The 72089-nt window shown below is 37.4% G+C and overlaps 1 protein-coding gene across 1 annotated transcript; it reads right to left on the reverse strand.

Moving 5' to 3' along the window:
- Nucleotides 1–21627: 21627 nt before the first annotated feature.
- LOC149256626 (10 kDa chaperonin 1, chloroplastic-like) lies at nucleotides 21628–55575 on the reverse strand. Its single transcript, XM_089460802.1, has 7 exons — nucleotides 55253–55575; nucleotides 55074–55159; nucleotides 54904–54954; nucleotides 22630–22695; nucleotides 22478–22525; nucleotides 22162–22191; nucleotides 21628–22013 (listed from the first exon to the last, which is right to left on the reverse strand). The coding sequence occupies exons 1-7, from the start codon at nucleotides 55362–55364 to the stop codon at nucleotides 21945–21947; spliced, it is 462 nt and encodes a 153-aa protein (XP_089316928.1). The 5' UTR covers nucleotides 55365–55575; the 3' UTR covers nucleotides 21628–21944.
- Between the last annotated feature and the right edge of the window lie 16514 nt (nucleotides 55576–72089).

The following is a 72089-nucleotide window of genomic DNA, read 5'->3' on the forward strand; positions in this document are numbered from 1 at the left end:
ATATGATTTTTGGAGTGAATGAGTCATCTTCACATTTTCACTCTAAATTTTCTTATGGGATGTTTTAGACCATGAAATTCTGAGGAGATGGAGGTGATATCTTTATGTACATGTGCTAAAAATTCTAGGCAATAATTAGATATCGTTTTTGAGATAGGCCCTAGTGTTCCTTAAGAAACCAATTTCCTGGTTGTAGAGAAATTGTGCTTAAGACATTAATAAATATTATTTACTGTCACTTTATCATTTTTTGTGTCCTCAAATGAAGGACTTGGTGTTATAGGCCAATTTGGGCACATCAACCCCAGCTTCCAGATCCATATTATTAGGGTCCATAAATCCCTAATTCAGTTGTTTTCATTCCCTAATGAAGTCAACGTACATCATGCTTGCTTCCCAAGAGTTTCCATGTCATCATTCATCCAAAAAATGCCCCTAGAGAGATCAGCGCAGGTGGCCCTTTATCAGGCTGCAATGCATTGCAGGAACTACACTGTCTGGGTGCTATGCATCGCACCTAGCCTTTGTTTCACCTGCGTTGAGCGAGATTCATCGAATTTTTGAAAATGAATCCATAGGATTCCTCATCCAATGGATGCTTCTGGAAGTTTCCAAATGGATTGAGCTTGCTTTTGGATGAGGAAGAGGATGAATGAACCTTAATCCATTATCCCTTCCTCCATGGAAACACTTCCCAATTTTGAAAAAGCATTCATGAGGGCCATTAATGGCTTAACCTCCTCCATTCAGCTATAAATTGACCAAGCATTCAAAGGTTGGTCTAGGTTGGAATTTCTTGAGCTAAGGAAATATTGTTTGAATGAGATTTGTAAGAGTATTGTTATGATTTCGAATTGTTGCTTCATGAGGAGAGAAGGGTTTGAAGCTGGAAGGATGACACTGAATCAAGCATGCATCTACATGGGTTGTAATATTTCCTTCTATCAATAAAGAATTGTAAGCTTTTTCCATTCATGTGTTTATATGTTGTATATTGTATTCTTGATTCTATGATATGTTTAGCTAACAGATCGTCGTTATTGTATGCTTTGATTGGTTTCTGTCTCGGCTTGTGTGCAGGTATTTTCCAAGCGAGTTAAGTACGGAAAGGAGTGGCGAAATCGGTCAAAGGAGAGAGGGATCAAGCGAAAAGTTACAAGTTGGTACCTTTGTTCTTCTTTCTCTTATCTGTTAACTATAGGAAAAGCAACGAATTACTTTGTCTGTTGTTTCTAGACTAGCTACTAGGTCTAGAGGGTTAAGCGTTTGAAGAAACACTAAATTTGCCTGAAACAAAATGGCAACTCCGCTGGGGAGCGATCCTATCCCTTATAGTAGCTTATCAATCTCTTAAAGCACTTTGACATACTGTACTTCTTGTCATTTATTGAATTCAAGTCTAAATTCACTGAAAATTGAATTAAATCTAAGCATAAAATTGCCTTCAGTAATCGTCGCACTTCTGTGACTAACACAATGCAATGTAGTGCACTTCCCGCATAGATCCAATGCGATGCATCGCACTGTCTCCAACAGTTGCTTGCGATGATCCCTTTAGGGTCAGTTTTCCCATCTAGGAACTGAAAATTTTTGTCAATTTTCATCAGTTTGAATTGCTTTTTGAATGTAAATGATGTCTTATCTCTGAAAACAGTCTTTTCATCTCCTTAATCCAACACTACTTTGATTGGATTGATTAACGTTTATTTAATGTTTTCTTTGTCATTATCAATCTATAGTCAAAGTAAGTTTTTGATCGATTATTTTTGTCAATAGAAAAGTGTCGTAAAGTCGTCATTTTCTTCAAATAATGAAGTACCTTATAGTCTTCCTTCATAGATAATCGATTGATTCACTTGTGCATTTGATTTGTTTTTTCATTTAAAGTGTCAAAAATCTTCATTTCTTTAAAATCGAAAGTGTCGTACAATCTTCCTTTCCCTTTTAAAAGAAATTCTCATAAATCGTTATTTTTTATGAAAAAAGATCTGAATCGTTTGTGCATTAGTTTTTCTTATTGCATCATTCACATTAAGAGAAACTGAAAAGAAGTACATGCAATTTGCATGAATCATCTGAGTCTATACCCGACCCAAATCAACAAGTCGAGGTAACAGTTGACTCGATTCCACCTTCAAATAATCGTACCTTTCCTGAAGAGAGTGAAAATGATACCACTTAGGTTCTTTTCGTTTCTTCAGATTCTAATGAACTTGGGGGCAATCCTCCTGCTCCATCAAGACAGGAGGAAAATCCTCCAGCTCTCGTAACTCAAGGGCTAAATTCTCCTATTTCTATGGGACCCGCCCCCCCCCCCCCCCCCCCAAGTAGTCTAGTCACTTCCTTTGATTGGAATTGACTAGCAAGATTCTGCCTTCCTTCTTATGCTCCCTTTCAGATCATAGTACAAGTTTGTAATATGATTGTATCTAGCACTATTATAGATGAAGGTGCATCTGTGAGTATCCTTTCCTCAGCTACTTGGCAAGCGCTCGGTTCGCCGCCACTTGTGCCAGTTACACAGAATATGTTAGCTTTTAACAAAGGAACGAGTTGACCATTAGGGATCCTCCCTCAATTACCCATTACTTTGGGAGGAAAAATCGTTTATCTGAATGTGATGGTAGTCCCAAGACCTTTAGATTACAATTTACTTCTTGGGAGCGACTATGTTTATGACATGGAAGCTATCGTTTCAACACTATTTCGAGTGATTTGTTTCCCGCATGAAGGCAGGATTGTCACCGTTGACCAGCTTTCATTTTCCGGTCCAAATATGGCTTCCAGTCAACCATCTTCCCTAAGTGGTCCTTTTATACCAATGGTATCATCTCCACCACAGGTTAATTATGTGGCAACCTGTTCCATACCTACCTCAACTGACGATCAATTCAGTGATGTTGTACATCATGTACTGGGGGCATTGGAACCAGATCTTGAGTTGTGATTGAGTCCGAGGATACTTCGTCGTCTTGTGTCAACCTCATTAAAAAATGAAACAAAGGTCTTGTTGATGCCTCGAAAATCGCTACAACAACAATGGGGGATAACCACCTGGTCCGGACCTTAAAGCAGCTCCTTTTCCATTTGGTGTGGTGGCTCCAACTGGTTTAACTAGGTCTAGTTACCTTCTCCCTATCGCTATTGGTTTATTATGTATCTTTAACTACCAATAGACAAGGATATCAGATCACTTCTTTTCGCTGATCAGGCAAGAGAATGACCCTTAAGCTGACTTGGGTTCAGCCAAACCACAACTAAAATTTTGCCTCTTTGAGAAGAGGACTTAAAAGAATGTAGAACTTAATCTAAATGCCAGCTTATTCTATAATGCAAGCAAAATAAACTAATTTTAATCATATCTCAATTATGAAAATATAGATCTAACCCAACCAAGGGCAAGATATTTAAAGTATTGAGATTTAAATATGTCTTGTTCATAATAAATATCAAGTTAATGAAGTAATTCAATTAACTGACATTATGGATACCAAAACACATCCTATTGAGACCTTTTAACTGAAATAATAAACCAACAACATTCCTGGAAATAATTCACAAAAAATGATATTGATTATCAAATCAGTAAATCCAATAATTAGACAATAATATGCAGAAATAGTTCACAACATATCACTATTTAATAAATCAGTTTTATAAGACACATTTCTGAGCAAGTAGTTACTCCGAATTCAGAATTTAATCCATAGTAACAGAGATACATAATAACAACATTGAGACAAATTACCCATATTGACAATAGTGCACAAACATGAATAAAATGACACATTCCTATTATCATAAAAGTGAAACTGATATTTGAAACAGTAGTATTAAAAATACCAATTTATTACATCCATTTCTCTGTCCTTGGTCTCCAACAGTTCTTTACATTGATTGAACTTCTACTTTCAAAGCTAAAGTCGAAATAGTGCAAACTTTGCCCTTCATGCATAATTCAAGATACAAAGGCAAAATCCTCAATAATCCCCAAATCTAAGATTTTCTCTCCTCTCTCCTACTACTCTAAATTCCTATTACAGAAGTGCTTTTAGAAGTCCAAAACTACAGAGGAGAGCAGCCCTTTATTACATTCTGCAATCTATTATTTATAATATTTCCAAAAGAATTTTGAGATGAGAGTTTGTTGAAGAGAAATCTGCCCAATTCAATTTTATTTGCTCAAAATTCCAATCTTTAATTGCTGGAGCATTCTCATTGATTGAGATCTTTTTCTCCATATCTCTTCTACTGTTTTCCTACAAGAAGAAATCAAAATAAATTAAAATGCAACAATAAAATCAAAATGTCATTTCTGGTATTTAAAACAAATCCAATCAAATACAATTAAATAAATAATTAAAAATAAAATATAAGCTCTCTATTGATGCCTGGGATGTTTTAATTGGCCAAGGATATCATTGACGAATGGATCTGCAATTAGAAGAGGCTTGGACAAATGAAAATGCAGAAAATAAAACTCATAAAATTGATTTTGTTTTAAAATTCGTAGCTTGATCTTCTGCCTGATTTTTAATCCAATAAATGACCAAATTTGTTAGTGAAACCTCCTTAGAAATTTTCTCCTTGATTTTATCTTTCCAATGAGCCGTCTTAGGTCTCATTTGGCCAAATAAAACTCAATCTATGAGCTTCCAAAATAGATGAGTTAATTCTGGCACAATTCTGGAATTTCTGTTGTTGTGCTAAAAAAAAAATCAAAATTTTAATTAAAAATCTAATCCTAAATTAGACTCTAATTATCTAATAATTAATTCTAATTTAATTGTTAATTATGAACTAAACTAATCATTTAATAAACTGTTATTAATTAATATAGTTAACAAATTAATCTGATTAATTAATATAATTAATTATTTATAAACTAATTAATACTAAATAAAAAATAAATTTTAATTAAATTAAATTTTATATATTAATTAATTAATTAATTTAAAATTTATTATTTTTATATTAATAAATATTAAAATTAATTAACCTACCTACTTTCATTCACTCACGTATGAGTGAAACTTCATAATAAAACATATAACCTTATGCAATGCCTTTTGACCTTTCACGATTGGCGATCGGGGATATGAGGGGTATCGGCAATCGGCAAATCGGGAGGTTGGGGTTTCGGAGATTTGTTAAAATTACGATATATGAAAATTCCAATGCAATCAGATCTGACTTCCTGATGCGATTAAATTTTTGCAAAAAATTCAAATTCAAATTCAAAGATTTTAAATTTGTAGCTTAAAATTTGTCAAATACCTTTAACCCTCTGTCACTCATATGACTAAATCACTATTTTTATAAATGGGTGATTCATTTGCATCCTAAGATACCATTTTTGCTTCATTTATTTGAGTACCCCTTCCAGCTTGTAAAGGTCCTCATCTTTGTGGCATTTATTACCTTTACACCCAATAGGCACTTTTAATACTCTACTTTAACCTCTAAATTTATAACCACCAAAATCCAAAATTCCTAAGGAAATTAAACTATTTTTGAATTGAAATACATCTTACCTTTGTCAATGTCTTTACAATACCATCAAACATTTTAAATTCAATGCTCCCAACCCTAGTAATCTTACAAGCAACATTGTTTCCCATAAGAACAATACCACCATCAACAACTTGGTAAGAAGAAAACCAACACCTACATGAACACGTGATGTGAAGCACTAGAATCTAATAATCATTCTTAACGTAATTTTAAAATATTACAAACCAATAAAACTTCGTCAACCATACTTGAACTTGTCTCAACTGGATTTGTTTCCTTCTCGCCTCTTTCACAAATCTTTCTTGACATGTCTTGATTTATTGCAATACCAATATTTTGACTTACCACTTCTACATTTTGACTTCGAACTTGATGCACCTCTCAAATTCTCCCATTTTTCCCTTGGGAATATGTCTCCATGGATTATGTGTCAATCCTTCCTTCTACTAAGCATGGCAATGAGTGTGTTTTCGTGTTCGTCGATAGATTCTTTAAGATGGCCATCATGGCGGCCTGCGAGAAGAGAATCACAGTAGAGGCCACTGCTAAGCTCTTCTTTGAGTGAGTGTGGGTACACTGTGCGATCCCACAGTCCATTATCTTAGATCGAGAAAGCAGATTCCTGAGTGAATTTTGGTCAAATCTCTGGTCGATCCTATATACAAAACTTACTAAGTCCACGATTTTCCATCCACAAACTGATAGCCAAACAGAGGTTGTCAACAAGATGATCATACACATTCTGCATATGTACAACTCAAAGCATCCACACACATGGGATGAAAGTCTCACCTATGTCCAACACATCTACAACAGAGCTCTCCACATCTCAACAGGCCACAACCCCTTTTAGGTAGGGTTTGGATTTCAACCATTATGCCCCATTAATGTGGCCATACCATTTGTAACCACTCAGGTAGATTCGGCTCACATGCAATCCGAAGTTGAAAGGGCTAACAACTTCATTGAGAGAATTCAACACATCCGCCAACAGGTCCATGATATATTGGACAGAGCTAATGCTAAGTGCAAGCAACGCCATGATCAACATCAAGTGCCACAGAAGTTTCAGGTGGGAAACAAAGTTTGGCTACATTTGCAAAAGGAGCGCCTTTTTGGACCCCACTGCAAGCTTCGCCCACTCCAATATGGGTCATACACCATCACCAAGGCCATCGGTGACAATTCCTTCAAGCTCAACATCCCACCGTTCCTTGGTTTTCATCCAGTTTTCTATGTAGATCGCCTTCGACCATACTTTTCACCATTGTTGGACACATTTGACATTGCATAACAACTCACACCAACAGATCTCAACCCAGACTGCATGGAACGGGCCACAACTAATTATATCATGGACACACAAATCAAGAACACTTGGAAATAGAGGATACAACTATATCGAGTTGTCAAAGCAAGCAACTCCTCCACAAACGCAAATGGCTCACCAGGGACCAAGTTCAGCAAAAGTTTCCTCATCTCATGGAGGAACTCAAAGCAATGGGGACCATTGCTTCCTAAGGGAGGAGGACTGATCCAGGTGGATATTGGTGGGCACTCCCCTGTTCCACTTAGACCCTCACCATTGTTTCTTTCAGTTTTTTAGTTTCCTTAGTTGTAGCACAGTTTACTATTTTTGGCAGTTTTTTGGGTCCTGAACTTTCGCGGCCGTTTTGAGACCCTAAACAACGTTTTTTTTTGCCATTATGGAAACTACATCGGTAGTTGTGTTCCTTGGAGATATCTTTCCAACGAGGTATCATACACGTTAAACGGAGATAATATGACCAAGTTACGACCCCAGGAAGTTGGCTGCCCAACTAACCTCAACGGGGCCCATAAACTCTTGGTGTTACATCTCCTCGGGTTATGGTTTTGGTTGTTTAGGGTTTTCTCTTATTTTTCAATAATAAAAAGGCCCTGGAGCCTCATTGTTAACTTAGTTCAAAGGCATGTAGCCGCCACATCCCTTCTTAGAGATAAGCTACCATTGCCCGAGCTATGTTATTTCCATTCTGTTTGTAAGCATAGTTCAGTATTTTTATATTAATGAAATGAAGTGTTTTTTTGTTGCATCTCTGTGTTTATGATTACATATGTAAGTTGTAGAGTTCCTGTTTTAGTTCGGATCAGTGTTGCCTAGAGAGGGACTATCCATAGTTGAGTTCTATTTAGAAGAAACCGCCTCTACAAGTGCCTAAGACATCAAGAAGATAACAAAGGATACCATGACAAAGGAAGGAAAAAGGAAGAAGGCTAGGTTGTTCAAGGGTGAGAAACAATTTGAGTAGGGGTAAGATGATGGGCCCCATAATTGTTTATTTTATTAGGCCCATTTGATTATTTATAGACACTTAAAACATGTATTTGACCCCCTTACTTTCACATCATAGAGTTAATTTGTAGTATTAATGGGTCCTTATGAATTTGGTTTATCCTTGCTTATTATGTGCCTAATATTATTTATTTTTGTAGAAAATTGTGAGAATATTGGGCAGATTATGAAGATTTGGAGGATGAGATAATTTAGGGACTTGCTCCCTGCTACAGGAGGATCAATATTGGATAATAAATCAACAGGATATTATGAAATTATTGCACAAATTTTGGAGCTCCAATGATTGATAAAATCTAGGAATGTGTTCACTGTCATTTAATGCAAATTCCTAGTGTTGGGAACCAGATCCACTATTTGAGGGATTTTGGAGGGGAAATATTCCTACTTTCAAGGAGAATGCTTCCTCATCATTTTGTATAAGTACCAATTTTAATTTTCCTCTAGAGGCGGGTATTTCTTAGTCTTTTTGTGGAGAAAACTTGTTCATTAGCAGCTCCAATTTCATTTCTAGCGGTGATGTACTTCGATTGATTCAAATAATGAAGTTTGGTGCCATTTTTAGCTTCTAAAGCTTGGTATCCTTCATAGGAATCTGAGTATCCTTGGGCTTGGCCATCCGAGGAGCCTCAAAGCCCTTTTGTATAGTTTTATTTTCATCTTTTCATTTCTTATACACATGCATCTGTTATTCTTGTTTTTCCTATTTCTCCATTTAGTATTGATGCTTATTTTGTTGTAGGATTGGGTTAAATGATTGAAGTAAGTTATTTTTCAGGTTATTTACAGAGTCACAAGCATGATTCATCCTTATAATTACTTTTAAAAGTCATATTAATCAGTGAGCTACATGGATTGGGTTACTAGTTCACAAATCTAGAATTTCTTGAAGTCCCTTGTAGCAAAAAGTAGTAATTTTATGTTATTTTCTAGAACATTTTAATGAGATTAAATTGAGTTGATTTACTTGTATTAGGTCATAAAAAATTAAAGTTAATAACAAAATTTACCCCAATGCATTTGAACTTGATTAGGTTAGGCATTTGATAGGTTAACTAGCTCACTAGTTCTTGAATTTCTAGTTTTAAGAGTAGTAATTTTCTGCTAAAGTGTTAAAAATGGGTATTTTCGAGTGATTCCACTTGTAATGGAGTCCTAATACATACTAATTAATAATTAATTTTTTCCCACCCCATTTTCATTCGATTTACTTGGTCATTCGTTGAATTATCGCCTCCTGTAGCAATTTTGTTTTGCCTATAGCAACTTCCTGTGGCACGCCTGTAGCACGTGTAAAATTGACCATATTTGCTCCAAAACCTTGGTTTTTGTCTCTTAGGCTTGAATCATAACCCCTAGGATCTAAATCCATGATTAATGAAGAATAAACACCAATTAGGACATGCCTTTTTACAAATTAGATTAGGCCTATTCATTTGAATTCATGCTCTTATGATTTCAATTACAAATTGGTGTTCTTTCCTAGGATTAATTTCTTTTCAAAGTAACATTTCCATTTTTTCAATTAGTTTAGGATTTGATTTCATGACATTCACTCAATTACATTAGACCAATGAAAGAAGGACACATTGATAATTTAAGTTGGTAGCCTTGGGAGTTGCAGCATTCTCGTTGCAATACTTGGGCTCATCGGAGCCCTTGGTGGGTTGAGTTACTAGTCACTGGATCCGGGTTGGAAAAATGATCTAGAGCCCTGGGAGGTCGTGGGTTGAGTTATTATTTCCTAGATCCGCGGTTGGAACAAACGATTTAGAGCCCTGGACAGCTTGGGTAGAGACCGATCTAGTTAGTGTTATTGATGTTCGACCGTGAGGTGGAATCATTGGTTGAGGGTTGAGGTGGTTTGGCCTTTGGAATCCCTGTTTGTTTTTGTTTGGTTTATTCCATGAGATCCCAAATTCATTATTGGAATATGGCGCATCGGTGATTGGATGAAAGAGATATTTGGTTCAACCCAATCTATTGTCAGGTGGTACATGGAAGTCCCTGACTCTGGTTGGTATTTTGATATGTTAATAAGAGTTATTATTCTATTGTGATTCATGTATATTTTTAGTGATTATGTTGGCGATATTATGGATGAGTTTCCATGGTTTCTATGTTGGTTATTTTTTGGTTATATGTTGGTTAGGTGATGTATATTAGATATGGCTATTGACATGTTTCGGTGAATGTATGATTGGTTGATGAATACATGGACTAACAAATGTTATTGTAGCTATTATGAGAGGGAATTATACCTTCTTGGTTATTCTTAGATAAGTTTCAGACTCCTATGACCATATATACATTCATGACCTATAGATTACGTGTTCACCATATGTTTAACAAAATGACTGTCATGGTTAGTTCTGGTTAGGTCAAGTCCTTGATAAATTTTCATATGAATAGCTTTTTCTTGGTGTTATTTATTATTCTGGAAAGTCTCATTGAGTTATGGGTAGTGGTCTGGAGGCTATCCTAAAATGGTGGCTCAGAATCTGGGACTGCACCCTCTGAACTAAAATTTTTGGGCTATAACTGCAACCTTACAAGCTTATGCATGTGGTTGGAGGCCTATAGTTTCATGGATGCCTTGTCATGCATGCAGTTGGAGTCCTATAACTACATGGAGGCCTTGTCATGCATGCGGTTGTGGGCCCAGGTCACCAAAACAACAATCTAGCTTAGTTTTTGGGCATTAGGATTGGTTATCTTGCATTTGAATGTCCTGTAAGCCCTATAGGATGTTTTTTGTGCTCGATAAGCTCCAGTTGACAGCCCCAATTCCTTAATTGGATCTAGGAGGTCAAGTCATGTCATAGTAGCTTAACCTAGCAGGCCAATTAAGGTGGGTAAATGTGGGAGGGATGTTACAGGGATGGGAATTGATGAAAACTTCCTCGGCTCTTAAGAAACATTCATTTTACAATGGGATGGAGTCAATTTCGTTGTCCCTCCATATATCTCGATTGTCTCTTCTCTGGTTTCATTTGGATTCTGGTTAGGGTATGGATTCTATGTTCCATATGGGCCCATGGAAAAGGTTCTATGTTGGTTATTTAAAGGGTCGTTAACTCCCTCAAATCCAATTGTTTGTTGTTGTTCTATGTGGGTACCAGTGTGTGGCAGAAGCTCAATTGTTTGTTGGCTCATCGTGTGGAGTGGTTCATCCTTGCTATGGAAGACCCACCACAAAATTTATAGAATGTTATTGTCAACTTGTTTTTAGATAGGTTGTTGGATTTGGTTGAAGGCTTGTTGGTGAAAATGCAGTAGAAAAGGGAAATGATGGAACGACAAAGGCAATCATTTCAAATTTATATGGAAGCCAAGAAATAACGTCAATAGAGAAATCTAGAGCAGCTCATGGATGACGTGCATGCATAACTTACAGGTCTGAGCATTAGGGTTAATTCTCGAGAGGAATTGAAGAATGGTAGTGATCAACATGGTGTGGCGGTAGTTAGGACTAGTGTTAACCTTGCAAGGAAGAACAATCATCGTCTGTAGAGTTTTGGAACCTCAAGACAATATTAGAGCGAAATAGTTGGCCTCAATGTCTAAAACTAATAGTCTCTCTGTCTGTAGCTCTATAAATTTTGTGAAGTATGTTGTTGTGTAAGTACATTTTGATATCAGGGTTTTTTTATGAATATTCATTATATATGTATTTACAATATGCAGGAAAAGATGTCACAAGACAAGAATATCCATTTTGTGGAGTAGTGAAAGTGTTTTACGTCAAATTTCTAAGGAATGTGGTAAGGGTTCTGGAAAAATACCAACTTTTATTAATATTTAAACCCTTATCTGATCCTTTTAAAACAAATACACACACACACACACACACACATAAAAGAAAAAAATCCTTATATTCTATTTAATATACATATTCCAAACTTTCGGATTTTCAATACATGACTTTTATGACTCTTTCTATAACATTTGTACATAAATTCCCCACCCTCAGACTTACATTACATATAAATCTCTCATGTTTTATCTCATTACAAAAAAAGGCTTTTTCTATTTGTTTCCAATACCAAAAAATGTATTATGTTCCTTTTATTTTATCCCATTATGAGATTGAGTTCTTGGCTATTTAATCCCACTTCAAAGTGCACCCAAAAAAAAAACTTCAAATGTTACTAGAACTAACCATCGCAAAATAGAAAAAACCCAATTGTTCAAATAGTTGAACCATTACAAATATTGGGCCATACATTTTTGACTTCATTGCCCACTAAATATCTGTAGCAGAATGCATCTACGGGCAGAACCAAAGCTTCCTTATAGAGCTCATCCATCAATTAACTTAGTTATATGTAAACATGTGAGAACAAGATGTCCTACAACGCCTCAATTGAGCTTCATATTACTTGTAGGATAGGTCCCAAGGAAGTGGCTTCAACGTGCACGCTATGGCAGGCCCAATCAATGGTCACGTGTGAGTATCCCGGAACATGTATTTTACCACCCATTTTTTTGAGCAAGACAAAGTAGAGCCCACAGAGCAAGCAGCTTCACCCTCATATTTGATCTGATGTCTCCTACATACGTAATGTGAACTTGGTGGTTCTTTGAAAGGAATAAGGTTACTACTTCTCTTGTCATTAGGGATTGAACCTTGCTTGCTCCATCAAAGAAGCCTCATGGAAACCTGTGATCCATTGAAGGCATCTGTAGATTATGGATTTTTATCAACTTCAAAGGTATTTATAAATATTTTGACCATCTCCTCACTAAACCTACAGTCGCCTCTACTGGGATCTATTTGTCGTGGAAGATGATCTAATTCCTGGCCCACCAAACACCTATAACCAACAAGCAAGGAAAGGTTGCATAACCTTTCAGTGTCCTATATTTTTCCCAATTCTTCATTGATTCCCCCGAGATAGACAAAATCCAAACTGTGGAAGTCTTCAGCTCAACTACCAGCATGTTTTAAACATTCCCTACATAAGTATAATGAATGAAAATACGATTACTTGATTCTTCATTCTCCATACATAATGCACATCGTCCGAACCTACCCAACCTTATCTAGGTGGATATTGATGGCCACTCGACTATTTGACTTGGACCCCCAACATTTTTTCTATCAGTTTCCTGTTTTTCAGCATAGTTTCCTATTTCGATAGTTTTCTTTTTTTCACAGTTTTCGGGTCCTAAACTTCCAGATTTATTTTTAGGCCCTAAATGAAATTTTTTGGGTAATGGGAAAACGTGGATACATGTTTGTAATAAAAAATTGTTTTCCTTTGATAGACCTTTCTAACGAGTTATCTTGTGCACCAAACGAAGATCGTATGCCAAAGTTACGACCCCGTGAAGTTGTTGTTCCAACTAACCCCATTGGGGTCCATACCTTTTGGCGCTTCATCTCCTAGGGTTAGGTTTTTGGATGTTTAGGTTTTATCATTGTTTCTTCATGATGAAAAGGCTTCCTAAACTCATTGGAACATAGTTTACAAGGCATGTAGTCATCACATCTCTTCTCAGAGATAAGTTAACATCGTCCGAGCTAGTTTGTTTTCATTGTGCATGTAAACATTTTTAAGAATTTTATATTTATTAATTGAAGTTTCCTTTCACTATATCTTCGTGTTTTTGTTTAAATATGTATTTCATTTCGTTCCTTCATAAATTTGGATCAGTGGTATCATAGCAGCTTGTTATTTCTTTGTTTTTATGTGCATGTCCACAATGAGGTTAGGGTGTAAGGAGTTGGAACTTGGATTGGTTGATCCCTTGAATTAATGGAATCATTGGCCTCGACGACCTCCCATGGAAAAGGAGAATAAATACGACGGAGTAGGAGATACTTTCAAATTGTCACTCAAAGAATCCCTCGAGCAACAAAGGAACAAGATGATGAAAAAAAAAATCTTGATCCTTCGACGAATACTAGTGGGTAAAGCATCTTCATCTAGTAGTCACTTCAGAGGCACTGCCCCCTTTAAGGTACAAATTAACTTTGACATTCCTATATTTGAAGGCCAAATAAATGCATATGCTCTAGAGAAATGGTTAAATTTGATCGAAGGATATTTTTCGGTCCATATTTTTTCTGATAGAGAAAAAATTACTTCCGCACTCCTCAAGGTTGGCCCCCATGTCAAGGAATGGTGGGAAACTTACTGTGAGGAAAGGGACAAGGAATAATCCTCACTATTTTCAGCCATACCCTCTTGGGATTCTTTCGAAGATGCCTTCAAGGAACAATATTACCCTGTTGGGAGCTATGAAGAGAAGAACATAAAAATGGACCACACTGTGGCAGGAAAGGGACCAAGAAGTGTTAGAGTTCACAAATATATTTCATACCCTACGCATGAATATGGGTATCAAGGTATCTGAACGACATCTGGTGCTCAAGTACCACGGTTTTCGTACAAATACATCTAGGAAGAAATGGAGTTCATGTATATCTCCTTGTGTGGCGCAACATAATGATATGTTGTCAAGATCAAGAAAAATTTTAAACAAAAGAATCGAGACTTTGGATCAATGAATCTGAAGCATGGAAAAGGCACCTACAAACGCAAAAAAAAGGACAAATCCAAGGTGGGGCGACCCAGGACAACCCATCTTAGACACAAGAAAATAGTAGCAGTGAAAGGACGAATAAAGACACAGGGAATTGGTCTGATTTCCACAAGAGATCCACTTACAACACAAATAAATGTCACACAAAGCAGTCACTGATGGATGAGATAAAAGCTTCAGAGTCATATGCATATTTTGACTTTGAGCTAGAACCCGACAAGGATAAATAGATCATTAATTCAGAACCCAATGCCATCGTTACCACAACCAAGGTTAATAAGAGTGAGCCCAAATATCTAGGGGAGGGTGAGTGTCTCTTCCACTCACAGTTGTGGGTGAAGGGTTCTCCATTGCAGTTCATTGTTAATAGTGGGAGTCAAAAGAAACTCATCTCAACAAAAGTCGTTAAGCGATTAGGCCTACTAAGAACACCACACCCACAACCATGCACCATTGGGTGGCTCCACCAAGGGCAAGATCTCTGCGTCAACCAGAAGTTTCACCTTCCCTACAACATCAAGCCTTTCATGAATGAGGTACTATGCTATGTTTCTCCCCTTGATTTTGTGATGTTTTATTAGGCCAACCATACTTGGGGAAGTCCCATGTTGTGTATGAATTCAAATATTGTATTGTTATTATTACTTTGGGAAAAATTTTATATAGGATACCAGAGGTAGCCCCACCTACCACCATTTCTTTGATCTCTACTAAGTAATGTAGTAAGATCATCTCCCAGATCAGGAACTTTTTTTTCTTTCAAATTCGTTGTCAAAGCAAGGGGAAGATCGTGACCACCTCCATCACCCTTAGAAAGAGTTCCTCCATGCAACAAAAGCAAGTTGGACATCTTCTCCTCACCCACAGGGGTATCTTTGCATTGTCAGGTCAAGCATTTGATCGATATGACTGCCATATCACCTCTACCTAATGGGCCAAACTATCATCAATCTCTTTTGGAAAATGAGGAAATCGAGTAGTATATCCAATTGCTACAAAAAGGGCACATCTAACCAATTTCCTCACCTTATGGGAGCCCAATTATACTCGTACAGAAGAAATATGGGACCTAGAGACTCTACATTGATTATCAGGCACTGGATAAAATCATCGTCAAGAATAGATACCCGATCCCACAAATTGATGACCTTATTGAATAGGTAAAGGGGGATAAGTACTTCAGCAAGATTGATTTGATGTCTAGTTATCACCAAGTTCAAATAGAACCCACAGATGTATGGAGGACCACCTTCAAGTCTAGGGAGGGTCTCTTTGAGTGGTTGGTCATGCCCTTCAGGTTGAAAAATCACCATACAACTTTTATGACGTTGATGGATGGAATCTTTTGGCTTTTCACCAACTTTTTCGTGGTTGTATATTTGGATGATATCTTCATCTTCAGCAAGAGTTGGGCAGAGCACTTACAACATATTGAAAAGGTCCTTCAAACCCTACAATAGCACAAGATATGTACTAGCCTCGAGAAATGATCCTTTGGCATGGACCATGTCCAATATATGGGCTACATAATTGATGATAAAGGTGTGCATGTAGATCCAACTAGGATCCAAGTAATTCAAGATTGGCCATCCCTAACAAATCTAACAGAGCTTTGCAACTTCTTAGGACTTTCCAATTTATATTGAAGATTCTTGTTGGGGTTCTCTCATATCAATTGGCCCTTGAGTCAAGTTACCAATGGCGGAGTGAAAGCAAAGTTTAATTGGTTCAAGTTAAATGGAAGGTATTCATTGAACTGAAACACCATATTTTCTTTGCACCAGTCCTCACGCTTCTAGACCTACAACGACCATTTGATATTCAGACAAATGCCTATGATCATGCTATTGGTGTAGTCCTCACTCAACAAGGGCATCCAATGGCATATCACAATGAGATGCTCTCTAATACAGTTTGAAGGTACCCCACCTATGATAATGTTCCCATCATGCAGGCATGTCGACAATGGAAACATTATATTTTAGGGAAGGATATAATCATCCACGTGGATCACCAGCGCCTTCAATTTATGCAGACATGGGGGAATTTGCAGAATGACCACCATCAGAAATGGTCTACATACTTGCAATAATTCCATTTGAGCATTAAATATAAGAAGGGTAGTACCAATCACATCGTAGACTACCTCAGTCAACCCTCGATTGTGGCACTAAGCATAGTTCTCAACCTTGTGGGCGCGAGATCTCTAGATGGCCACAACTTAATGAAAATGACTCGGAATTTCTTGTCACCTACAAGATGTTGACATCCAGTTCTATACTTCCACCTTCAGAACAGATTGTTGTTTTATCTAAGACATCTTTGTGTTCCTTCTAGCGAGCATGCAATGCTGATTTGGGAGGCGCATTATATTCGAATCGCAAGACACTTTGGTGTGGAAAAGACAATGGTAGTACTATAGAGGTATTTGTATTAGCCAAAGATCCAACAGGATGTTGGAAAATATATCAGATCTTGCAATGTCAGTGTCATTGCCAAGCCAACCATTAAGAAGAAAGGCATGTACACTCCTATGCCTACTCCTAGTCAGCCTTAGGAATCCATTTCTATGGACTATATGTCTAGACTTCCTTCTATCAAGCATGGTAATGACTGTGTATTCACGGTCGGTGATATATTTTCTAAGATGGGCATATTGGTTGCTTGCAAGAAGAGTATTACAATAGAAGCCACTGCCAAACTCTTCTTTGAACGAGTGTGGGTACATTTTTGGATCCTACAGACCATTATATCATATCAGAATAGTAGCTTCCTAAGAGAATTTTGGTTGAGCCTCTGGTCATTGTTGGACACCAAGCTCACCAAGTCAACTGCATTCCACCCTGAGACTGCTAGCTAGACAAAGGTCGTCAACAGGATGATAGTGCACATACTACACATGTACAACTCTAAGCATCCACGAACATGGGATGAGAGTATTCCCTATTTCCAATACAGCTATAACAGATCTTTCCATAGCTTGACTAGCCACAACCCCTTTTAGGTGGTCTTGGGATTTCAACCATTGTATCCCATTAATGTTGAAATGCCTCTTGCAACTACACAGACAGAATCTGCACATGTTAAATTTGAAGTTGATAAGGCCATCAATTTCATCCACTAGAAAGTTCATGATATCTTGGATAAAGCCAATAATAAGTACAAGCAACGTCATGATCAACATTAGGTGCCACAAAAGTTTCAAGTGGGTGATAATGTTTGATTGCATTTGCTAAAGAAACACCTTACCGGAGCCCATCGGAAGATTCGACTACTCTGATACAGGTATTTCACCATCACCAAGGCTATGAGTGACAATTCTTTCGAGCTAAGTATCCCCCCATTCCTTGGCCTGCACTCATAATTAAATGTGGACCGCCTTCAGCCATACTTTCCACCATTATTAGACACATCAAACATTGTTGAGCAGCTGACACCAACAAAGCTCAACCCATATTGCATTGAAGAGGCCACAACTAATCAGATCATGGACACATAAATCAAGAACACTCACCTACAGAGGATCCAACTAGATCGGGTTGTCAAAGCCGGCCAATTCCTGCACCAAGGCAAGTGGCTCACCAGGGACCAAGTTCAGTAGAATTTTCCTCACCTCATAGAGGCACTCAACGCAATGGGGACCACTGCTTCCTAAGGGAGGAGGAATTATCCAGGTTTATATTGGTGGCCACCCACATATTCCACTTGGACCCCTATCACTATTTTCTATCATTTTTCTAGTTTTCAACACAATTTCCTATTTTGACAGTTTTCTATTTTTGGCAATTTTCGGGTCCTGGACTTCCAAAGCCATTTTGAATCCCTAAACAACATTTTTTGGGGAAATAGACTTTGATCGATGTTTGTAGTCGAAAGTTGTTTTCCTCAGATAAACCTTTCTAATAGGATATCGTGTGTGCCAAACGAAGAATGTATGCCAAAGTTATGACCCTCGAAAGTCAGCATTCCAACTAACCCCATCGAAGCCCATACCTTTTGGTGCTTCATTTCCTAGGGTTAGGTTTTTCGATATTTAGGATTTCTCATTGTTTCTTCAGGATAAAAAGACCTCTGAGCCTCATTGTAACACATTTCATAAGGCATATAGTCGTCCCATCTCTTCTCAAAGATAAGCTACCATCACTCAAGCTAATTTTTTTGTATTCTGCATGTAAACATTTTTCAGCATTTGTTATTCATTAATTAAAGTTATATTTCGTTGTAACTTTTTGTTATTGTTTAAATATGTATTTCATTTCATTCCTTCATAAATTTGGATCATAGCGTTTCTTAAGGAAGTTGTCCTATGTCAAGATTTTATTGTGGAGGGCAAGCCATAAGGTTATTTTGCATTCGAGAGGTCCAGGGTTCTTCTAGAGGAGGTCCCTCCACCATTTCCTGTCAAAGGGTGCTCCTGCCTTAGCTTTGGCCAAGCACCCTAATTTGGTTATGAAATATCCCATGGCTTATATATATATATATAAAAGAAATTGGCCTCTCTCTAAATTTGAAGGCAAGAGTGAAGGCCTATACAACTATATTCATAGGCACGAAGCCATTACAATTACAACAATATTTATCATCAGCATGTCACTTGTGAGGATTTTAACCTAGGTGGGAAGATAACAACCATTCTTCCCAATCATATATATATATATATATATATATATATATTTATATATTAAAATACACAGTGGATGATAGATTGTGTCCTTAGTGAAAGGCACAATTTAGCATTATTACATATTAATGATTTCATAATACTTGTCCTAAATATTGCATGAATATTATTATTTAAGACACAATGATCATTACATTATAATTTTAGTTGTAATAAACATTAGGCATATTACAAACCTTCCATTAATAAGACTCCATTAGTAATGAGACTTTGATTTCTAGTTTCGATCTCTTTTGTTGAAGTTGTTATATCTTTAGTTTCAACTTTTGGAGGCTCCTTCTGTGATACAACTTCATTGATAACAATATTAGGTGTTTCCATATCAATCAAGTCAATACTAATACCATTATTCAAGGTTTGGGTTTTTTTATCGAGTCTTTTTTTTTTCAATTTCTTCATCTTTATAACTGAAGTTTTATTATGATTTCTCAAATGATAAATTTCTTCATCTTTGGAGGATGATTAATTATTTATATTTTCAAGATATTTTTATGTATATTTTTACTATTACTAATTTGTTATTGCAACTCTTTAATTTGTTGTTGAAAGTTATAAATTTATATATTTTACAATTATGAATTTATATATTTTGTTTCCAATTTCCTTGGACCTTACATCATTTTTTCTCATTTGCTAATAAAAAAAAATTAAAAAATTCCTAACTGTATAATTTTTTCATTCATTATAAGAGGACGTAGCTGTTGTAACCCACAATTGAAAAAAATATATCTATGGTAAAGCAAAGATAGTTGGATGTAGCCATTGTAACCCACAATTGAAAAAAAAATATCTATGGTAAAGCAAAGATGAATATACGTGATTAAGAATGTAATATTGTTATATTGTAAGCTTATTGTATATATTAAGCCTTTGTATTCTGTGATCCACAATTGGAAAAAAAAATCTACGGTAAAGCAAGGATGACTATTGTTATATTGTAAGTTTATTGTAAATATTAAGTCTTAAATCTACGGTAAAGTTATTGTTATATTGTAAGTTTATTGTAAATATTAAGTCTTAAATCTACTGTAAAGCAGGGATGAATATTGTTATATCATAAGCTTATTGAAAATATTAAGTCTTTGCATTCTATGGCCCACAATTGGTAAAAAAAAATCTACGGTAAAGCAAGGATGAATATTGTTATATTGTAAGTTTATTGTAAATATTAAGTCCTTGTATTTTGTGACCCACAATTGGACCAAATTAATAAACCCAAAAAAAAAACTACGATAAAGCAAGGATGAATATTGTTATATTGTTATATTGTAAGTTTATTGTAAATATTAAGTCTTTGTATTCTGTGACTTAAGAAATTTAAACCAATAAATAAAAATAAAAAATCTACAGTAAAGAAACAGGGATAAAAGAATGTACTATTCTTATATTGTAACAGGGATAAAAGAATGTACTATTCTTATATTGTAAGCTTAATGTAAATATTAAGTCTTTGTATTTATTATTTAAATTTAAATATGGTTGCAAAAATATTATTTTAATTTCTATGGTAAAATAAATGTTAATTTATAATTACCATTTATATGTTGCATATTTTAATGTGATATATATATATATATTATGATTTTCTTTTATCTTAAAAAGAGTTTATAATTTTATTAATAAAATAAAATTATATATAACAAATTCAATTTTATTATTTTTATTACTTATTAAGTTTTTATTATTAACTATTATTAATTATTATTAATTGAAATTGAAAAAACATTTATTAATTAAACAAACATTTAAACTACAGCCTAAACATCTCCACCATTCTGGACTTTATATTACTTTTATTTTTTTAATTAAACCCACATAAATTAAACATTTAGACCACTACAAGTTCGCCCCATACTGACCATAAACTCAAAAAGCTCCATTCTGGACTATATATTTTAATTTTTTATTTTTTTCCATTAAGCCCACATCTAAATTAAACATTTAGACCACTACAAGTTCGCCCGACACTGAATTTACTTTTGGTTTAAACCATAAACTCAAAAAGCTGCCCCATACTGAATATACTTTTGGTTTAAAGCATAAACTTTTGAATTGTTGTCATAATCGCTACAGGTTTGATCAAAAGCAAGTTATGTACGGTAGTTCAGAACTCTGCTAGCAAACAAAGCTGTAAGTCAGAAATTTAGTTTGAAATTCTCTTTATTTTGAGTGCAACTCGCTTTTATCAGTAATAGTAAGTATATAGGTGGAATAGACTTGGCCAATTGCCCAAAACGCATAATATCCTACTAAGAGAAATATTATGTTCTAAACATTGGCCCGAAGGTCCACAACATAAAATATGTATGGGCAAAGTTACACTGTATATGCATCTCCTGCACCGCACATTGCATGAAGCAAATGATTTGCAAGTATGAAGAGGGTTCATGGCACACTCTATTTTCCACTCCAACTTGGAACGAATTAGCCCTCAGATTTACTGGCACAAGCTTTGCTTGTTCATAAACAATCACAACATAGTAACTGTACAAGGTCTCGGGGATCCAAAAGAGACGGAACAATTTCTAACAATAGCACCCACAGATTAGTACATAGTAAACCTGGAAGAAATGCTCGCCTTCTGGTTTAGCTTTCTTAAATCAAGAATGAATACCAGCACTCATTTTCTGATAATAAAAAAACTAGGATCAGACCTTTGGTACAAAAAGGTACTGAATTAAATAGCGTCGGACCCTTCGTACGAAAATTTAGAAAATGGAAATTTTATTAACTTCTTTAACATATAATGACACTAGCTAGAACATACTACAACGGGCAGTTATACAAAATCATGTTACAGTCTTTTGCATGTAAAACCCAAACATTTGTTCCAAGAACATGTTACGGCAATGACGATAATTGTTACTCGACCACTGCCAATAAATCCCCTGCACGGCAAAAGCAATGCTTTTCTGGTGTGCCCAAGTTCACCTACAATTGACATTCCACCATCTCAACACGGAGAAATATCAAAAGAACGACCAAATACCAAAAGGTATTTCATTGTTCTGTGATGCCTGCATGCAAATATTGAACAAGCTCTAAGATCCGATACAAAAGCGAAAAAAGTAATACATACCTCGTAGGCATTTATATCTGAGAACATAACCTGCAAGCACCAATAATTATATTAAATCTCTGATCATGTTAGTAAATGAACCTCTTTAGTTTTGTCGGTTGGGTTTAGCTCGGGTGGTTGGCAGGAATGATTGTTATCCTCCCCACCCAGAGTCAATCCCAACAAGTAATATGATGATGTTTGATAGAAGTAACATGATGATGTTTGATAGAAGTAGCATGAACCTTCTTGTCGAATTCAAAAGTCCCTAAAAGCCCGAAACATGTATATTCTCATGAACAGATTTTACAGAAAAGCAAACAAACAAAAACATCACCTTTTTCCCTGCCTCGATACTTCCAGCCTCTGACCCTACTGAAAGAACCTGCCACAAGAATCAGCAATATCAATCGAAGGACTGCGTTCCATCAGAATCATCCATTCTGCGTTAAACTACAATTCAATGACATAGAAATGTAGAGGCCACACCTCCCCCATTAGATAGTGTTCAAATTTCACTGCTGCTTTGGGCAATAACACACCTCCAGCAGATTTCTGCAAGCAAAATTATTCGAACCAACTAAATTCAATCATTCAAAGATGTAAAAACGAAGCTTGAAACACACTATGAAATGGCCAAATCGTTCAATCATAACACTGCATTCAGACGTTAAGCAGGGCAAAACCAAAATGCACCACCAACCAAATGATAATAAGAAAAGCTCGAGTGCTTAGAAGAGATGGTGTACAGTAGTCAATGTTTGAGTTATATAACACTCAACAATCTACCCTAATCAACTGAAAGCAGATGGTGTGCAGTAGTCAATGTTTGAGCTATATAACACTCAACAATCTACCCGAATCAACTCAAAGCAGAAAACCTACATAAATTTCAGTATTCAATGTTGTAAGCAAAAGTTCGGATGCTCATTCTAAGTTTTTTTCTCAATCTCTTGTTATTCCACATATTGGTTTAGAAAATCACATGTATGTTTTAAGTTCCAACCCCCAATCTCAGCAAAAACTTGATATTAAAATCAAAGTTCGTGTAGTTATATTGATTCTGTGAACATTTTAAACATGGCTTTCTTCAAATGAAGCCTGCATAAATCCCAACTACTATATACAAATGTCAGGGTCAATGGCATTTATCTCAAGCCCCGAATCAACTGAAAGCGGAAAACCTACATAAATTTCAGTATCGACATGTATGTTTTAAGATCCATCCCCCAAATCTCAGCTCAAACTTTATATTAAAATCTAAGTTCGTGTAGTTATATTGATTCTGTGAACATTTTAAACATGGATTTCTTCAAATGAGGCCTGCATAAATCCCAACTACTATATACAAATGTCAGGGTCAATGGCATTTATCTTAAGCCCATAGACACCCCTTTCCAGAAATACAATTAATTCAATATTCCAAAAGACCATGATATGCTAGAGCATAGACTTGAAGAGCATAATAGATTTCAATGAAAGAATCAAGGCGAGGTCTGCAACACACGTAACAAACAAGTCTCGTTTTGTTTGTTTGCATGTCAAATTTAAACCAAATCACAAATGAACCATAACTAATGAGGATAAGATTGTGTAACCATGATGATAAAATGGGATATAGAGATTCCCTTTTATAATTTAAATCGAGCATAATAATACCATTAAGCCCAATAATCATACATGGCCATTAAGATACGGTCTAGTTACATGTCAGTGAAATATTTTTGAAACAAAAGAAACGACTGGAGGCTGGTGTGAATCACAAATGAACCTTCGATTCCTGTAATGTAACCCTCGACTCTTGCCTCAAGACAAGTCTGGATTGAGCAGGGACAAATGCCAGGGTGTCAGTGTCGGGCAGAGAAAAAAAACCAGCGTCGAGCTTTGAATACTACGTGTGCTGTTGAGGAAATTTGAATGAAATCTAATCTAGCATCAGGTGGATCCAGTGGAAATGAAAACCATGCGGGACAGGTGATATGAGTTTAATTTTCTTTTCACTTTGCCGAATCCCTGGTCGAATTTCAAATTTTCAACAAAGACACATAGTTACAGGTTAATTTATTCACCTCGGAATTAGGGTTTCAGATAAAAGTTTAGGATCGGTTTAAGATTCACCAAACTAAGGCCAAATTTGTTTGGAGATCCTTCAGATTCAACGTTTTTTTAATTTCAAACAAAAAATGTGTTTAATGCAGTGACACAGGATTACATCATGGTCAGGCCAGTCAAGGCCATACAACAAAATTAAACCAAGAGATTGTGTGGTAGATACTCATCGAGTGTAACAAAGCCCGCAGAGATGGCTGCACATTTGAACCCTAGGGCAACTCCCATATACGCATGAGACTCAAGGACCGTAGTAACCAGATTTGACTCTTGGACTATGCAGATGGCTATTTTGCCAGGAGGAACAAATTTAAAATACACTCGTGATGTAGATATTGTAAATATTTTGTACAAGTTCCCAGTACGGAGCCGAAGTCTAAGGCCCATAGAATGATAAAGTCTTGTGTTATGATATCAGTGATTACCGTGATACATGAACTATGTATAAAAATGACAAAAAGAAATATAATATAAAGTGCATATGATGGATGTCTTGCTAGGAGTCAGAAAGGCCTTTGAATCAGCGAGAGGGATTATAATGTAGTGAGAGAGAAAACACAGGAATTTTTCCTTTTGCCACGAGTAACAATAAAGAATTCTCTCCTTTAACTTTGGAATACTTGTCCTTAGCCCGGAAAAGTAATTTGACAATTTAAAATACAATCGTGATGTAGATATTGTAAATATTTTGTACAAGTTGCCAGTACGGAGCCCAAGTCTAAGGCCCATCTAGAGAATGATAATGATAAAGTCTTAAGTATCATGTTAAGATATCAGTGATCACCGTAATACATGAATTATGTATAAAAATGACAAAATGAAATATAATATAAAGTGCATATGATGGCTGTCTCACTAGGAGACAGAAAGGGCTTTGAATCAGCGAGGGGTTATAATCGAGTAGTGGGAGAGAAAACACAGTTTTTTCCTTTTGCCACGAGTAACAAAAAGAATTCTCTCCTTTAACTTTGGAATACATGTCCGCCTGGAAAAGTAATTTGACACCTCCCATATGCATGCAAAGCTTCATGCAAAAACTGCACCGTCCATTTGGCATTCTTTTCTGTTGGATAAGCTCGCCCTCCCACCCAACTGAATCTCATTTTTGGTCCTATCGGGAGAATGGTATGCTATCATGGGCAACAGGCATGACTGCTACGTAGAAATCTGAACTTATTTGAAGAATGGCTGCCACAGAGTAAACCGGTACTGGTATTGAACTGTAAATATGCCAAACATTTCCCAAATTCACCAGTGGTTGCCCTGGCAAACAAATTTTGTAAGGCTGCATTACCCTGCCAGTTCTCCGAGCAAGATACCAGCAGCCTAGGATCCTCTGATAGAATATTTACCCGGACAATGAAGGATTTCCTGAAATAGTGTAAGCACAGAAGGGGAGTGCCCGAGCCAGGTTTGAGAGGTGTCTGAAAGGAAATATGCCTGGGCATTGATGAAGTCTCATTGAGGAACCTCAGAGGTAGGTGTTAGATTTTGGCAAAAGTTCTGCAGCACTGTACACAGTTTGAGTCAGATAGGGTGCCTGTAGGCAGACTTCACCCTTGCTGTTTCATAGCCTGGCACCAGGGTGGTATCCACGGCAATACCTACAGCTGGGATGAAAATCATTCCTATGCAGTCAGTCTCCTTGTGCACAGCTTGATGAAAAAATAGGTTTTTACATTTAATTGCATTATACAATGAATTATTTTATAATGTTTAATAGTATGCTATGAATTAGCCTCAAGGGATAGCTCAATTGGTCAAGCTCCCGTTGCTAAGTACCTTGCCTTGGGAGGTCACGATGTCAAATCTCCTCAACCTCAATGCCCTTGGGGTTAGGCCCGATATATTAGGCCGCCTTTGGTGGATCTCTGTGGATTATTGCCCGCGGGCATAGCGGCCACTCAGTGGCCGCAAACCATGGTTGCTTGACAAGTTACTAAATAATATTACAACCAAAACGAATAAAAATTAATTTCAAAAAAAAAACTTAAAAATAAATAAATAATTATTCTAAATAAATAAATAAAAAGAGTATGCTATGAATTATGAATGTTATGTGAAAATGACAGAATGCTATATGCTTAGCTGTTATGAGCTTGCATATTGCTATGCATTTTATGTTAATGATGAATATCATGCAGTTAGATTTGTAAGCTGTAGTTGAATGAAGAATCGTAGAATTGGAGTTACGGAAATGGCATATAGAATCAAATTTCTGTCAATGCATATCAAATTCCACACATAGTATGCATCAAAACTGTGGTAAGTGTCGTTGGAAATTCTGGATGGAAACCCAAATTGATTTACAGTCAGCAATCAGACTGGTTATACAAGAAAATTTTGCATTCGGTAAAGTGGGTACCCTACTGGAATCATGAAGAGAAGGGGCAGGTACACCACAAGGGTACTTCAAGAAAATGCTGAACATATAAGCAGTAAATTGGGAAATATTGCATATGAAAGTACTAACAATATTCAAAAACCTACTCTACACAGGAACTTCATTTGAACCATAATTACAGCACCTCCTCTATATAGCTGAAACAACGATACTCAAGGGAGTTCTTGAGAAAACAGTTGTTGCAATAGGTATGTCGTATGCAACATTAGTTCATCAAGCAAACATGTAGCATCAAGACATCACATATTACAACAATATCTGAACCAACATGTTCCACAGATACATTTGTCCACATGAACCTATGTAGTACCAATTGAGTTCCTACCACAATCAGTCAAACCAAGTCTACTAGCTTAAACAGTTGCCCATTCCAATTATCATGGGCCAGGAACTTAGTGAAATATTTCCATCTACCTTGGCTAAGTACAACAAAAACATGCTTTCTTTCTCACATAGAACACGAAATCAATAAGATTTTATACTATTGCATGAGCCTAGCAATTTGCAGTGCTACTGCTACTGAAGAGCTCAAGGACATTATCTATATTAGAACAATTTCGGAACCTTGCTTTTGTGGATTGTTTCAGATATCACTTCTCTGGATCTTGAATGCTTATCTGTAAAGGTGCCCTCACTGCTCTACGTCATAGACCACTAGCACCCTTAAATTATAAAACTGCGTATTCAACATTTGATCTCTTTCTAAGAGCAAAAGGCTAGATGGATAAAACAAAACGACAGAATTTACAGCTGTTGAGAGGACCTTAATGAAGTACACAAGCAAGTACCATAATACCAACTTCATATAGGTGAAGCACATAGATGGGTGTATACAAAACGATGTGCATGCACTAAATAAGACAGTAACAAAGATGGGTCGTTAACCAAATTGCCCTGGTAAATCAATGAATGAAGATACAAATAATGGCCATTGAGAAGACAAAACTACATGAGTTGTGATAACTTTTTAACTAAACTCGTAAACTCTATGCTGGAGCAACAGTTGCTTTATTAAACAGACAACTGACAATTAACTAGGAAGGTTCTGTCCAATACATGGATGAAGTATAAATTGTAAGAAAACAAAAATCATAATCAGTTGGTTTGTGACATAAAGACCATTTGGGTGAGAATATTGAAACACCATTCCATCAGAACCAGGGTATTGCGGAAAGGATATATTCACAAATAATGGGTTATAAATTTGAGATTACTGTATCGCATTGTAAAAAGGGCCTATTTTATGTTGCATTTCAATTATGAGAAATGTAAAATGTGTAAGTAGAATTTAATTGACTAGATATCCAATTGCCCAATATATAAAACTGATAGGCTAGTTGTCATGGCTAGTTAGATGTATGATGTCCAACTAAGAATAGACAAAATCCTAACAGACCAACCTGAGGTATTAATCAGGTTAGTCCAAAGCTTATCAAGATGTGGCCAAGAAGTTTAAAGCTACAATCAAACAAAAATGACCATCCCTGAAGCAGAATGACTCATAAAATAGGGGCAGGATGATACTTCAAGTATACATTTGCACCTAGCCCAGTGATTGCCATTGCTACTGCACCGCTGAATTGTAATCCATCAAATGTGTAGATTATGCTCACAAGCATCAAAGAATGCCTGAGAATCAATTTCTATCCATGAAGCCGGGTTTAAATCTTCACATTAAATTGTCTCTAGTTTTTAAACAGCAGCTAAGAACCATTTAACTCCAGATCTATCAAGCACCAAGAGGGATCAAATGACTCAAGGTGTAATCTTTTTCAATGGTGCAAAACTTGTGAAAAGCTTTGCACCTTGAAGGATTTGATCCTATCATGGCTCAATAGAGCCAGGGTTAAGATGGATCTAGGCTGGTTATTATTATCAAGGTATATTATTTTTAAATATGAAATGTCAACATGATGTCAGCATTACACTCACTCACTCGTAACACAAGTCCTAGGCTGCAGAATGCACCTCTCAGCTCAGTTATATTACACACACATATGGATCTGAACTAGAGTGTAACCACATACAAACATAGCCCAATGGTTGGCAAATAACTGCAAAGTTCATGCCATAATAGTGGAAATCGACCTACACATAAAATGATCCGGATTTAAACAAGAACGCAACAAATGACAGATATAACCATAGATACAAAGATGCAGCAGAAATAATACTTCATTTCATTAATGTAAAATACTGATATATGATTACAAACAGAAATTGAAATAAACTAGCTCGGGCGATGGTAGCTTATCTCTAAGGAGAGATGTGGCGGCTACATGCCTCTAAACTGCGTTACAATGAAGCTCAAGGGCCTTTTCATTATTGAATAATAAGAGAAAACCCTAAACAACCAAAACCCTAACCCGAAGAGATGTAACACCCAAGAGTTTATGGGCCCCATTGGGGTTAGTTGGACAGCCAACTTCTCGAGGTCGTGACTTGGTCATATTATCTCCGTTTGACGCGCATGATACTGCGTTGGAAGGATCTCTAATGATTTTATTAAAAAATCATTGGTAGTAGATTGCCAAAAAAACGTCATTTAGGGCCTCAAAACGGCCCTAGAAGTTTAGGACCCAAAAAACTACTAAAAATAGTAAATTGTGCTACAATTAAGGAAATTGAAAAACTGAAAGAGACAGTTGTGGGGGTCTAAGTGGGATAGGCGGGTGGCCACCAACATCCACCTGGATCATTCCTCCCCCATTAGGAAGCAATGGTCCCCATTGCGTTGAGTGCCTCCATGAGATGGGGAAACTTTTGTTGAACTTGGTCCCTAGTGAGCTGTTCTACAATCTCTGATGTGTCCAATAATGGTGGGAAGCACGGTCGAGAGCGGTCCACATTGAACACTCGGTATAAGCCAGGGAATGGGTGAATGTTGTGCTCCAAATCATTGTTTTCCGCAACCTTGGTAATGGTGTAAGGACCATATCGGAGTGGTCTGAGCTTCCGATGGGCTCTTGTAAGGCGTTCTTTCTACAAATGCAACCAGACTTTGTTGCCCACTTAAAACTTGTGTGGCACCTAATGCTGATCATGTCGCTGCTTGTACTTGGAATTTTTCACAAGGGAGCATCGATATATCGGCCTGTTGGGTAGAGGTGCTCCGGGAGTCGGATCGAACGAATGCTTGACCTGACAGTGTAACGGTACCCCTTGTCAATGAGGAGAAGATTCCCTGTATCCTTTCATGATCGTATCCACCGGCTTCTGCTACATGGAGGAACCCTTCCCAGGGGCCAATCGATGTGGCTACGATCTTCCCCTTACTTTGAGAGTGAACCAAGAAGAAAATAAATTTCCTAGTCTCGGAGATGATCTTACTGCCTTTCTTAGCAAAGATCAAAGAAGTGGCGATAGGTGGGGCTACCTCCGGTATCCTGTATAATGTATTGCACAAAGAAATAATAACAGCATGAGGCCTTGACTCATACACAACATGTCGGTTCCACAAGTAGGGTTGGCCTAATAATACATGACAAACATCAAGAGGTGCAACATCACACAATACCTCATCTGTGAAGCGCTTGATGTTGTAGGGAAGGCATCATTACTGGCGGAGTCAAAGATCTCGTCCTTGGTGAAGCCACCCGATGTTGGACAATTGCGGGTGTGGTATGGTCAGTATTCTCAGCCGCTTCACGACCTCTGCTGAAATGAGGTTCTTTTGGCTCCCACTGTCACCAAGGAATTGCAGCGGCGAAACCTTCACCCACATTTGTGAGTGGAAAAGACGCTCCCCCTCCTCTGGATCTTCGGGTTCATTCTTTTGGATCTTAGCGGTGGCAACAGTGGCGCTAGGCTCCACATCAATGATCTGCTTCCCTTTGTCATTCCTCTTATCGGGTTCTGACTCAGGGTTGAAACATGCATCTGATTCTGAAGCCTTCAACTCGGCCACCAGCCACTGCTTGGTCCGACACTCACTTGTGTTATGAGTGGGGCTCTTATGGAACTCACACCACTTTCCTATGCTCTTCTTTGACTTTGTGGTGTTGTTCTTTTCTTGCGGCTTCGACGAGTTGTCTTGGGTGCCTTGTCTTGGCTTTGTCCTTGGTTCTGTGGTTTGGGGAAGCCTTTCTCGTGCTTCGGATTCACAACTCCAAAGTCTCGCTTCTTTTGTTTAAACTTCTGCTCGATCTTGACAACATATCGGTATGTCGTGTCGAGTGATGAGATGTCCAAGAACTCCATCTCGTCCTGGATGTACCTGTGTAGGTAGTCGCGGTATTTGAGTACCAAATGCCGCTCAAAATCCTTGATACCCAACTTTGTGCGAAGTGTATGAAAAATATTGGTAAACTCTAGCACGTCTTGGTCCCTTCCCTGCTGCAGTGTGGTCCACTTTATGTAGTTATCCTCATAGCGTCCGACAAGGTGGTACTGCTCCTTGATGGCATCCCGGAACGAATTCCAAGTAGGTGCGGCTAAAAACAGTGAGGTTGTACTCTCATCCTTCTGCTCGCAGTAGGTTTCCCACCAGTGCTTTACGTGGGGGGCAGCTTTTGAGAAGAGCAAAAGCAATCTTTTCCCGGCTGGAAAAATCATGAATAGAAACATATCCTTCTAGCAGATTTAACCATTTATCTACAGTGGCTGCATCTATCTGACCCTCGAATATGGGAATATCAAAGTGAACTTGTACCTTAAAAGGTGTGGCACTTCGGAGTAGCTGTTGGAAGTAGATGTGTTGCCCATGTATAGCCGCTGAAGGATCTAGGCAAAGTTGTCCATCATCGCATTCGTACGTCGCTCGAGGGCTTCTTCGAGCAAAATTTTGATAGGATCTCATGCCCCCTCGTCTTTCTTTTCATCCGCCATGGGAAGTCGTCGGGATTTGTGAGACTGGTATTGCAAAGGTTCGACTAGTTCAAGCCCTAGCTCCTTATGTCCCAACCTCGTTGGGGACATGCAAAGAAAAACAGAGAAAGAGCAGACCGCTATGATACCACTGATCCGGATTTAAACAAGAACGCAACAAATGATAGATATAACCATAGATACAAAGATGTAGCAAAAATAATACTTCATTTCACTAATGTAGAATACTGAAATATGCTTACAAACAGAAATGGAAATAAACTAGCTCGAGCGATGGTAGTTTATCTGAGGAGAGATGTGGTGGCTACATGCCTCTGAACTGCGTTACAATGAGGCTCAAGGGCCTTTTTATTATTCAACAATAAGAGAAAACCCTAAACAACCAAAACCCTAACCCGAGGAGATGTAACGCCAAGAGTTTATGGGCCCCGTTGGGGTTAGTTGGATAGCCAACTTCCTAAAGTCGTGACTTGGTCATATTATCTTTGTTTGATGCGCATGATACCCCGTTGGAAAGATCTCTCTAAGGACTACGACGGAAAAGACAATTTTATCAAAAAATCGCTCACAGTAGATTGCCAAAAAAACATCATTTAGGGCCTCAAAACAACTCTGGAAGTTTAGGACCCGAAAAATTGCTAAAAATAGTAAATTGTGCTACAATTAAAGAAACTGAAAAACTGAAAGAGACAGTTGTGGGGGTCCAAGCGGGATAGGCGAGTGGTCGCCAACATCCTAGATCATAAAATAATCATTTACTGAACAAAACAAATTTGATATGTCAATAAAATTAAAAATTTATATGGTTGTTGCAACAATTACAATTCTAAGTTCAACACTTGAACACCCAACTCACCTTCCCATATCTGCATCCATGGACATGAATGTAGAAATATACATTTTAGAATGATGGAAAGGGCTTGGGATAATTATAATGATATTCTACAGAATTTAAACCTGCCATGTAGAAGACAAATGATTGTTAGCAGTTGTTAAAAATGCAATCAGAAGATGACCCTCTGCTTGAAAACAATGTTTACCTCGGGTCCCTGTTGAACAAGGACCCAAGTCTACTTGAAGATGATGATCAAGCCAAAAAGAATACAGAACCTCAACTACTGGCACTCAACTCTGTTGTTTTTTCATTTTGTGGAAACACCATTGGACAATTTTTGTTTATACTAGGTTACAATTAAAAATCATTACTACAAATATGTTGTCTTTCTATTAATGACTTATATGAATGACTATTGATGAAATTTGTTGTTTTTATGATTTTGGAAGCAATCTTCAATGTTGAATGTCAATTGATGAATGGATTGGTTAACAATGGATTGATTTGAATCTAAAAACGAATCTAAATATTGTAGATTTACAATTTTACATTAATTTCGATTCTTTACCTATGTTGTTGTTGAGCATGCATGTAACTGACCTCCAGATACAATCCCAAAAGATGACCTTATGCTTGAAAGCAATGATTACCTCGAATCCCTTTTGAACAAGGGCCTAAGTCTACTTGAAGTTCATGATCGAGCCAAAAAGAATATGGAACCTCAACAGCTAGCACTCAACTATGTTGCTTTTCATTTTGTGGAAACACCATTGGACATTTTTCGTATATAATTGGTTAAAAATCAAAACTTGTAATGACCAATATATTGTCTTTCTATTAATGAATTATAAGAATGAATACTGATGAAATTTATTGTTTTGACTTTGGAAATGTTACCGCTCAAACTAACAGGGGGCTCCTAAAGGGAAAACTGCTAGATCAGAGGCAACAATGGAGACTTAGCCCACTGTAACCTCAGCTAAGGCTCCCTACTCTTTACAGACTTTCACCAATGGGAGGAGACCCAATGTATGGAATGTCACTTGTGAAGGATGAATAGACAAAAGGATGTGAAGTGACCTTAATGATCATCTTCCTAAAAGTAGGTTAAGGATGGAGCTTGCTTGCTCTTCAAACAAGGTACAAAGTTTCTTAAGAGGTAAGGATTTAGGGCTAGGTTTAAGGAATGTGTCTTGTAAAGGAGTTTCCCAATCCTTAAAATCCTTATTGAATTTGATTTCCCAAGTGGTTCTTGCAGAATTAACTTTTCAAATGTATGGGACCACACAGGACCATGTGGACCTAGCCTAGGTTAAAACAAGAAGGGGAAGGATCAAAACAAGAATTTTCACTTAGAGGTGTCAAATTGATCCTATGAGGTACTAGCTTAGGGAACACCGGGGCAAAGTTTGATCTCAAAGCTAGGGCTTGGGATATCTCACACTCCCACCATCGAAATTTCTTCAAATTGGGAGGAGACCTTGAGGACACACCAACGCAATAGAGGCTAGGAGATTGCACTTTTTCTATGGCTACTTTGTCGGGAAAGCGATGCCCTTGGATCAATGCCTAATTCCTTTTGGGGATATGGAGTTAGGAAGAATTGTGAAAAAGGATCTCAATTCTAGATCAACAAGGCTCTATGAGCAACTTCATCCAATGTTAGGGCAGAAAAAGAAAGTGACCCTAAAGCGTTTATACTTTGCTTGCAAATGAAGATGGCTTATCAAGATAACTTCGATCTCTAGGACAGTTCGTTAAATAAGCATGGCCCATACATAGAGATATGCTATATAGAAACATAATTCCACAATGACGCAGTAAATGCATGCAGCGATTAGCCCTAAAATAGCAAAATCTCATCCATGCTCCAATTCATCCTCCAAGAAAGAAATGTGAAATTCTCAACAAAGAGAATGATCCAATCCAAGTGATGATACAAAATGAATTCATGTCTCTCCTATTTATACACTCATTAGGAGTTTGAATTACCTAATTTGAGCCTACATTAGCCCATCAACTAAAAATAATGTGCAAATAACTATTTATTGGTGACAAGCCCACCAAACTAGCTCATAAACAAAATAACAAGCCTCCCAAGAGGTCGAATAATCAATAATGCATGTCGTTGGGCTCTCTAAGAGGCCTAATGAAGTCCATAAGTGCCAAAATGATGAGTTGGAGTTCCAAAAGCAATGGACAAGGGGTTGGCTAGGCAAAGGTAAACCAGGTGCATCTTCCTTGTCCAATAGGTGAATCTCGAGCAATCTCTAAACATCTTTGGGGATCCATGGAGTGTTGCCTACTGTCGTGGAGACCCAAGGCTCTCAATGCACACCCTACATGTGCCAATGTAGCCCTCTGGAGGGTTAGGGCCCCGTATAGGGAGACTAAACCCAAGATGGAGACCATCTACAATCCTACATAAGATCCAATGTGTTTCCTAACCTTCCAGTACAACAAGTCATAAAGGAAATAGAGTAAAAGAGCTTACATACCATGGACAACAAGTGGGGACTTCATAATGGTATGCCCTTCCATAATGTGCTTTCGCATGTGCTAATGTCTCCAAGCTCCAAATGGGGTTAACCAAGTATCCCGTTAGGTGGTTTCTACTTCTAAAGGGGATAATATGTCTGAGGTACATCCTTTAAAAGGTGGTGGCATGTGGCAAAAGACGAATGGAGTAGGGAATGAAAAGGGGTAGCCCTGTGCCACATGTTGGGGTACAAGGGTAGCTAGTAAAAAGGAAGCCCACACTTGGGTATATAATGTATAGGAGGGAGCAATCATTGTACATGAGGTGCCTCGGCCTTGATTTTTCCACCCTTCTTTATGTCTTTTTCCTTTTATGATTTTTCTTTAATTAATGGGTAAGAGCATGATGTGTGAGATATAGCAATGGATATCGCTTTTAAGGTAGGGCAGTTCATTGCCCAGCGGGAATTGGGACAATCATGGTTTCCTAAATGATAAAGGAGGCTAATCTAGGGCCTGTAGGAACCAAGGTGATGACCATGAAGATGTGGTAGAGCTCATGTATTGGCTTTTTCCCACGTGCTAAATGTGCTTGTCCTGGCCATCTTTTGCATTTTGTGGTACATTTCCTGTTGAATGTGGCCAATTATACTTTTACTTTTCTTTTTAGCTGCATCAACCTTTGGGGCATCATTCCAAGCTTGACCCAAGGTGTGGGCAAGGGGAAGGGGAGAGCTAACGCTATGTCGACCCAGTTGAGGAATGTGGAGTCGGGTGGGACAAATGATGTATGGGGTTATAATGAGTCGAAAGGGGGCAAATATATGTGGATGAGGGAGCGGGACCACACAACCAAAATCAAGGTTTCCCCTAAAGTAACATCCCTAAAGCCAAATGGTTAGTAAAAGAGATCCCACGAGACTAGAATCCAAGGTTAACATCCAAAAGCGGTCTAGTGGATGAGCACAGACCTAACCCATTTTTTCCGTCGAATCCCCCCATTAATCCATGCTTAGAAGTATCCATGAAAAGCAAACTACAATATTCAAGTACCAAATGACAAGGCATACCTTTAGGTTCGGGAGGCCCACCTTCAAACATACAATCATTGGCGAGTGGGTAAGGGACCACATCGCTGGCTCAGGTGGCAGAGAAATGGCACAACGAGCTAGTTGGTGGCTGCAAGAGATTGTTGGCTACCGACTAAGGACCGTCTTGGAAAAAAAATTTCTCCTAGGGATATCACCCACAAAATGGTGGGTAACAAGAAGCAATGTTCAATGGTGAATGAATTAGTAGACAGTGGATTTGACTCAAAACAAAACTGAATATTGTTGATTCTCAATTTTACAATTTTATATTTATTTCAGTTATTTTTCATTCATTCATTCATACGTACATACATACATATATGGTACAAGTACCCTCAAGAAGCAATGTTCAATGGTGAATGAATTGGTAGACAGCGGAATGATTTGACTCTAAAAATGAAATTGAATATTGTTGATTCACAATTTTACAATTTTATATTTATTTCAATTATTTTTCATTCATTCATTCATATGTACATACATACATATATATGGTACAAGTACCCTCACATACCCACATCCCATGTTTCAAAAAGTATTGTACCCATATCCTAACAACTTGGGACAACAGACAATAGTTCTCTCTCTCTCTCCCCCCCTTATATATACATATTTTATACATACATATATATATGGTACATGTACCCTCACATACCCACATCCCATGTTTCACAAAGTATTGTACCCATACTCTAACGACTTAGACATCACTCCACACCATAGTTTTAAAACTCACACTCAAACTTCGATTTGGCCCCCTATCAACTCAGGTTTCAAATTGGATTCTATGACTCGATTTTCCCATATCCTAACAACTTGGGACAACAGGCAACAATTCTCTCTCTCTCTCTCTCTCTCTCTATCTCTCTCTCTCTCTCTCTCTCCCCCTTTATATATAGATATTTTATACATACATATATATGGTACATGTACCCTCACATACCCACATCCCTTGTTTCACAAAGTATTGTAACCATACTCTAACGACTTAGACATCACTCCACACCATAGTTTTAAACCTCACACTCAAACTTCGTTTTGGCCACCTATCAACTCAGGTTTCAAATTGGATTCGATGACTCAACTTTCAACTCAAATTCAATGACTCAACTTTTAACGTATATTTGACTCCAATCATTCAAGCAAGTTTGGTACCAAAGTGACACAAACCAACCCCCCGAAGCCAAGTTGAAAGCCGACTTAACTCGGTGCCTATCAACTTGGTCAATTTAACTAGTTACAAATCAAACCAGTCTAAGTTTTAAAACTATGGTCCTATAGAGACCCCTCTGCAATGTGCACTCTCACTGATCCTTCCCCTTGCTTTCACCTCAAGGCCTTCAAATTTTTCTGTAAACCTCCTCTCAGAGATAACCATTTAGGAATGCAATATACATCACATGTACCTCCCAATTAAGAGGTTACCACTGCCAACAATCACCTACTAGAGATCATCCTTGTGATTGACGCATTAGTTTTAAGGAATTGAATTCCCTCTCTTTAGAAATACCCCGTAGCAACCATTCAAGCCAACAAAGACATTCACATTATATTTCCTTTCCAATGCCCACTTTGATATCATTTCGAATGATTTCCTATACAGTTATAAACATTCTACAAGAACTCCTCAATTGTCTCACAACATTCATTGAAGACTCGTCAATCTCAATAACAATAATTGACCTTTCCTTATCCACTAAGTAAACCATCAACTCCAGTTCACCAACTAGAAACAAACCCGTCGCCTTAGCAACAAACTTAACCATCATTACAATTCACAAACCAACCTCAAAACGACTACCTCAACAATCAACTTAGGTAGGGTCTTCGACCTTTGGAATTCATGGAACACCATAAATGTACTCTCCAATGTGGACATGGCCTCAAAGATCATAAGACCTAAATCTTCTAATGCCTTCACTATAACCTTAAAAAATACATCTTCGACTTTTCATTTTCAACCTTGGTTGTTTCTCCTTCAATATCAACGCATAGATATTATAGCTAAATAATCTCAAATGCACCACTAATAATTGGTTCCTAGGCCAAGCCCTAATGCACCACTAGTAATGTCCTACAGTACCCTAATTCATACCCAATTCTCGACATGTATAACTGTATCCATCGCCTCAGTTCAAAAACTATCAAATTGTCAAGTCATGCTTGTGCAATAATAGACATCACACACTCATCACAATCATCAAATACGAGGACAATTCCCCAAGCTATTATTCAAGAACAGTATGCAACATCCACCACCTTCAAGACTAAAACCATATTTGGACTACTTTCTCTTTTGCACTCGGTTCAACGCTTGACGGATTCCCAACTTGACAAGGATCCCTTTCCCTTTCTTAGCTATTGCTCCTTGTAGCACCTCTCTTCAAGCTTATTGTTGGTTCATAGGGACTACTCATCTACATCAGTTAACGGGTATCTTTGTAGGCCACCTACCTTCATTCAAATACTGTGACACCCACAATCAAACCCTATCAAATAAACAATTGACACCCACAATCGAACCCCATCAAATAAACAACAATTCAATAGAATCATTAGAGAGGACATCACCGAACAACATATTTGGGTTACCTGGATTGGACCACCACCTAAGCTAAGCCCCAAGATAGCCTTTTATGAGAAACACTTCTTTGAGTTGAAAGCATTGTTTTAAAACTCTGATTCCGATTCGGAAACGGCCGCGGGTCGTCTCCGACTCCGACTGGGTATCAACTCGTCGGGTTTGATTTCAATGACTCGGTCATTGTAAAAAATACATTAAATATTTATTTTTAATTTAATTTAACTAAGAAAGAAAGAAAAGTCAAAAAACAAAACAAACCAAAAAAATAAATAACAAACAATATATATAACAAAAAAAAAGATTTTCATTCATGTTTCCAAACACAAAGCTTTAAAATATAGAGGGAAGACAACATATGATCAAAGTAGGCTCATGAATATATCCATTATATCAAAATGGCACCCAGTGCACTGTCCAATACATATATGAATTCCCAAGAAGCTCCTTGTTAGGGTCCTATAATTTATAGGATCAAATGATGATTGAATGATTTCTTTCAGTATTTCAGATTGTAAATAATATTGCATACTGCAAATGATTTCAAAAAAAGATATATAAATGAAAATAAAATAAAAAAAATGAAAAGAGGGTATATAAATAGAAAAAATAGAAAAAGAAAAAGAAATGATAAAAGAACCCCACAAAAAATGAATAAATGTGAAAGTGATGCCAGTTGAAGTGCCACTGATAGTCCAATAATTTTGTAGAGAATAAATTCATGAAATTGTGTGCAACTTGTTTAAAATGCCACAATACTTCTTTTTGTTTGAAACATACAGTTTAATCATGTTCAAACAAATTTCAATTTATGTCAATTAGATTAGAGTGAATAACTTAGCCAAACAATGTAATCTTGGCTGAGATTAGATAGGTAGAATAGGTGAATAAATTAATCCAACAATTTAATCTGGATTAATGCAGTTGTTAGATTAGTTTAGTTGTTTGAATAGATATTTTTAGTCCTTTAAAAATGGCAAAATAAAACAAGGTTTGCACTTTTAAATGCAACCCAATTGGTGTAAGTTACATTAGTTTAGGAAAATCGGATTTATTATGTAAATGGTTAATATGGTCATTTGTCCAAAGTTTGGACTTTATAGTAAAAATATTCCCCGAGATACGATGTGGGACCATTGGCGATAAACCTTGTACATATTCCTATGCCCGATCACGTTTACCTTTATATCTGTAGCTCTAAAGCCTTTTCAGACCCCCCCGCTAGGTTTCTCTTTAACGACGAGGGGGGGAGCAGGTCCAAAAAGCAGTCTCCCCCGCCGCTATGTGTCATTGCCTCGTGATTTCAGACCCGCCCTCTAATACCATAAACAACTCTGACCCCCTCCAAAAACCGGTTTTTCCCACACAACCCACTTTCCCGATTACGTCACCCCCCACTTCCACTCAATTGGCATTCCCCTACCACCATGTATCCCTTCCACCTATCACTTCCCGCCAACGAGCCCACACCTCCATCCACCTATCCCTTGCCGCCATGTCGACGACCATTACACTTTTTCATTGCGACTCCCTTCCATTGCCTTTGTCTCGTCGCTCGGTAAATGCAGTTTCCAAATAGTCGTTTGGCTAATGGTCCCCCTCCAGTTACGAAACTATAAAGCTCGATTTTCTCCCGCGATCACGTTCTATTATCGCTTTCCTACTGTTACACTGCTCCCAAGCCCTTTATTTCTTGCCTATCAACGACTATTCATAAAGAATTTGTCTCCTAGCTTTTCCCGCACAATTAACCGTGGTCCTCTACAATTCTCGCCTGTCAGCCTCTCCAATTTCACTCTGTTATCACGATGGCCCCAAAAACTGCAACTGTGGTAAACCCCATGCTCACTCCCCCTATGGATTTAGACCACATCCCCCTCGCTGACTGAGATTACAAAACTGTCGAGAGACAGTGTGAATTCAACCTCTTCGAATTACATTGTTGGTTTCGTGACACTTACCTTGACTAGTATGACGATATTAACCTCTAGCAGTCTAGACTACCCATGTTCGTCTTGCCCTAGTCCTACTACCCCCCATTGGGTTTCTCTTTAACAGCAAGAGGGGGGCGAGGTGGTCCGAAAAGCGGTTTCCCCCACCGTTACATGTCATTGCCTCATGATTTCAGAACCCCCCCCCCAATACCACAAACAACTTTGACCCCTCACTCTGTTATCACGATGGCCCCAAAAACTGCAACTGTGGTAAACCCCATGCTCACTCCCCTATGGATTTAGACCACATCCCCCTGGCTGACTGAGATTACAAAACTGTCGAGAGACAGTGTGAATTCAACCTCTTCGAATTACATTGTTGGTTTCGTGACACTTACCTTGACTAGTATGACGATATTAACCTCTAGCAGTCTAGACTACCCATGTTCGTCTTGCCCTAGTCCTACTACCCCCCATTGGGTTTCTCTTTAACAGCAAGAGGGGGGCGAGGTGGTCCGAAAAGCGGTTTCCCCCACCGTTACATGCCATTGCCTCATGATTTCAGAACCCCCCCAATACCACAAACAACTTTGACCCCCCCTTCCGAAAAGCGGTTTTTCCCACCGCAACCTGCCTTCCCGATTACGTCACCCCTGAATTCCACTCAACCACTATTCCCCTACCGCCACGTATCCCTTCCACCTATCACTTCCCACCAACGACCCCGCGCCTCCCTCTGCCTATCCCTTGTCGCCACGTCGACGACCGTTACACTTTTTCGTTACAGCTCCCTTCCGTTGCCTCCGTCCCATCGCTAAGTAAATGCATTTTCCAAACAACCGTTTGGCCAACGGTCCCCCTCCAGCTATGAAACTAAAAGCCCAATTTTCTCTTGCGATCACATTCTTTTATCGCTTTCCTACTGTTACACTGCTCTCAAGCCCTCTGTTTCTTGCCTATCAACGACTATTCATAGAGAAATTGCCTCCTAGCTTTTCCCGCGCAATTAACCGTGGTCCTCTGCAATTCTCGCCTGTCACCCTCTCCAATTTCATTATGTTACCACGATGGCCCCAAAAACTTCCACTGTGGTAAACCCCATGCTCGCTCCCCCTGTGGATTTAGACCACATCCCCCTAGTTGACCGAGATTACAAAATTGCCTAGACACAGTGTGAATTCGACCTCTTCGAATTACGTTGCTGGTTTCATGACACATACCTTGACCAATCTGGCGAGATCAACCTCTAGCAGTCTAGAATACCCATGTTCGTCTTCCCCCAGTCCTAATATTTCCCTGAATTCTTCCTCAAGTGTCATGCCTCTAATCTCTCAAGTAAGAGGGCTATCATCTCCCCTAATGGTGAAATCCTTTTCACCATCACCTCCGAAAGTATAAACCAAATGTTGCAAGTCCCCTATAGTGACTCTCTAACTCCCTTTTCCCTTGAAGCTCTTGAATAAATCTATCAAAAACTCACCTTCCCCCAGAGAGCCAGAATTTTCGAGGTTTTCTTGCCAGAAGATTTTCAACTCCCCAAGAAGACTCCCCCTTATCCCTCTTCTATTTCCCCCAAAGAACAAGACTTATCTCTGTCTTGTCCTACCTACTTGGTTACTTTTCAGATGAATGGGTAGATGAGCCTATTTTAGGCTTTCTATCCACCCTTTCTACAGAAGGACTATCAGTCACCTTTGACTATGGTCACTTCCTTGCAGATATAATTCATGAATAATTCCTTCAGTTTTTAACTGAAGGAATGTTCGGATATTCTTCCATTCTTATGCACATGTTCATTTTCTTCCAGACAGACAGGTTTCCCTTGGCAATGCAGAAGCTCAATCAGCAAGGAATACAATTTTAAAGAGTTTATTGATCAGTTTGTGCATCCAGCAACTTGTTTGCTGAGTGGCCAACAGATTCCAAGAATCAGTGAAGATATGATAGATATTTGGCCTACAATACAAATCATATTTGAGCAAAACTGATTGAAATATCTACTGAAGCCATTGATCAAAAAGGTCAAAGAGGTGTTGACTAAGAGAAATTTGATGAGGCAGCTTGAAGAAAAGTATCAGATTCTAGACATTGGCGTACAGAGTTTCTTCAACAAGCTGGAAGCCCTCTACAAAAAGGGACTTCCTAATTTATTAGTAATAAAAGATAAGGTTAGTACATGGTTCGATTACAGTAAGAAATTAATGACCAAGGCTAAAGACAATTCCAAAGTTACAGGAGGAAGAATCAACATGACAAGAAAAGCATTCTTGGAAGCGTTGGCATATGACCTGGACATTCAGTATGAAATTAAACACATATTCATTTCCAAACCAACATTTGCTAAATATACTGAAGTGGATAAGGTTTACAAAAAGTTATTGAAGACAACTATCCCGAGTGAGCAACGCTGGGATAAATTATGCGAATCACTGGAGTAAGCAAAGGATTTGGTTGTACAGCTCAGCATCAACAGCACAGCAGGATTCGAAGGGCCAGGCAGTCAGCAATTCCACAAATTTAGTGCCAACACTTCAGACAGTTCAATTTTTCCTAAATTTTTGTAATAAGTTAGATAGATTCAGTTTAGGAATTCCTAAATACATCCTAGTTGGTTTTGAGAGGATATTTTGTAAATATCTTATAAATACTTCTCTTTTAGAAGTATCAAGGGTTGATTTCTGCATGGATTTTTGCATTCCAGAACGTTATTGTACTATTTTCATTTGATGGGCTAATCAGTAATAAAAAGGACATTCTTCACAGGATTCATGTGTTAGACTATCTGGTGATGTGCTTCTTTCACTGTTAATGTGTTATTACTTTGTTTCCATGCTTATGTTTTCTGAAATCTGAATTATTTTACAGAAAGTTGATGAACAGAATTTGTTGAAAAATACACTCTGCTTCTGGCTATAGATAATTTCAATGTTTTCTTCTAATATCATGTTAAGGAATTCTTAATTTCTCTTTAACTTCTATTGAACTTATATCTTTTCTTCCATTCCATTTCACTTAAATATAAAGGATCCATTTAGTTTAGCTACCTTGCCCTATGAAACTCCTTTTAAAATTTGAAATAGACCCTTTTTAAACTGTAGACTCCATAGCCCAATGGAAGGTTCAGGCACTTAATCAACCAATCAATTTAAAACCAAACTTCAAACACTCATAACTAACCTAATATCTAAATACAACAAAGTTAAATCTCACAGAAAGAGCCCTCTCTGAAGCTAGCAGGGCTAGATTCCAGCTTCCAAAGTGGTTTGTGGTTACCTTTGCGATTTTCTTCTGCAATCTCGAAAAATTACAGAGTGCTAACACTCCTCACTGCTGCTCCAATTCTTGCCCAAGACTCCTCACTGCTGCTCCAAAAACAAACTCCACAACTCTTCATAAACTCCTCACAGATTCTCACACAATGCAATGATATAGTTGTGAGGAAATGAGAGGGGTTGGGTAGCTTTTGTAGGGTTGGGAGAGGTAAATGGACCTCAAAATAACCCTAAGGCAAATTAGAATTGTCTATGCGTTCCATTTTTCCCCCAAAAGAAATTCACTGGCAATGCTTTTGCGTCGGTGACTGAGTCGATCGAGTTAACTCGAGCTCAACTGAGTTGACCGAGTTGTTACCGAGCCGCCCGAGTCAGTGAACAGCTCGGCTGACTCGATAACAACCTGCCAGCCGATCTGTTTCGGCCATCGATCCGACCCAGCCAAGCACTGGCTCGGCCGAGTCGAAGTCAGCTCGGCCATTTTTTAAAAACACTGGTTGAAAGACAACCTTATTGTTCGACACCCCCTACACTCTTCGATGTTGAATGCATGCTCTCTTGATTTCCCTTGGGTAGTTTCAAGGAGGTTCTTGTAATCTTTCTGTTGAAACCGACCACCATCTCACCTAGGAGGATGGGATCTACCAACTTTGCCATCTTCAAGTATCCTATCTATTACGAGATCAAATGACAAGTTTTCCTTTCTTTTCTAGTAGTCCCAAAACTCTCTACCACTCTCTTCCACTTCCCTAACCAAAAATACATGAAAGGAGGATTTTAGTCTTCGACCTCGTTCACTCCACACAACTCGTCGTGAACAAACCTTCTTTGATCAGTTAAAAGTTTCTTTCTAGTACTTCTAGCAAACAAAGATACTAAGAGGCACACAAATGGCAAGCTCTACCTCATCCCTCAATTTGTCAGGCGTGAAGAGGCTTTTCATCCTTTACCAACAAAAACCTTAAATCTCAAGACAGTTCATACCATAACACTAATGAGGATACCTCTCCCAAGTTGCAACAACACGACAACAACACATATCTCAAACCAATTCTTCCTATTCTTCCAATGCTTCCTACCAATAATTTCTTAAAAGCTTCTTCCCTTTGGCTTTGGAAGTTAAGAAGGAAAGCAAGAGAGGATGTCGATCACCCCCAAAGTGAGCCATCCCCCTTGTTTTTGTTCTTTGACTCTTTGCAATACTTGCACATACCTATACTTTCGCTTTGTTTTCTTGCTCCATGCTCTTAGGCTTTTGACTTCATATCATGCTTTTCTATAAGCAATTTTTGCACTCTTACTTTGTATCTCACTATTGTACCCAACAATCCAATTAACCTATTTATGATCATTTGCTAGAAATTATTAAATTTAACTGATCTTATCTTTATCTGACTCTTCGAATAGGTATTTTTAGTATTGCAAAAGCAATTGAGGGTGGTGTGATTCCACCCTTCGAGCATTCTCTTTCAATTAAGTTATTATCTTAGAGAAGCAAAGCCCCAAAATCATGCCCTATCCGTGTATTTTTGAGTTCACTGGCATAAAGTCCTTTTTGGTTTCTGGTCTTTTTTCGCTTGGAAATGGCTTAAATTTCCAAGGATATTTAGATGACTCTAATGAGGGCCTTGTTTTTTTCTTTTTCAACTATATATGATCAAAAGAGAGCTTATGTACTCTTGGAGCATAGTAATCGCATGGCACCATGTATATTTTGATTTCTTCTTGAAATAGCAAATATATGTTTCTATTGGAAAAAAATGGTTAACATTCAGTTGTAATCTTCCTTTATGATTTAATAGAATCTTTGCTTTTGCACCTAAATCTCATGTTTCTTTTGGCTATGCATGATTTGCTCATTGTGATTTGCATACTACTAACAAACCTATTTTTAGATTTAAGGCCTTATTACATTCATATGCAAGTTAAAATTTGCACTATATTTTGATTTTCTAGTTTGCATTGGGAAATTATTTGGTAGTAGTATTCACAATTGCTATAGGGAACAACCACTTGGCAAACTTTAGAAACACACAAACAAAAACCCAATGAACATTCATCATGTACATTCACCACTCTTCATCCAACTTCCCATGCTAGAAGTGCCACTCTTGGTTTAGAGTTATGTCTTCATCCAACTTCCCATGCTAGAAGTGCCACTCTTGGTTTAGAGTTATGTGTTGAAACACCCCAAAGTTAATGTATCAACAATCTTGACCTCTCACACAAAAGCAAATATCCACGCTTAGAAAAATATTGGCCAATCAACCACCTTCATCCACCATGTTTGCTTCAATCTTCTTCTTGTGCTTCTTCTTGCATTGGTCAACCACCTTCATCCACCATGTTTGCTTCAATTTTCTTTCCAGCCTTCTTCCATTTTTGGCATTGGCTCAATAGTTCATGCCTCATAATTAAATGTCAAAATAAAAAAGAAAGAATATTTCTTTGTTTTGAAGGCCACCTTAGTGAAAATTAATTGTCCAATAGGCTAATAAAACCACACCATGGAGGAAGTTCCAAGGATGAGCTATCTCACTCAATGATGTAACTACCCCCAATGCTTCAATTTATTATACAACCATATTTTGACAAAAATAAAATTGCTTAATGGGGTAGTCATCTAATGGTTCATCTTTCCATCCTCTCTTTTGATCTCTATTAACGAGACTTAGTTACCCCCTTCATTATTTCTCATACCAAGAACCATTTCCCCATGAATTGTGAGTATGAAACCCTTTGAAACAAACTAGAAATGGTTCATCAATGGTTTCATCAACAACCTTTTAGGAAATGTTTTTAAAGCATTTCTCAACAATATCCTATATAACAGAGAATTTCCAACCCAACAAAAACCAATTTGTTTTTTATTTTTCCTAACTGTCATGGAAATGCCATTTCATTGTTTCCTAAACTTCAGAAATGGCTTTTGGTAACCCATTCCCAAGTGAGATAGATTTTGATAATAATTTTCCTTTGATATCATATAGTCTTCTTAAATGGTATCTTGTTTAACAAAATACCATTTAACAACATTATGTAACTTTTCTTGTCATTTGGGTGTAGCTTGAGTGGTTGTGAAGAAATTTATTAACCCCCCCCCCCAGTTCAAGTCCCACTTTGTGATATGTTTGCTCTAAGTGAGTCTGTTGTTGATGAGATATATATGATCCATATATGAGTCATCGACCTGGCCTAGCACCTTGAAGAATCTAAGGTTTACCATGGGTACCATCCTAAAAATGACAACAAGTGTCAAGGTGATTTCCTCTAGGATATGTTACCTTGGAAACAAAATTATGTACCTCATCTAATTATCATAAATAACCCAAAACACAAGTTTTATCATGATCAATGACCTCAAATTTCCACAAACAACTCTACCCAACCCCTCCATTAAATATTTGTTTAGAACTTCAAAAGAAACAACACACCTTGTGGAATCTTTCTATTTAAGTCACCAAAATGGATAATAATAGTTCCAAAATTCAAAAATGCAATGCTCTAGATACGGTTGTGTGATTACAAGACTATCACATAATGCACCTAATACCAAACACTCATGGGTCACAAAAACCCTACCCAATGAAGGCCACCTTAGTGAAAATTAATTGTCCAATAGGCTAATAAAACCACACCATGGAGGAAGTTCCAAGGATGAGCTATCTCACTCAATGATGTAACTACCCCAATGCTTCAATTTATTATACAACCATATTTTGACAAAAATAAAATTGCTTAATGGGGTAGTCATCTAATGGTTCATCTTTCCATCCTCTCTTTTGATCTCTATTAACGAGACTTAGTTACCCCCTTCATTATTTCTCATACCAAGAACCATTTCCCCATGAATTGTGAGTATGAAACCCTTTGAAACAAACTAGAAATGGTTCATCAATGGTTTCATCAACAACCTTTTAGGAAATGTTTTTAAAGCATTTCTCAACAATATCCTATATAACAGAGAATTTCCAACCCAACAAAAACCAATTTGTTTTTTATTTTTCCTAACTGTCATGGAAATGCCATTTCATTGTTTCCTAAACTTCAAAAATGGTTTTTGGTAACCCATTCCCAAGTGAGATAGATTTTGATAATAATTTTCCTTTGATATCTTATAGTCTTCTTAAATGGTATCTTGTTTAACAAAATACCATTTAACAACATTATGTAACTTTTCTTGTCATTTGGGTGTAGCTTGAGTGGATGTGAAGAAATTTATTAACCCCCCCCCAGTTCAAGTCCCACTTTGTGATATGTTTGCTCTAAGTGAGTCTGTTGTTGATGAGATATATATGATCCATATATGAGTCATCGACCTGGCCTAGCACCTTGGAGAATCTAAGGTTTACCATGGGTACCATCCTAAAAATGACAACAAGTGTCAAGGTGATTTCCTCTAGGATATGTTACCTTGGAAACAAAATTATGTACCTCATCTAATTATCATAAATAACCCAAAACACAAGTTTTATCATGATCAATGACCTCAAATTTCCACAAACAACTCTACCCAACCCCTCCATTAAATATTTGTTTAGAACTTCAAAAGAAACAACACACCTTGTGGAATCTTTCTATTTAAGTCACCAAAATGGATAATAATAGTTCCAAAATTCAAAAATGCAATGCTCTAGATACGGTTGTGTGATTACAAGACTATCACATAATGCACCTAATACCAAACACTCATGGGTCACAAAAACCCTACCCAATGGCTTAAGTACAGTAAAACTTGTCTAAATCTAAAATATCATATTTTAGTAAGGTAAGTTCAAGATGAGGCACATAGGCAAACTGAACCCTAGTCTAGACTCTAGACGAGATCACTATTGATTTGGGGTAGCACCGAATGTGCTTTAGGCCTCAAATTTTGTAGTGAGGCTTGGACCACTATTGATTTGGGGTAGCACCGAATGTGCTCTAGGCCTCAAAGTTTGTAGGGAGGCTTGGGCACATGCATTCCAAAGAACCCAGAAACCGTTTTGGGAAATTCCACCCAAAGACGATTATATTAAAATAAATATTTTTAATGAGGTTCCTAAGTCTAAACTTAGGAAAATTAAAATATTAATGGGTATTAATCTACTTGTGGGTGAATCTTCAGATAAAGAGGGAGAGCAAGTCAAAACGATCTAAGCCTTTGATTAGGAGTTAATCTAGGTCGTTGGTTGTCCAACAAAAAGATATAAGAAGGGGCTTGAGGGTCATTTGGAAAATACACCAAGAGAAATCAACAAATCGATTTTCTGAAGTGAGAAGTTCTCAGGAGGAAAATTCGGTTAAGGAGATTTCTTGCAGTAGAGGGGCATAGCTTCCATAGAGAGTGATTTTCTCAACCAGAGAATCATCAGCAAAGAGAGGCAAAGGGTAATTCAGTAGCGGCAACAGTGAGCCAAAGGGGTTGACGCAGAGCCACGTAGAAGCAACGCAGAAGCCAGTGAGGAGTCTGAAATTTGCAGAGGAATTAAAGTTTCAGAAGCCAGGAGGCAGAGTGTGAGCCTAAGAGGCAAAAATCAAATCTCCCGGGCATCAAAATGACCAACCAGAGGAGTGACACAGTACCCAGAGAGCGTGACGCTAGGTTGACGCAGACACTGTGCAGAGGCAGCCAGAAAAGTCGGAGGCAATCAGTCTGGAGTTGGATCAGCCAGGATTTCCAGTGATTGTGTGAGATAACCTCACAATTCTTTCTGCCAATATTTCTCTCTCTGTAACTGAATAACCCTGTGAGGTATCCAGAGATGTATTCAGATTTTGCTACTGCTTAATAATAATAAACCCTCAAAGTTGTTGCACTGGTTTTCCCGCATTGGGTTTTTCCAGGGACATTTGTCCAAAAATAATGGTGTCCTATGTGTTAATTAATTAGGTGTAGGTTGCTTCAATAATTTACTTTTCAAGAAGAAATTTGAAATAAGTTTGTAATATAATTTATGATCTAGGTGAAGTAGATTCCGCTGGTTGCAGTAGAATTCCATAGATTGTTAGATCTAGGAATTTTCACATGATATCAGAGTTGTTGATGTGAAACAAGAAGAGCAGATCTAGCACTGAAGCAAGGGCCAACTTGTTGCAGCAAGCAACAATTCAAATTCCCTAAGGGATTGCCCATTTCTAGCTAGGAGGGCTATATTTTCGGGGTTGTCTCTCTCTAAGTGAGCGGATAGAGAGGTAAGGTTGCCAAATTGAAAATTTGCCAAGGCAGAGGGAGCCATGCAGAGCTAGAGGGACACAAATTTCTACAAGGTGAGTGCTGGGCAAAAAATTCGTCGAAAGAAGGAAGCAAATCGCATAGTAAGGGAATACTTCCTCAATGGTTTCTTGCCTAGGAAATCAGTATTTCTCATTTGCTAGGCAGCAAAGGAGTAGCAGACTTACCAGCTCTATCATGGAGTACGTAAGCCAGCCTAGAAGCTACGTAGTACGCAGTAGGGAGAAAGAGGGAGTTGTTTGACAGCTTTCAGAGGATATGGCAACCAGTGCCTTGAGGAATCAAGACAGGTTGTATGGAGCTTCCATCTACGTCATCTAGAAGGCTAGAATGTCTTTCCTTCTAGATGAGCATGCCCTCAAGACATACATCGACAATGTGGCGGTTGAACCTACGGATGCAGATCCGCTAAAAAAGCACAAGGCTCAAATGGCAAAGGCCAAGAGGATGACCTGGATAGAATCAAGGATCACATGATGTGCCATGTTGCTAGCAGAAGGACTGCTAAGGAGATGTAGGACACCTTGGCCATGTTATAGCACGGATCTTCCAAGCAGTGGAAGATGTAATTGAAACAAAAGTTGAGATCTGCGCAATGCAAAAGGGAGATCGTGTGGATCCATTCCTCACGAAGCGAAGGAGACCCGTGATGAGTTATCAGCTGCAGAGCATACACCTCAGGATTTAGAATTAGTGAGACTGGCCCTAAATTTTGTCTCAGATGAGTGGCAAGTCTTTGTCCAAAGTATCCTGGGCAGAGCAGCATTGCCCAGTTGGGATGAGATGTGGGCAACTCTAAAACAAGAGGAGCTGAGGAGAGACCTGGTCAAAGTCAAACTTGACGAAAGCAACAACAACAGTGGGTCGAAGCCCAAGGAGGAAAAGGAGAATGCAACCCTTGCGTCGAAGGGGCAGCAAGGGCAACAGAAACGAAAGAAAGACGTCTCCAAGGTTAAGTGTTTCAGATTTGGCAAGATGGGCCACTATGCATCCCAGTGTCCTTTAAAGAAAAAGGGCAAGGATGAGAAGCACGATCCTAAGGTTGCAACTGCAAAGATCAAATACGAGGAAGAGTTCGCCATGACAGCCAAGATACCTCCAAGGGGGAGGTGGGTTGATTTGGAGTTGTAGTTCGAAAGAGCTACAAATGGGCAAGATAATTGAGAAGTCAACCTCTTGGATCAATACCTTGTTACGGGAGCCCAGTCTTGCAATAGCAAGATGGACTAGTGTCGGGTGATGACATGGAGTGTTGGGGCGACAAATGCAGTAGTTAGCAGTGCCAAAACTTGAGCAACACAGAGCAGAGAGGTAGCAGTTCGTGGAGGCATAATGCAGAGCTTCAGCATCGCAGCGGCTTCAGAAGACAGCGTGGGACTAGCAGCAGTCAGGCTTTCAGCACCAAGGTGTATCCATTGGATACTTGTCCAGTTTTGGGTCTTTTCAGTTGCTTCTCTCAGCAACTAGTTGCAATACAGATGCATTGTTAGCAATGGTAGTGCTGGCAACATAGCAAATGCAGCAATTGAGGGGGAGCTATAATATAGATGTTGCATTGGCAGTGGCAGTGGCAATGTCATAGGCAGCAGTACAATAGCAGAAGCAGCGCAATAGTTGGTGGACAACATGTCAAACATCAACAGCGCAGAGGACAATGCTTCAGAGCCAGTGCAGTATGCAGCAATAATATATTGCTAGAGCACATACCTCGCTAAGAGGGAGTATTGATTTGAAGTAGCATCAGATGTGCTCTAGGCATCAAATTTTCCAGGGAGGATTGGGCACATGCATTCCAAAGAATCTAGAAACTGTTTTAGGAAATTCCACCCAAAGACGATTATATTAAAATAATTAATATTTTTAATGGTGTTCCTAAGTCTAAACTTAGAAAATTAAAATATTAATGGGTATTAATCTAATTGTGAATGAATCTTCTAGATAAAGACGGAGATCAAGTCAAAACGATCTGAGCCTTTGATTAGGAGTTAATCTAGGTCGTTGGTTATCCAACAAAAAGATATAAGAAGGGGCTTGAGGGTCATTTGGAAAATACACAAATAGAGATCAAGAAATCGATTTTCTGAAGTAAGAAGTTCTCAAGAGGAAAACTCGATTGAGGAGATTTCTTGCAACGAGATAGCTTTCGGAGAGAGTGAATTTCTCAACTGGAGAATCATCAACAGAGGGAGGCAAAGGGTAATCCAACAGTGGTAGCGATGAGCTAGAGGGGCTGACGCAGAGCCACGTAGAGGCAGCGCAAAAGCCAGTGAGGAGTCTGAAATTTGCTAAGGAATTCAAGCTTCAGAAGTCAAGAGCCGTGTTGAGAGACCGAGAGGCAAAAATCGAATCTCCTGGGCATCAAATCTACCAGCTAGAGTGACACAGCACCCAGAGAGCTTGACGTTGGGCTGACGCAGACACTGCACAGAGTCGGACAGAAAAACCCGGGGCAATCAGTCTAGGGTTGAATCAACCAAGATTTCCAATGATAGTGTGAGGTAACCTCACAATTCTTTCTGCCAATATTTCTGTCTATAGTTGAATAACCCTGTGAGGTATTCAGAGATGTATTCAAATTTTGCTACTGCTTAATAATAATAAACCCTCTGAGTTGTTGCACCGGTTTTCCTACATTGGGTTTTTCCAGGGACATTTGTCCAAAAATAACGGTGTCCAATGTGTTTGTATTTCCTTGCTCAGTTTCTATGTTTCAGAATCATAATTAATTTGGTGTAGGTTGCTTGAATAATTTACTTCAATATTTCAGGAAGAAATTTGAAATATGTTTGTAATGTAATTTACGATCTAAGTGAAGTAGATTTTGCTGGTTGTAGTAGGATTCCAGAGATTGTTAAATCTAGGAATTTTCACAGCCACTCCAAGAGTGACAATGGATCCTAATACTCATTTGCTAATAACATGAAAATTATTATTAACCAATTGGACATGGCCTTTATGGTGGAGAGTATTCTTTCCTTTTTGAAATTATTTACATACACCCTTGCATAGGAATGATGGAATATTGACAAAATACACGCAATGGTGGAGAAATGACAAACGCCCATGAAAGATTAACTAGATAGGTCATTATATCCAACTACAAAGTAACCTCAAAATCTATTCATTTACTAATTGGGTTAAGTCATCTACCTACTTGACTATCAATACAATCTACTTGTGGATGTTGAAATTGTGATCACCCTGAACACAAAGAGCCCCACTTTGTATCATAATTAAAGAATTCAAGGATCAATACCAGATAACCTTGCTTAACCCACACAAACAACAATGTATTCTAGAAAAGGCATGCCAAAAAAGTGGGAATTTCTTCATTGATGGAATTTGTGCATAGTTTTGGTGTGAAACATACTTCTAAATGAGAAATAAGTTGTGGATGGGGAAAATTTCCTATAATGCAGCTCGATAGAGCTATCTTCATCCATTCTTGAGTGCAAGAAACTAAATAAATAGTATAGGTAAAGATGAGATACAATAATTTTATTTTTGTGGGGAATTTCTTCAGTGATGAAATTTGTGCATAGCTTTGGTGTGAAACATATTTCCAAATAAGAAATAAGTTGTGGATGGGAAAACTTCTTGTAAAGCAGCTCGCTAGAGCTATCATCATTCATTCTTGAGTGCAAGAAACTAAAAAAAAAAAAATTATAGCTAAAGATAAGATACAATAATTTTATTATGTCCAACAACCGACCACAAAGGTCCAACACCCATTCTTGAGTGCAAGAAACTAAAAAAAAAATATAGCTAAAGATAAGATACAATAATTTTATTATGTCCAACAACCGACCACAAAGGTCCAACACCCATTCTTGAGTGCAAGAAACTAAAAAAAAAAATATAGCTAAAGATAAGATACAATAATTTTATTATGTCCAACAACTGACCACAAAGGTCCAACACCCGACCACAAAGGTAGACCTATGGGACAATAAGATATATCAATGTCAATACAATGTGGGGTTGCAAAAGCAGCTCCTAACTATGGCTAAAAGTAAGATCATTGTTTTAAACAAAATGCATGCTGAATAGGTGTCCAGCTAAGCTAATGACTGGGCCTAAACTAAAACCAAACCCAAAAGATGTATAATAATGCCTAACAAAAACCAAACCCAAAAGATATATAAATAGTACCTAACTAAAACCAAACCCACAAGATATATATTAGTACCTAACTAAAACCAAACTCAAAAGATATATAATAGTGTAGTACTAGTAGGTGTAGAGATACAAGAGTGAGAGTGTACATCTAGGTGCTTATCAAGAAAGAGACAGAAATGAGGAAGATATCAAAATCTCCTCGTCCAGATGCAAATGAACTAAGGGGTCAACGGGAACACTGCCTCGCTGCCGCAGTCGTTGGGCGCCATAGTTGAATCCGGCTGTATCACTAGAAGGAAACTAGCGATGCAATACGTGCATAGCTCACATTGTGAGTGGGGAGGTGAACACCAAATAATAAAGTGTTCTGTCACTTGAAGATTGTCATATTCAGGTTTTCAAGAATTTATTTAACTTAAACAACAACTAAACAAAGTAAACACTAAAATAAAATAAAAAACCTCTATAATGGATATGCAGCTTCGATTTTTGGTACGAGAGCTTTCAACAACAATAATCGTCATATAAGAGAGGAGACCCCCAGGGCATACAGGCACATCTAAGCAACATTGTTACGAGAATGCGGGAAAAAAATATAAGAAGAGAAGCTACTGTTACATCAACCCCAAACTTCCCATCCCAATGTCACCTTTCTGATTGGCAAAAGCTTTAGCGCACAGAGTACTTCATATAATACCCTTGCACAATGGAAAAATCCAAGTTGAGCAAAAGTCTCTTGATAATAATCCCATTCCAGTTTCTCCAATATATAAAACATTTATTCTCGGGTATTTGAAACATACATAGTAATACAGGATTAATAAAACTATGGGTATCAGCAAAGCAAGCAATTTGAACTTTTACCAATATGAAACAGAGGGCACAGAACAACAACTCACTTCAGGCAACTCTTCGAGACGAACGAGAACCCTATCAGCTTGGGGAACTACCTGCACATCATCCAAATGAAACAGAAAACCAATCAAGCCCTAAACCCCAGACACCCCACAACTGCTCTTAGCAAGACAGTAAAACAAGAACAAATCATTCGGTAAAGTATTATAGCGACCTTTGAGATATCCACATTTTGAGTCAAGGTGGCTTTGATGGAAGCTGATGGTGCTCTGTGCACCCTGGTTGGCAGAGTGCAAAAGCCTAGTAAATGCCCAAAACAGTCATCAGAATCACGACTCTGCAACCAACATTGGGACTTGAAGAAAACAATGGTTGCATAAGCTGAAATCTTACCGCGGAAAGATGAGACATTGTAGCGACTCGTGGGTATTCGAACGTTTGACCTTGCGCTAGAAGCAGAAATGGTGGAAGTCAAGGCTGTAGCTCCGACCAGTGCAGAAGCCATGGAACTTGACAACAGAAAAACCTAGAAGTGATGAAGGTAGAAGCGACTGATGTGGTCTCTGAGTTCAATCGAGAGAAGAGGGTACTTCATTTGAGAATTGGGTAAGAATAGGTCACATCTAATATGGCATCTAGAAGATGGATCTAGAAGTTTTGGTTGGTTGATTTCACCATTAGAAGATGGATTTAGAACATTCGATTTCACTATGCGTGTAATGCCACTCAAGATGATTGCATTACTTGATAACTTAGGGTTAAAAAGTCGCTTTGCATTTCATAATTGAGATGAGAGGCCAATTCTACAAAAGTGGAATGGAGGAGATTTGCCACTAAAGTGAGTAAAGGATCGAGATGTTTGATAAGAGGAAAACAGTTTTTCAAGAGAAGAAAAGTGCAAAATTTATTATATATATTATTGAATGCAATAAGTTATTGATTAAAAAAAAGTTGCTTGACATAAATTAATTTGTTTGTAAAAAAAAAAAATCAAAATGTTTATGGGTTTGGCAAGTTAATAAAGTTTTTTTATGAGATAAGTTTTTAAAATAGAAAAAATTTATCATGGAAAATAATGTTGAGATTATATATATTTTATATTTATTTAATATAAAATTAAAATTGAAATTATTTTAATTTAAAGTTTGTTTATAAAATGTAGAGTAGATAATGATGGGGTGTTTAATTAAGGCATTCTACCGCGTAAAGGTTATTGGTTCCAAATTTTGTGGGCAAAAACTTAGCTATGTTAATGGTTGTTGTGGTTCAAATGAGGTGCAATCTTCAAGTGATTTTGATAGCTTAGATGCCCCTGGTCTATTGGCGCCGCAGATTAGTCATGTCATTGTTCTCATGATTGATTTGATTTTCCCCTTTGTTTCCTTTGCTTCTAATTTATTATTTTCCTTTGGTTCTCATTACTTTTTGTTCATTATTTTATTAATATTTTATTCATATTAGTTCACTTATATTTTATTTAGTTTTAAATTAAAAATAAGATGTTTTTTTAGTTATTAAGTTATATTTCTCAGTTTAAGTTCTAAAAATTTACGCTTTACTTAGCTTTATTAAACATGATATATAAATAAATAAGTTTTATATATGAGCATAACTTAAAGAATTATAAACATATAAACTAATTAATTGATTAATTGATAAACTATTAGGTTTAATCCCTATTTATCCATCCCAGTATACCTTTAGTAAATGAAAATAAATATATTTAATAATCAAATTAACTAATTAATTATAAAACAGTTATATTTTTATTCTTGTTTTTCCATAATACTTTGTATAATATAATTAACATAAATTTATATTTTGTTTAGTTTTTAGTTAAAATAAAATACTACATATTTAGTTACATATATAGTTAAATAAATAAACTTAGTAAATAAGACAACTAATTGTTTGAAGGTTGATTTGTAACACAAGGGGATTACAACTACAAGAAGTAGAGCCATGGCAAATACACGTTTCCCACTGCAACGGGCGCGGAGGGAAAACAGTTCGGAGATGGCAAGCGTTTGAAGGGGTATGCCCACCGCAGCATTGAAGTGAAGAACGGATTTCCGAGCTGTGTGCAGGGGATTAAGAGCTGCTGGGACATCATCTGTACCGAAGGCCGAAGAGCTGCCCCTCCCTCTAGAATTTCTGCTCGCAGTGCTCAAGAAATCCCAGTAACACCGCATCTTACCACTTCCGCTTCATGCAAGAGGCATGTGGAAACAGGGGAAGGAGCGAACACGAAGGAGACGGAGAAGGGATACAATCTCAGTGATAGATCAGTTAGCCAACATGCCATCGGCTCTGAGGCCTGGGACAACCTGCCCTTCACATATCTTCGCCATAAAACAGAGCCTGACATCGCTGCCCCTGCATGGCTATTGCATGGATCCGGGTTGATCCTTCTCATCATGGAAGGGAGTATTAACCTTAGATCCGCCATTGATCTAATAGATCTAGCACTCAGCAGACAGAATGGCCCATCCCAAATCCAGATCTGGTGGCCTGTGCACACCAAGTCTCCTTTCTACCCTGGATCACAGTCCCAAAGCACAGAGAAAGGAAAAATATGGGTAGCGCTGTCAGGAGCATGGAAACCCCCAATACTAATGCCGACCCTCACAGATCATGTACCAGATCTGATAATAATGGATCTCAAATGCCCAAAAGGCTTGATAGGCAAGCAGATCGGCAGCGGTCTAGTAGGCTGGAACAGGATCTGGAGGCATGCAATAGACAAGACGCCTCTCTGTCCTGAAACCCTGGCCATCAATGCAGAAGAATGCCAGATAGGCAAACAGAAAGGCGGTGATTGATTTTGGGGCACAAACACAGCCGAGACCGACAGAGGCCCTGTGAAACAAACTCTGGAAATGTCCGCCACCCTACAGGCTAAAATACCTTATGCCAGAAGAGGTGATATAAGGAAAGGGGAGTCCGAGAACGCAGAGGGCGAACCCTAGACCAGCAAGGATGATCACCTCGGGGGTAGCAGTAGCCATAGAGTAGGGAACGCAAAGCACACTTTGAGGCGAGGAGTATCTGCAGATCCTTGGACAAGCTATCCTCAGTTGGCAACAAAACCTGGATCTCCGGTAAGTACCTTCTGCTTCCAAGTATTTGTCAAAACCCTTGCCGGAAAGTCGCATTTACTTTGGATAAATGGGACCGATTCTGTGAAGCAACTACATAATTATATCTCGCAACAAGTGGGATATGCCACCAGTTCACAAAATTTGATACATGGGGGCAGATTACTCTAGGACACCAAGTACCTCAGGGACTACAAAATTGCATCTCTGTCAACAATAATTCTCAATCTGAGAATAAGAGGTGGCATGGCAGATAACAACAAAAATTCTTATAGGGGAGAAGGAAGTGGGAATTGCAGAGCAAAAAATGCAGAAACACATAAGGGGAAAAAAACTGGAGGTATATCCTTAAAAAACATTCTCCAGGGGAAAAATGCAACCGCAGCAACACCAAATCAAACAGGAGTGGAACCAAGGCCATATATTGTGGAACAGTTGAATTATACCCCAGAATTAAGCATAGATATACCAAAAATAGATGAGCATTGTACTATATATGAAACACAAGCATTAATTTGTAGATTCAACTGTTTTCGGCCCAAACCTGTCGAACTATTTCATTGGATTTTCACAAATTGGACTACATAATGTGAAATACATCTCTATTCCAAGGGGTTCTTCATAGTGAACTTTCCTATAGAAGAGGCTAGAAACATTGTAATACAGGAAGGACCTTGTTTCTGGGGGACCACAAGACTCTTCATCACACCATGGTTCCCAGAATTTGATGCAAATACAATGGTTGTCTCTAGGATGCCAGTTTGGGTACGCATGCACAAGCTCCCAATACACCTCTGGAATCAACAAATTCTTGCAGGAATCGATAATACTATTGGGCGTTACATCAAAATGGACACCCAAAGACTGGAGGAAAGAATCTACACTTTTGCACGAATATGTGTGGAAGTAGACCTCAGCAGAGGTTTGCCAGATCAAATTCAACTGAAGCATAGATAAACGTGCTCAACATAGGTTTTAGATTTATGAAATACAGCATTTCGATGCAGAACCTGTCGACAAACAGGACAACTACAAAACACGTGTCCAATAGCCAAAAAAGACATTAGTAGGAAGAAGAAAACAGAGAAACAAGCCAAGGGATGGAAATTTCCTCCACCACTCTCGGATGAGGAGGAGGAAGAGGATGTGGAACATGTCATTCCCAATGAGAACAATCAGATGCATAAAGAACCAAAAGCAGAAGACATAAACTCATAAGAACCTATGGACTCACAGTCGGTAAAGATACCAGAAACAATGGATATCAGCGGATCCAAACGACAACACATATCAGACACTTCAGATTCTGATAAAGACAACCCCGAACCTGTGGCTGACACAACGCTGGCACTTGTATCTTCATCACCGACTCAGGGGGGTGAAGAAAGGTTGAGAAGAAAAAAGGGCGAAAAGCTTGACTTTTCCCCATTTGTACATTATTTTCTTGTTCTTTTTCATGATCTTTTATCAGCAACAATACTACTGATGAAATGCGCCATAGCATCTACAACATGTAATTTTGTTTTAATTAATAAAATTACGATTTTTCTCTTCGAAAAAAAAAATCAACTAATTAAGTTATCTAATTAATAAACATTTATTATTTTTTCCTAATTTATCCTATAATAATACAAGTCTTTATATAATTTATTTAGTTTTAAAATAATAAATAGGATAATAAATTATTTATTAAGTTTCAAGTTCTTAGTAGATATATTTAGTTACAAATGAAAATAAATAGATCTAACAAACTAACTAATTAATATTCCTTTCCCTATCTCTTGGTCCAGTCAAATGTAGTTGTTGTCCAGTCCATTGTAGTCGTTTCCTTGGTCAAAAGTAGTTGTTTCTTTCTAGTCGTTGAATGATTGGTTCTCTCTATTTAACTTGTAGCCATGATCTGGTTCTTCATCTTATCCTGACGATGAACCACACTTGCTGGTTCGAAACACGTCGACAAATGAATTTTGATGTGATTATCGCCAAAAACATTTCTCAATAAACTTGATATGGATCACAAAAGCCTAAATTCAATAATATAAATAAAAGTTTATCAAATACCTACAACAATAAAATCTTTTGAGATCTAAACATTTGTTGAGTTTTTATACTCTTGAAAATGTTTGCCTTCAAGAGATTTCATAATTTTTTATGCTTTATAAGTTCATGATAAGATAGATCTAGGTTGATATGCAAGTAAAAAATAATGTAAATAGTGTATTATTATATTGCCATTAAACTCAAGTAAAAAGTTCTTAAGACTTAATAGTGTTTCTATGCTAGTTATGGATGATAATTTGATATGTTTTGTAATATTGTATTAGCAATTTGTTTGTTAGGCTTACATGACTAGTTGGATGTGCTAGTATGTTTTGTATCTTTTTTGTGAATTGGGCTTAGTTGAAAATTTGAATCACTCAGTTACTTTGCGAGTTAATAGTGGTCTCCCTGGTGATCTAAACAGTTCCAGCGATGTAATATCAGTGTTTTTATGTTAATACAAAGTTTTTAAATGTACAAAAATAAAAAGAATAGTGTTATTCTGCTTGGTTATGAGCTCGTCTTCCTCGTACTTAAGGAAACGGTTAACGACCCAAGACCCAAAGGCATCTGGCAGGAGCGAAAGCCTGCCCTCTTAAGGACCACCAATGAGTTATTCCAAGTGGCGTGGTTTTCCTTTAATAACGGTGATGAGTCAGCCTGCATCCACGGATAGTAGCCAGAGATGGTTGTCCTCACTTCTAGTTTGACAACTGAGTTATGATAGGTTTTCCCACCTTTAAAAAAAAAATACATAAACAACCATCGCATGAATGAACAACATTGTCCTGTTCCTAGGACCAATGAATGGTAACCCAGAGTCAATTAAAGGATGGACATGTAGGATGAGAAAAAAGATCTCTTACATAATAAGAGGAAGCAATGTAGAGTCATGTCGTAAGTAATAGCTCATTGTCAAACAATTGGCATAGTGGTGATCGAAGATCTCATCCTTCATTGCCTATGACAATGTTTGACTTATACAGTTGGAGATCTCACATGTTATCATATGAGAATGAGAAACTTGTAATTAAGTGTGTAATGATAGAGTCAGTAGCCCCCATTGAGTGGCTTGTTTCAATCCTTATAGAGGAAAGGGAAGTTGGTCATAGGAAAATAGTAGGTAACGAAAAAACAAAGGCATTTGGTGACAAATGAAATTCAAAACGATTAGGTGACCACAAAGGAGATAACATTATGAACATGAAAATTTGATATGGGAATTGGTACATGCTTGGGGATAGGATTAAAATGGGATACAATTGTTGCCAGAGGATCCTATTATATGATAGAAATTGGTCTTGTTACCTCTCATGCTATACGAGAGGTAACCATGTGATTCTCATCACATGTTAAAAAATTTAAGAGTAATTCATGGGGATGTTAATGGACCTTCTACTTTTTTGCTTGGAGATAATACATATTAATTGTACATGGTGATGGTTGTAGATCCTCTTACTTGTTCTTGATGTTGCATGAGATGTTGATTTAGTGGATCATGTGGTTGATTGTCTTGGTTCTTATTTCTCTCTTCGTGGTCACTCTTGATACTCATATGGATTAGTGTCATGGTATTTGGTGTTGATGGATGGTCTAGTTATTGATGATCTTGTCTTCATATTACATACCTTGTCTTAATTGATCAACTTGGTTGATGATGATGCTAGCTTCCTTGTAAAGCATGAGGTGTTGCTCTTGTAGAAGAGCACCCTACCACTTTATATGTCTATTTTTCATCCTCAAATCATGTTTAATGCAATGAGAAACTATTTACATGGAGTGCTTCCCATCTTGCCATGTGGATTTCATGCACACTATTTGATGATTTAATGGAGTGACTTGAGATTTAGGAGGCTAACTTGGCATAGCTTTAGCACTTATATTTGCAGAGTAGTTCACATTTCATGGTTGACTTCATGATATGGATACTTTTCAAATATTGATTACCTTGGGAATCATGACAAGGATATGGCATTGTGTCCCTTGCCTTGGGCATTGTGACATGCATTTGGAATCATGAAATTGCCTAGAGTATTAGAGGATCTTGGTCACGGGTTTTGCATGATGATATTTCTTCAATGGATGTGGTATTGGCACTTTGGCATGGAATTCAAATGGTTTTCATCCTATGCACGAGGATTCATGACATGCCACTTTGATGAGGACATGTAGTGTTTGATGTGTTTATCATGACCCTTTTGTGATAATTGATTGGATAGATACTCACTCCCATGGGGTGAACCATTTCTCCATGGTATTTTAGGCTTACATGTTGCATAGATACATTTAATTGTTAGAGTGATTAGTTTCATTGTTGTGTTTTGATGTTGAGATTGTACTTTGTGATGGACTTACACTATGTTCTTTTGGAGCTCCCTCTTATTACACATGTGTGGAGGCACTTCATGTGATTTGAGGCCAGTTTATCATTAAGCATTGGTCTCATATGCATGTGCAAGATATCAAAGAGTTTTATTAGTTCGACCCTTGATCCATGGTGTATTCTATAATGGTCAACCTACTTCTATGAGACCCACTACACTTTCCTTGATCTATGGATGGATGTTACATCTTAGAGTCATACATGTGACTTGAAGGGTTTGTTGTACATCTTTTGGGTTGGCTACACTTGGAGCTTGAGCCTTGTTGACTATACTCTTAAATGATCCACCTTTGAGGCATATTTTCATCTCTTATCATGATGATGAGGAGGACATCCACTTTGATCTGATAAATTTTCATGAGTGCTTTCAAACAAAATTCTCCATCTTACAAGACCTTTTACTGACAATTACATTTGCTTGTGAAATCATGGGCAATGTGAATTCTTAAACAACACTTTAGCAAACCATCAACATGAAACAAGGAACAAATAATCATGAACAACCAAAACACAACGATATGATAACGGAGCTCATTTAGTGTGGACTACATCTCCAGGCCCGGTGTCAAGAGTGGGGAGGCCACTTCATTAGTTGCTGCAAGAATATGATGAGTACATGATGCAATCTTTGTCAATACAAGAATGAACCCCCTTAACCAGAGTGGTGTGTCTCTCCACGAGACATTCTCCCATAGAACTCTCACTCACAAGTGTTCTCCTCCAGCATGACAATGGAACAATCTCTCACATAAAGTGGCATACAATGATCCTCTCACAAAGTGGCATACATGGATCTCAAATTCAAATCATCATCCCAACAAAATCAAATGAGCACATGGCAATAATGCATTTTATACCTCCAAATTTGGGGACGACTTGAAAATGGGCTACTCAGATGAAGAAATAGTATGTGCCATCTTTGCGAAAAACTGTGAAATCTGGACATAAACACGACCCTTTTTGCCTCGGCCAAATCTGGGCTCCCCAAGAATCTGAAAGATTCTCTTATGCAAGTTTACTAAAATTTGGCTACTCATATGAAGAAACTGGTCACACCATCACGTTCCTTGCCAAAAATCGTGTCAGATGGGTATAAAGTTAGCCTGGTTCTGGAACTGTTAATTTTGGGCCTCCAATGAATCTTTCAGATTCCATGTTGATTCCTACATCAAGGTTCCAACTTCATGGTTTCATCCTCAACATGATGTCCTTGGAAAATTTGTTATTAAGATCAGAAAATTGATCACGCCATTAGACTCGTGGTGAAATTTTAATCTCCTGAGTATAAACTTGGCATAATTCTGACTCTGTAAAAATCGACTCCAAGGGAATATCCAATATTCCTTAACGATTCTGCATAGGAATATTCTATAGAATATTCCCCTAGAATATTATTTGAAAGATGCTCTCGAAAACTATGCCCCACTTAGGCTGGGTTTTGCGCAATCTCGTTCGTGGTTCCTCCGTTGGTCGAGCGAATGAGCAAATTTGTGGGTTTATATGTGAATTTTCTAGTGGATTTCCCAGTGACCCAACTGGACTCTCCTGGTTTGCAGAGTAATTAAACAAGTATTTGATTGAGGTGGTTGAGGGTTCAAACCCGCCAACCCCCCATATGGCGATTAGTTTGGGCAGTGATATTTTTGTTGGTGGTTTGTTATTGGTGTTGTACAGGGTCACTCGTGGGGCAAGCGGGTTCAATCCTCACCGACCCCTCAATTCAATCACATGGTCGCATTTTATGTGGTGGGTCCTCCCATTATTATTATTTTTTCATTTCTAATAATAACAATCAAACAAACCACCCACTAGATTTTTAGAGGTCACTAGGAAAATTAACAAGGTGACAATTTCGTCATTTTTTACCACCAATAAGTGCCAATTTGTCTCTTAGTTAGATGCCCCCAAATTTGGCGGCTTTTGTCAGATTAGTCAATCTGCCAATTTTAGTTGTGCTCCAAATTTAGTTGGCACTCTGTTAAATTTAGCTTATGGGGTCAATTTGACCAAAACTTTTAATGCAAATATCTTCAGCATACAAAGTCAGATTTGAGTGTCATCTGCATCATTGGAATCAAGATGATGAGCTTTACATTCTGGCCTTGGTTATTATGAAATTTAAAGACTGATGTTTTAGCCTTTCTGGAGCCACCTAGACCATTCCTCCCACTGAGGAGCTTTTGGTCCTCCAAAAGAAAAAACACAATCTGCAATCTGTATACTCCCTCATATGCACAACAAGTGCCCTGACAGGCCACACTTCCTTCTCCTTCACCTTTGTACTTCAAAGTCATAAGTGATGAACCATCACCTACATTTTATGCAAACCTGTAGTGCATCTTGCAAAATACATCTTCAATTACAAGACCTATCATGACCCAAGGAAACCCCTTACTTACCAAGACTTTATAACACACACTTTGGTCAAGTTTACATAAGAATCATAACAAAAATCAATACCCCAGCTACCAACAAAAAGGCCACACACAAAAAAGCAAAAGAAAATATCACTATGTTGCTTTCATAAGTGATGGAAAACACTTCATCACTTTTACAATCATTTCGCAACACGTGATTTACAAAAAGGTGGCCATGTTCAACTACTTAAAAATGCTACCCATCTCTAGTAAGATGTTTGTAAAAGAATTCGTCGTTTAAGAATGAAGCCTAATGAATCAGAGGCTTTGTTGATCAGTTCCTTCACCTCTGTTGCGAAATTCCTGCAAAAATAAATAAATTTGAACTTATATTTCTTGGGACAAGAGTTTAAATTCTTGGTTCATGTTTCCCAATACGGTGAACCTCTTGATTTCCCTTCTTCCCCAAATCTTGCGAACCATGAGACATCTCAGATTGCAGAGGAGGAGCCCAACACCGCATTTTTCCTTGTCCTCCTCCTTTTTCAGTCCTGATGTGGGTGACCCCTTGCAGTGATTAGAAAGATGAAAAATCTACGCAGCATGTCCCTAGCCCATCTTCTCATCCTCCTCCTGCTTCTATGGAGGAAGTTCTGGAATGGCTCAGGAAGCCTATAGCGAAGTCTCACTCCTCCATTCCGCAAGAGGACGTCGCCATTCATAGCTCAAGTCTCGAATCTGATTTGCATCTCTGCCATCTTCCATCATCCACAAGCCATGACTCCTTGTACCATGACTCGCTTGATTAATTTGTTCACCAGCCAGTTTTTCGCATTCTTTTGTTTCTGAAGTTGTTGGCTCAAATTGCGATTAAGCGCAAGGCAGTCACATTACACAGGCAAAGGAGCATAAAAATGAGGACATAATCAATCTTTCCTCTCTGATTCAAAATTTTGCGCATCAAAACAATGAGCTTCCATTCTTGAATGATTCTCAATCTACTAATATCAGTGGAACATCCTGTACAATTAATTCTTTCAATCAACCCCCAGTCTTGGGTAGTCATCACCCCCATGCTTCCATATGCCATGACGAACACCCAAACACATCATGTGATCTTTCATTTTCTCATGAAGACTCTAACTCAGATCTAGAATGTGCCCCGGTCAAAGAAGACATTCGGATCGAAACTTCGTCTTCACCTCACTTGCCCGTGTGTCTTACCCTTCACAACGCATCCACATGCATCGGAGATACTCCACGTTCTCTTGTTTCTTCATCCAGTGAGTTATCTCCTCAATTGACACAATACAATGAGGTTGTCCATCATAAAGTTCAAAACAATCTAATGACAGAGTTTCCTTCCCATCCACCGTCATCTCTTTTCTTGCATAAAAATAATTCTTCAAGTCAGGTTGCTGAAGCTTAAAATTCTGGTGAAACCTGTCACAGAGATGGTTGCCATCCTAAGAGAAATTTTGAAATAAGAAGCAACAACCATCCTCAAGTCATGCATGATCTGGTTCAAGCTTCAAATTACGATTTTGCAATTCTGGAAAGTTCTGGGACGTACAAGGAGTCGAGGCACTTCAACATTTGTTGATGGTTATGTCAGGACCTCGCGACTCTAATAAATCCCTTCAACCACATTAGATTTGGTTTCTCACGCACAATCTATTTATCTACATATTTGCACTCAAAGTGGAATCCCGTGTGAAAATGTTTGGTATTCCGAGTGAGATCTTTCAAATTTTCGAAATTTCACTTATGACCAAATTCACGAATCTGTTACAACGCGTCCATCTTCATGCACATCTCTCACATCAAACTCAGGTTGGGAGTGTCCGTCTCTTATGAAATCATGGAATTTTGAAGTTGATCATCTCAAAGATTATCTTTGCTCACAATCATACTTATTAAATTTTCCCTCTCATGATCAACTCCTTGGTCTTCTTGCAAACCTTGTACTGCAAACATGTCCACTCATCACACTAGAAACCTCCTTGGGTGATGATGAGTGCACAACCTATCATATGAATCAAGTTGCTCTTCATTCACCATGCCCCAACTGGTGTCATGCATTCATAGTGTGTTGATGCCTCGAAAATCGCTGCAACAACATTGGGGGATAACCACCCGGTCCGGACTTTAAAGCAACTCCTTTTCCGTTTGGTGTGGTGGCTCCGACTGTTCAACTAGGTCCAGTTACCTTCTCCCTATTGCTATTGGTTTATAATGTATCTTTAACTACCAATAGACAGGGACATCAGATCACTTCTTCTTGTTGATCAGGCAAGAGAATGACCCTTAAACTGATTTGGGTTCAGCCAAGCCACAACTAAAGTTTTGCCTCTTTGAGGAGAGGACTTAAAAGAATGTAGAATTTACTCTAAATGCAAGCTTATTCTATGATCCAAGCAAAAGAAACTAATCTAAATCCTATCTTAATTAGGCAGATATAGATCTAACCCAACTAAGAGCAAGATAATTAAAGTATTGGGATTTAGATATGTCTTGTTTATAATGAATATCAAGTTAATGAAGTAGTTCAATTAACTGATATTATGGATATCAAAACACACCTATTGAGACCTTTTAACTGAAATAATAAACCAACAACACTCAGGAAGTAGTTCACATAAATGATATTGATTATCAAATCAGCAAATCCAATAACTAAACAATAATATGTGGAAATAGTTCACAACATATTACCACTCAATAAATCAGTTTTAATAAGGCAGATTTCTGAGTAAATAGTTACTCAGAAATTAGAAATTAATCCATAAGAACAGAGATACATGATAACAACATTGAAACAAACTACCCATATTGACAATAATGCACAAACATGAATAAAATGACACATTCATGTTACCATAAAAATGAAACTGATATTTAAAACAGTAGTATTAAAAATACCAATTTATTGCATCCATTTCTCTGATCTTGGTCTCCAACAGTCCTTTACATTGCTTGAACTTCTGCCTTCAAAGCTAAAGGCACAATAGTGAAAACTCTGCCCCTCATACATAATCCAAGATACAAAGGAAAATTCCTCAATAATCCCCAGATCTGAGATTTTCTCTCCTCTCTTCTACAACTCTAAATTCCTATTACAGTAGTGCTTTTAGAAGTCTACCATTGCAGAGGAGAGCAGCCCCTTATTACATTCTGCAATCTATTACTTATACTATATGTGAAGGAATTCTTGAGAGGAAAGTTAGGTGAAGAGAAATCTGCCAAATCCAATTGCTGGAGCATTCTCATTGATTGAGATTCTTTTCTCCATATTTCTTCCACTGTTTTCCTGCAAAAAGAAATCAAAATAAATTAAAATGCAACAATAAAATCAACATGGCATTGCTAACATTTAAATCAAATCCAATCAAATTCTATGAAATATAAATTCTCTATTGATGTCTGGGATGATTTAATTGGCCAAGAATATCATTGACGAGTGAATCTGCAATTAGAAGAGGCCTGAACCAATGAAAATAAAACTCAGAAAAATGATTTTGTTTTCAAAATTCGGAGCTTGATCTTCTACCTGATTTTTGACCCAATAAATGACCAAATCTGTCAATGAAATCTCCTCAGAAATATTCTCCTTGATTTTCTCTTTCCAATGAGCCGTCCTGGGCCTCATTTGGCCAAGTAAAACTCATTCTATGAGCTTCCAAAGTTGATGAGTCAAATCTGGCATGAATCTGGAAATTCTGTTGCTGGGCTAAAAAAATGTAATTAAAAACTAATCCTAAATTAGTCTCTAATTAATTCTAATTTAATTGCTAATTATAAACTAAACTAATTATTAGTAAACTATTTATTAATTTAACTAACTAATATTTAATTAACTATTTATAAACGAATTTAATCTAATTAAAAAACTAATTAATATTAATCTAAATGATGTTTAAATTTTAATTTAATCAATTAAATATTACATATTAATTTAAATAATATAATATATTACATATTATTAATTAATTTAATTAATATATAACGTATTAATATACAAACTAATATTGAAAATATATAATAACCTACACTCCCTTCATACGTAACCTACCATGAAGAAGTTTTGAATAAAGCTTTTTTTTTTTTTTATTAAAACAAAACTTATAACAAGCTCATGACATATGTTTTATCGGCAATTCGCATCGGAGCTCATGACATATGCTTTATCGGCAACTCGCATCGGAAATGGCTAATGGGGTTTTTTAAAATATGTTAAGTCAAATTCCCCGATGCGATATCGCATCGGGGGAATCATGGTTATTGGGGTTTTTAAAATATATCACATAAAATTTCCAATGCGATAAAAAGTCCCGACACAATTAAAACAATTTTATTATATGTTTTTTTGTTTTAAATTTTAATTTAATTTAATTAATTATATTTAATATATTAATTAATTTAAAATTTAATTTTAAACATAAATTTTATTTTGGTTTTATTTCTATGAATTTAAGTTTCTAAACTACAGCCACTCTTACGTTTGGGTTTTCGGAATTAGGATTTGATTAAGAAATTAGAGTGAATTTCTTAAAATCTCGATAATTAATAATTTGGCTGCATAACTAAGAATAAAAAATGTTAGTAAAAACTCGCTACGAGTTAATATTTAAAATGAATGCCTTATTGAACTAATTTATTTACAAAATTCAATATTGTACATTTTATGCATTTTTAACCGAGGCTAGATAAATGATGAGACTTCAAAGGAGTGCCATTTTCAAACCAGTTGACTAAATGAGGCGAAACAAGCGTCAATGGGAAGCTTATAGAAAATCGATTCTAACAAAGCAATCAAAACAAGAATCCAAAGAAAACTAAAAATTAACAAAAGCGTAGGACAATCAACTAAAATAAAAATCCAAAAAGGTGTTTAGCCAAAAGTTTTATAGAAAGGGTCCTCATTATTTGAGTTGGGCAAGTAAAAAATGGGGGGTTGTGTTTTTACCACAACAATGGCGACACGCGGGAGAAGAACCAGTTATCTCTGTTTATTATGAATGAGATTTTCCTAAAATTAAAGTAAAAATAATTAAAGAAGAGAAAATTTTGCGTGAAATGCTTGACTAGGTTCGTTAGTCTAAATAAAAACCAGAGTCATCTAACTGTAATTTTTCTTAAAATTCCTCATAAATTAAAATATTTCAAAACTCTATATCAGTCATTAATTAGTTGTAGAGATAAAGCAGGGGTCATTTTGTAGCTTTAGTTTTTTTTTTAAATATACTCATTTGCCACAGGTAGAGCCACTGCTGCCAGCAAATATCTATAGTTTCGACAGGGTTACCTTTTAATCATAAATGATTCAGAATCCCATCTTTCCAAGAATTATTGACCTAGAGATAAATCCATCAATATATGTTTATTTTTTTTTTTTATTTTTTTTTTTAAAGTAAATCTTTAAAAGCCATTATCCTGGTATGGTGGCCAGATAGTTGACAATGCCATTCACTGGTTAAAATTGGACTGAACAAGCTGGCTCGTGATGAGACCCCTTGTCTTATAATTGTTTGCAATCATAAGCCATTACCCTGGTTTGTTTAGCAGTGTTGGTAATGTCAGCCTATTTTTCCCCTATGATCATGGTAAGCAGGCTCATGATGAGACCTCTTATCTTCTAAGTTTAAATATATTTCAGGATTATACTCTAGAAAAATAAGACTCTTTCGGACAGGGAGAATCATTGACTCCTTAAGAGTTAAGAATGACAATTTCAGAGTTAAAGGCGCTTTGCTGTAAAGTGTCTTTGCTTGGTTAAAAATAACTTTTCTTGACTGATAATAAAACTTTGAAAGATCTTAATAAAATTTTGAAATCTCAAAATGATTACAATTTGATGAAAAAGAAATTTTTTGTTTTTATGATACTTTGCCAACTTCTCTTGATTGGTAATCTCTTCCTTAAATATGTCTACCTTTATAATAAGAAAATCAAACTTCATTAAGAGATTTAAGAAAAAGCTAATAGGTGACTATTAACAATTTTTCTCCATGTATCCTGACCATTGTTAGGTAACAAATAGGCCTTCCATATAAATAATGGCAAAGTCACCAAAATCAAAGCTGAAATCCGAAGGAAAAGAATTCTTATGCTAAAATGAGAAAGAAATCAGAAAAAAAATAAATAAATAAATAAAAATGAAGAAATTTTAAAAGTGGAAAAGAAAATCCAATTCGAAAGATAAACTCAAATAAGAATGTTTATACCAATGTCTTAACAATATGAAGAAAAGAAAATAATCGTGTAATCATTCCTTCTTATGTTGAGATTTAGAAAAATCATACTTTGCAGAGTTGTGAATGCTTTAGGTTTTTAGATAACAGTGATTTTAAAATTCAGCCACAATGAATACCTTATGTCTGATATGAATCTTCTTGTTTCCAAGCATCATCTTAATCATTTTCTAAAAAGGAATGCTTAAAGAAACAAACTAAAGGTTCAGAAATTCCCTGGTGTAGCTGTTTTGACGAAGATTATCGCTGCTTCTTGAAATAAAGCCAGGAGAAGAGTATAAGACCTCGAAAATCTGATTCGGCAGAGGATTGAAAGCTTCAAATGGAGAACTGCAAAACAGAGTTTTATATCAGCATAATTTAAAAACAAAAATGAAACTAGAGTGATGAAATGGAAATTAATGAAAGTGGGCACATGAATCTTACCATTGGATAATTGCTTTTGATCTTACCTGAAAGGTATCAATTTCTCCAAACTAGCTGACTCCTTATTTTAATTAACATTAAAAACATGAAGAAGTCACACTAACCAAAATCCTATAATCCAAAATCATTATTTATTTTATTTAAACTAAAACAAGCAGTGAAATGTCAAAATAGAATGCTTAGTGTTTAGGGGAATTGAAATTAAAATAAATGCATCAGAAATGAGAATGAGAATTTGCAGTAATGACTATTCCTCATAATATTATACATTTCATATAAACTCCATGATTTGATAAATTGTTCAAAATCAAGACTAAATCCAAGATAATAAAATTTAAATATGAAGATAGAGGTCTTGAATTCCATTTTTAATTATGGAATTATATATTTAAAACTAAAATGTATGAGAAATTGAAATGATTTTTTGTATGTTGCAAATTTGTCATCAATTGCCTTTTTCCCATAGTGGTTACCCAAGCTCGTTTTAACACATCGCTTCATCGGATGATCCACACAACATGTTTCTTCACCATGCTTGAAGTTTAATTTGCAAGACTTCAATTTTATTACTATGCCATATATTGATTAAATGTTAACGGCTTAGAGGCATGCATTGGAAGTTCTTGCATCAAATGTTGCAATGACGAATCGCCGATATGAAAATATGCGATGAGA

The sequence above is a fragment of the Pinus tabuliformis genome, chromosome 7 (genome assembly GCF_031772625.1).
Source record: "Pinus tabuliformis cultivar Carrire ecotype Pingquan chromosome 7, CPIR1, whole genome shotgun sequence".
Lineage (NCBI taxonomy): Eukaryota > Viridiplantae > Streptophyta > Pinopsida > Pinales > Pinaceae > Pinus > Pinus tabuliformis.

Bases quoted from the DNA above. Each gene is read 5' to 3' on its own strand.
- LOC149256626 (XM_089460802.1), bottom strand. From the start codon at position 55,364: ATGGCTTCTGCACTGGTCGGAGCTACAGCCTTGACTTCCACCATTTCT. The intron at 55,160-55,252 runs GTAAGATTTCAG...GGCATTTACTAG, and splicing joins CAATGTCTCATCTTTCCGCG to GCTTTTGCACTCTGCCAACC. The intron at 54,955-55,073 runs GTCGCTATAATA...GATGATGTGCAG, and splicing joins AAAATGTGGATATCTCAAAG to GTAGTTCCCCAAGCTGATAG.